The sequence below is a fragment of the Gracilinanus agilis genome, chromosome 1 (assembly GCF_016433145.1).
Source record: "Gracilinanus agilis isolate LMUSP501 chromosome 1, AgileGrace, whole genome shotgun sequence".
Lineage (NCBI taxonomy): Eukaryota > Metazoa > Chordata > Mammalia > Didelphimorphia > Didelphidae > Gracilinanus > Gracilinanus agilis.
The window spans coordinates 751,694,165-751,746,956 of NC_058130.1; the positions used below are offsets into that span (position 1 = coordinate 751,694,165).

Consider the following 52,792-nt stretch of genomic DNA (forward strand, 5'->3'; position numbering starts at 1 on the left):
GAGGAAGGGAGGGAGGGAGGGAGGGAGGGAAGGAATCAAGGGGAAAGCCAAGGTTACAAACATGAGAGCTGAGGGTGATAGGGGTGCCTTCAACCAAAATAATAGGCAAAGTTTGGGTGTGAAGTGGTTTGGGGGTGGAGATACACCCACTTTAAAATATTAAACAAATCACTCACAATTTCAGACTGCAGCTTAGGGGGAGACCAGAACTAGATAGATGCATTTGGGGATAACCCAGATAGAGAAAATATCTGAACCAAGGCAGCTACTGAGATCACCAAGAGACATAGTCTGGGCTTATAGTATGTGACATTTGGAGCTAGGAGACCTGGGGTCCAGTCCTGCAAAAAACACTAGCCTTGAGATAACAGGTAAGGTACTTGACCTCTGACCTATAACATAATATGACATGACATCACAAAATAACATGGAAGGCGATATAACATAATAATATTGGTACTGCCAGCCTCATAAAAAAAACACAAAACACAAAAAAAGCATCTCAGAAACCTTAAAACTGAATAAATATGAGATTTGTTTGCAAGATAAACAGGACATAAAATAAGCAGAAAAGGATAATTTCTTTTAAAAAAAGTTTATTCAGAGTATACAAAATCTATTCAAACCAAAGGTCTAATAAAGTGATTTAAATCAAAAGTTATTTAATAAAAAAAATCAGTTCTTCCCCACTTAAAATAAAGGCTTCTCTAAGGAGACTGGTCATGAGTATAAGTTTACAGTTTATGAAAAATACTTAACTATTTCAAAACTGACACTTTTTTACATTTTATTATATAATCACAGGAGTTCTAGTCTCAACTGTGCTAATGACTAGCTGTGTGGCCTTGGGCAAGTCACTTTGAGGATGCTAAAGTTTCTACCAGTAAAAGCACTATGATAACTCCATACTGATCTTGATTCTTCAAGGATCTGTGGTTTTCCTGGTGTGAGTAGTCCCTCCAGAGGGACAGAACAAGCCCCCTCAAGAAGACAGGCCCCTCTTTGAAGATAGTCTCCAGGAGTTTCTGCAGCTGGAAAAAAATCAGCTGACTGATGGCCAGCTTTTGAGCAAGTGACATTTAGAAACTAATCTTCTGATCGCTGAAATATACCTTTTTACAGAAATAAATAGGAAAAGTGTCATTTGGTGAAGTTTCCCATTGCTGCCCTAAGTCCTGACCACAGGGCTGATGCTGCTCTCTGAAGATTCCATTAAGTTAGAAGTCCATTAAGTTCCAAAACTTATAGTTTCTGCTCCACGGTCCGCTGAAAAAGAAGACCACTGTGAGGAAGAAGGCCAACATCAAGCTTTTGGCAAGGCAGGAGCTGTAAGACTCTCCTAGAAAAAAAAAATTAGAAACACATTGAGTCTTGTAGCTCTGATGGCTGGCTCTTGACTTGGAGCTCAATGGGAAAAAGACCATACATGAAGCACTTTAGGGCAAGGAGTCAGATGGAGGTAATAAGGCACATGAGCTAAGGTCACCCATGTTCTCTCTCCCTTTATCTAAGGTCATGGGCATCTTTTTCTGGGTAGCATGGCATGAGTTAATATAATCACAAAAAGAAAGAATGCTTAAATGTAAGTCACTTTCCAAAGTGTTTATATAGATCACTATATTAATTATCCCACATCATTCCAGGTGAGCAGTATGGCAAGATTTTTGTTAACCTTGAAAGTTGAGGTTTTGGAGTCAGGAAGACTCATCTTCATGAGTTCAAATCCAGTCTCAAGACACTTTGCTAGCTGTGTGACCCTGGGCAAGTCATCTAATCCTATTTGCCTCAGTTTCCTCATCTGTCAAATGAGCTGGAGAAGGAAATGACAAACAGCTGGAGTATCTTTGCCAAGAAAAGCCCAGATGAGGTCACAAAGAGCCAGATACCACTGAAACAATAAAACAAGAACAACATCTTTTTGGAGCACTCTCCAGGCATGTTATGCCTTTCCTCTTACTAGCAGGTTGAGTCTCCAAGGGGATAACTAGTTCTAGAGCTAGTGCTTATGAGCCCCTCCCTCCAATGATCCCTTGACTGATAAATCCAGTAGCCTCTTTTCAATCCTAATCCTTCTTGAATTCACAGGATTCACCACCGCTGCCCGCCCCCTCCTCCTAGGGTTTCAGTGATGATAGTCTCTCCTGACTGTCCTCCTACCTGACAGGCTGCTCCCAACTCAGTCTTCTTTGCTGCATCATTACCCACGTTCCACATCCTATTTAACGATACACCAATGAGCTCTATCCTGGGACTTCTAGTCTCCATCTATACTCACTGTCTCGGTGAAATCATCAGCTCCCATGAGTTCAACTATCATCTCTATGCAGACAACTTGCAAATTTATCTCTCTGGTCCTAGTGTCCCTCCTAAGTTCCAGTCCTACATCACCAAACATCTACTGGTATTTTCAAACTGGATGCGTTGGAGGCATCTTAAACTCAACATTACCCACCAAACAGAAGTCTTTACCTTTCCTCTGAAGCCCATCCCCCTTTCCTAACTTCCCTCTTTCTGAGGGGGGCACCACAACCACCCTTCCAGGCATCCAGGTCCACCAGCTCCATCTGAGCCATCCCTGGTTCTTTCCTCTCTTTTACTCCACAAATCCAACTGACTGTCAGTGTTATCTTGCTAATATGCCTCCTATCTGTCCCCTTCTCTCCAGGCACATGATATCCACCCCTGTTCAGGGCCTCATCACTTCACAATTGGTCTATCTAAATAGCCTCCTTATCTCAAGTCTCTTCCCTCTAGAATCCATCCTCCACACAGTTGCTAAAGATATCTTCCAAAAGCATGGGTCTGACTATGCCACTCCCTTGCCCAGGATGCTCCTGGGGCTCCCTATTACTTCTAGATTGAAATACCAACTCCTCCATTAGGCTTTTAAATCCCTTTCCAATCTGGCTCCAGGCCACTTTTCCAGGCCACCTACACAATAGTCATCCATCCCCTACAATTTCCAGGCACACAGTTTATCTCCCTTTAGCCAGGATGACCTGCAGGTGAGGAATGCCCGCCCACCTCACCCTTAAGACTGGGCTCAGATGCCCTTCCTCTAGGATGCCTGTCTATCCCTGTCTCCTAAAAAACTACCTTATATTGTGTCTATATCGTATATATCACATATACACACATAAAATTTAATTTCTGTGAGCAGGTCATTTTCCTCCCATAGAATATCAGCTCCCTGAAGGCAGGGGGCAGTCTTTTTTCTTCCTTGTGTTCATAGCCTCACCCAGCACCAGGCCCATAACCAGCATCAAGTATCTGGACTACAGGGGGTTGGTTGGGTGTTTCTTTACTCCATTGACTTACTGGAGTGTTGTAGTTGTTTTGTTGTTGAGTCATGTCTGACTGTGACCCCCTGGCGGGGAAGGGGTTGGCAAAGATACTAGGGTGGTTTGTCATTCCTTCCCCAAATTTGTCATTTGACAGATAAGAAAACTGAGGCAAACAGGATTCGATGACTTGCCCAAGGTCACACAGCAGATAGTGTCTGAGGCCAGATTTGAACTCATGAGGTTGAGTGTACCTGACTCCTGGCCCGGCACTCTATCCACTGTAACACCTAGCTGCCCCTTGTTATCTGTTAAATGAGAAAACTTCACATGCAAATTAAAACAAAATCCCCATCTTTTCATTTTAACCAAATATCTGCCTTGGCCATCCCTTAAAAAAAAAAGTTCTGTGGCTCTCGAGCCATAGTAGTCTTCTGAATATCCTCAGTATTGCTGAAGAGGATCCCCTGGGACAAACTGAATGTTTCAGTTCTTTAAAGACAGGTAAGACTAGACAGTGGCTCAGAGCTCTCTCCTACCTTGATAAAACCCGGTCAATGGGTAAGCAAGCTGAAGCCAGCAGATTTCATTGTGGTTGCAGTCATGGTCGGTAAAATTTATCTGGAAACTAGAAGACATTTTGGTAAGTGGCAAAGCTGGGCCTAACCCTGCAGTAAAGAGCAACAAAAGGTCAAAGGATAGAGGGAATAGGCAAGGCCACAGGCTCACTGCTTCTGAGCAGGAAGGGGTCTCAGGGTTTAGGTTTACCTAACCCTCCCCCCAGCCACCCATTTTTACAGAGAAGGAAAAAGACGTCCGAAAGAGGTGCTCACTAGTTCCCAGCAAGTGACAGAAGCAGGTTTGGAATCTGGATTTGGATGATGCCATCATCTATCCACTAGTCAATCCTAACATTGTCAAACACTCAAGTAGCAATTAAGCAGTTACCTTGACCGTGGAAGGGGCGGTACAGGAGGTATTTTAATAAATTGGATGGAGGCACTGATAAGGAAAAGGCTAGGCTTATCTTCGCAGGTCATCCCACATTCAAACTGCCAGGTGACAGGAGAGAAGCTGAAGAAAAAAAATCTAGTCACTGGCTACAATCTACTCCAGGTGAGAACAGCAGATGAACTTTCCCAAGAGGCAAACCCTAGGACAAGGGCTGGAGCCTCTGCATTCAATTCCTTGCTTATCTTTACCAGGCCAAGCTCAACTCTGATCTAAATAAGCATTCAATCCATCTGAATCTAGGAACCCCATGAGATCAGGATCCAGTACTGGTCTGGAGTTAACTACCAATTAAATGGCCTGTGTCCACTTGGGATGACCCATCATTGCAATAAAGATGAAGTCTTTGGGTTTTGGTTTTGGTTTTTTAAAGCCCTTACCTTCTGTCCTAGAATTGAAGGCAGAAGAGCAGTAAGAGCTAGACAATGGGGGTTAAATGATTTACCCAGGGTCACTCGGCTAGGAAGTTTCTGAAAGCACATTTGAACCCAGGACCTCCCATCTCCAGACCTGGCATTCTATTCACAGAGCCACCTAGCAGTCCAAAGTTTTTGGTTTTAGAAGAGGGAGCGTCTGCTAAGGGCTCTGAGGTTTCAGGAACCAGGCTTTCATTCTTTTCATCCCATTTAACACTGCACCAAGTAGCTTACCTCACCTCTGTGCCAAGTATCATAAACTGGGAAATCCCTTCCAGATTTCCACCATTAGAAATAAGGAAACGGATATTCATCAAGGCAGGTACATCAGGACAGATGCCTTTTATGTCCTCTAAATGGAGGTTATCCTTAGGAAAAGGTGGATCTCTCCCTGCAAGAACAATGACAAATTATGCTTTCTGGGAAGAAGGATGCAGAACAGTCTTCCTACACTGCAGTTTGTATTACAGACTAAGAATCATGAAACAGCAAAATTCCCATGAACATATGATGCCTGAAACCAAGAATAATATAGTACAAAAAAGATCACAGTAACTAACTATCCCCAGGGCTGCCAGTAGTCTCTGATGCACATCCCATAGAAAGGAGTAGAAAATCATTAGGTCACATTTTTCTTTCCTTTTTTTTTTTAAGGTTGGTAAGCATTTTATATACACGATAACATTTGATCCTCTCAACAGTTCTGTGAACTATGTGCTATTATTATTACCCCAGTAAAACTCAGTGGATTGAGAGTCAGGCCCAGAGACAGGAGGTCCTGGGTTACAATCTGGCCTCAGACACTTCGTAGCTATGTGTCCCTGGGCAGGTCCCTTGACTCCCATTGCCTAGCAGGGACCCCTCTTCAGCCTTAGAACCAATACACAGTATTGATTCTAAGATAGAAGGTGAGGGTTTAGATAAATAAAGAACATAAAAAGAACAAAGCCCATTACAAACATGCATCAGCAATCAAAACAAATTTATACATTGGCCATATCCAAAAATAAATTTGTCTCATTCTGAGCTCTGCACATCTCTTTCAGGAAAAGGGTACCATAATTCATCACTAGTCCTCTGAAAAAGGGAAGGAGAAGGAACTGTTGCTTATCCTTTATTTTGAAGAGGACCAATGCTATCATGAGATGTCTTTACTCACACGTGAGTCGGATTTATATCTTGAGGAAGAGTTGCACAAAGTCATCAGCCTCACCCTTTCTTCCAGTCATCCAAATCCAGTGACAAGACAAAAGTCGGGATGACTGGGATGCAGTGGATGACCTTGATATCTCTGATATCTGACCAAGCTCTAAATGCTCCACAGCTCCCGCTTCAGCTGCTTTCATGGCAGTTGGAACAAATTGTTCTTATCTGCCCATTCCACTGGGTTAAGTCTTCACATGGTTGAGGTGGACCGGTTTGAGGCCTAGCAGATACCTCAACCTGTTTTAGCCTATCTACCTAAATGGTTTTACCAGGGTATGACCGCTGTGCATGCTATTGCTTCTTGGAGTCACAGGTAAGAGTTGGGTGATAGGTGGACACCAAAGGTTGAGTGAGAAGCAGCCCTGAAAAAGCCTTGGCAAGCCCTCACTCCAGAGATGCTACTCCTCCCTGAAATCCATATACCCCAAGAGAAGGGAGTAAAGATTTATGTAGCATCTACAATGTGTCAGGCACTAAACTCAGCATTTTTTTACAAATACCATCTCATTTTATCCTCACAACAACTCTGAGATATAATCATCCCCATTTTATAATTGAGGAAACTGAGGCAAACAGAGGTAAAATGACTTGCTCAAGATTATAGAGGTAGTGTCTGATGTCAGATTTGAACTCAGGACTTCCTGACTCCACACCCAGCAATCTATCCACTGTGCCACTGGCTACTTCAGAATTCAGTATTCCATCATATTTATAAACCATAACCTAACCTATTCATATATTCTCCAATTTTTGAGCACCCCCTCAGATTCCCATTCTTTGCCACCTCAAAAAAAGCTATAAATATTCTTGTACATCCTTAGAATTAATTTTACCAAGGACTAGATTTCTACCCTCCTTTTAATTCCACCCTGCCCTTTCTCTTCTATATCACTGTAGAGCGATATATATTTCTGTACCCAGCACTGTGCATATTCTTCCTTCTTTTAATTGATGAAGATCAAAGAAGGTTCAGTTATCAGCTGTTCCTTCCCAAACCCTCATTTGCATGGATACTTACTTGTGTACCCTCATTATTATTTTCCCTAGACTTCCTTTCCTTTTTCCTAACCCCACAATGTATTCCTCCCCACTCTCTTTCCATTCTTATGATCAATACCTAACAGAAACACTCTCAGGTCTTGTCTAATAGGACTCCTCTCTATGAACTCTGATGATCAGAGAGGACATGTGTGTCATCTTCCCATATCTGAATGTAAGCAGTTTACCCTTCTTTAATCCTTTTTCATTGTCCATTTGTGTTTACCTTTCTGTTTCTCTTTACTCCTGTGTTTGTAATTCAAAGTTTCTCTGCTGATCTAGTCTTTTCAACAGGGATGCTTGGAAATCTATTTCATTAAAGATCCATTTTTTCTTACCCTGTAGTTTTGCTGAGTAAGTTATTCTTGACTGGAAGACCATAGCCTTATGAAATAATATATTCTAAGTTCTCTGCTTCTTTAAGCTAACATAGTGGCTGCTAAATCTTATGTGATCCTGACTGTGGCTTTTTGATAGTTGACATCTTTCTTTCTGTCTGCTTTCAGTAGTTTTTTCTTGATCTGGAAGTGCCAGATTTTGACTATGATGGTTCTGGGAGTTTTCATTTAGGAGTTTCTTTCAGGAGATGATTGCTGGGTTCTATTTCCACTATGCCTTCTGGTTCTAAGAAATATAGACAATTTTCTTTTTTGAAACATCATATCTAAGTTCTTTTTTGGTCTTAACATTCAACTAGTTCAGTGATTCTTAATTTTTTTTCAATAGTCTGGTTTCTAATTGGTTGTTTTTGGTTTTTTTCCAGGTTGTTTTTGCTATAAGACACCTCAGGTTTTCTTCTCTTTATTTTCTTTGGCCTTTTGACTGTTTTTAATATTTTGTGTTGTCTCATGGAGTCACTGGCTTCTATTTGGTCCATTTGAGTTTTCAGGGTGTTTTTTTGGTTGGGCAAGGTTTTGTACCACTTGTGTCAAGCTATTAATTCCCTTTTCAATTCTTTCTTCCATAAACTCTCATTTCTTTTCCAAACTTTTCCTCAAGTGTTTTCATTCTGTTTATTTAAAAAAATGGAAAAAATTTTAAACTCTTGCTTCATCTCTCATGGGAATTCTAGCCAAGTTTATGCCTAGCTGTGTTTTCTCTGAAGTTTTGATTGTAGTTTGGAGTCATTCTCTTCTGTATCTATATCTTGAATATCTTTGTCACCATAATAGCTCACTATAGTGGAATTTTTTTTTGTTCGCCTGTTCTTCCAGCTACCTCCTGACTTCAGACTTGATGTTAGAGCTGGGTTCTCTGCACTTCTGGGACAGCTGTATTGCTGCCTTCTTGAGGTATTGAGCATTATGTTATTCTAGGATCTTAGGAACATCTCAAGCTGGAGATCTATCTGCAAGCTTCCAGTGTGCTCAAAGTGGTCTGATCCAGAACAAAGTCTGATTGCTGTGTCTTGGTCTGAACTCTGCAAGTTCCTGACCTGGATGTAGGTCTGAGTAAAAGGAAATAATGCTGGACTGTGCCCCATCAGCCACCTGGAAAGCTCTGTTAACTCTGAGCAGCAGAATTAAATCATCTAGAATTCCTGCCCTGGTTCTACTTCTATTGACTTGACAAGATGCTGAAAGTGAGACTGCTCCAAGCATAAGGGCTGAACTGCAGCCCTGGAGCTGGCGGCTTCTGAACTTCCTACTTTCTCTGTACATCCCCCATGGCCTCCCTGCCTGGGAACATCACCCCTGCAAGCAATTCCCTTCTCACTCTGCCCTGGGTCCATGATCCAAGACAAGCTAGTAAGCGATGAAGCTGCCAGTTGGTACCTGTCCCTGTCATAGTGAGCTAGTAAGAGGCTGGTGGGAATTCAAAAATAGGAGTATATGACCTCTTGCACAAGTGCACAGCTTCTCCCTAGGTGCAAGATCATTCCACATGGCAACATTCTACTACAAGCTTTTATCTACACTGTCCACAGTTCTATCTCCCTGTGCTAAGCTAGGATGGAGAAATCACTGTGACTTTTTTTCTGGATTTCTCCATCAAAATTCAGTCTGGTGCATTTTCTAGATCTGTCCAGAGGATCTTGGTCAAATTTTAATTTTAGCTATAGTACAACATATAAGTACATTCAAAGCTAGTTTAAAGAATGAAGGTAGAGGAGAATTCTTTTAAATGTCTTGGGAGACACTTGATCAAAGGGTCATCCTAGGAGTATGACACTGACTTCCTTCTCTTTTCCCTTACCCTCTCTTGTACCAAAGTAAGGAGATAGGTCTTCTTTGGTAGCAGCAGGTAGTATTCCTGCCAACTGTCCCAAGGGCTTCACAGCTCCTATCATAAGGATTTGTTCCTCTATATGTCATGGGTTATAGACTTAAGAGCTTGACGTCATCTAGTGTAATGCTCTTGTTTTATAGATAACTGAAGCCCAGAGAGGTAGAATGACTTGGGATTATAGATCTAGAGGTGGGAGGGTCCACAGAGGTCCCCTAGTCCAACATCCTCATTTTACAGATGAGGAAATAGACAATTCTGCATTCCCAAAACCTTAGATGTGTTGATATTGGTGCCCATCTGCAGTCACCATAACGATCACATCTATTTTACTCTGCTTATCTTCCATCTAAATTAAAATGTTCTCCATTGACTACAATGCTGGCAAACAAGACACAGGGAATAACTAAAATCCCCAGGTAATCTCCAAGCATCAAAATGACCATTAGCTGTAGTCACTGTTATATTACTCCCAAACTGCTAATGAATGGAAACCTGCCAATAGGAGTCACACTCCCTTTCCCCAAAATAGGGAAATCCTTCCATTGGGAAGAAGATGTAAGGCAAATTTTACCTTGGTGGAAGGTTTTCTAACAATGAGAACTATTCCAGAATGGAATAGTCTGCTTCCCCAGTTGGTGGGCTCTCCCTCCCAAGTCTTCAGGCAGAATCTAGATGAGTTCTTGTTCAGGGATGTCACTGCTCAAGTCTAGGGTGCCTTATGTGCCCTCAGGGTCCTTTTGAGCTTGGTAATTCTTTAATTCTTAGGTTCATCTGCAGCCTGGATCATCAGCCCCAAAAGAAAAACCAACTGGCCATAAGTCCTATTCAACTGTCATGGGCCCACGTAGGGTTTTCATGGCAGAGATACTAGAGTGGTTTGCCATTTTCTTCTTCAACTCATTTGACAGATAGAGAAACTGTGTCAAGCAGGATGAAGTAATTTGCCCAGGGTTACAAAGCTAGTAAATCTGAGTCTGGATTTGAAATCAGCCTGGAAATTTCAACTTACATATGATTTTCTGCCAACCATCATTAATGTTGTTATAATCTGAGTTGCCTTTTCTGGCCACATGAGTAGCTTGTATTAATAAATGAAGATTTTCAGTAACCTTTTCCCTGTAAGAAAGATTAAAGCATTTATTATCTTGGTGTTAAGGGACCTTGACCTCCAGTCTTAAATTTAAGTACTAGATTTAATCCTTGCATAAGAAATAGCTTAAGTATTCGTCTTGGGGAGCAGTAGGGTGGAGTGCCTAGAGGATCCCAAACTTTGTCAGACCACATACCCTGGGGCTTTCAGTAAGCCTTTTGCCTACTGCTTATTATATTAAAAGGAAATACATTTCAGAGGTTACCTTGTATATGCACATAAGAAACAAAATAGATTAATTTCAAAAAGATAATATTATCTACCAGTTAGTACAGTCCTGCAAAATATATTTCTATATTAGTCATGCTGTAAAAGAAAACATAGACCAAAAACAGAAATCCTCACCAAAAAAAAGTGAAAAAAAAATGCTTCAATCTACATTGACTCCATCAGTTCTTTCTCTGGAAATGGATATCATTTTTTATCATGAGTCCTTAAGTATTCTCATGGATCACATATTGCTGAGAATAGCTAAGTCATTTACAATTGATCATCATATAATATTGTTGCACCTATGTACAATATTCTTCTGATTCTACTCACTTCCCTTTGTATCAGTTTAGGTAAATCTTTCTAGGTTTTTCTAAAAGCATCCTGCTTGTCATTTCTTATGGCACAATAGTATTCCATTATCATTACAGAGTAAAACTTGTTCAGCCATTCCTCAATTGATAGACAACCCCTCAATTTCCAACTCTTTGCTACTGGGTTCAATTTCTGCCTTGGAAATTTATCAGCCATGTGATTCCAGGTCAGTCCCTCAATCTCTTTAAGACTCCTAATGGCCTCCAGGAATTGATGCAGAGTGAAAGGAGCAGAACCAGAAGAACATTGTACACAGAGACTGATACACTGTGGTAAAATAGAATGTAATAGACGTCTGTACTAGCAGCAATGCAGTGACCCAGGACAGTTCTGAGGGATTTATGGTAAAGAAAGCTACCCACATTCAGAGGAAGAACCACAGGAATGTAAACACAGAAGAAAAACAACTGCTTGAACACATGCGTTGATGGGGTTATGATTGGGGGGGGATAAAGACTAAACGATCACCCTAGTGCAAATATCAATAATATGGAAATATGTCTTGATCAATGCTACATGTAAAACCCAGAGGAACTGCACGTCGGCTGGGGCGGGGGGGGGGAGGAAGGGTAGGGTTAGAGGGGAGGAAAAGAACATGAACCATGGAACCATGGGAAAACATTCTAAATTAATTAATTCAATAAATTTTTTCAAAAATAATAAAAAAGACAGTATTCTCATCTGTCCATTGAATGCCAGACCTAAAGTCAGGAAGACCTAAGTTCAAATCTGCCCTCAGATATTTCCTGGCTACATGGTCTTGGACAAGTCACTTAATTCTGATTGTCCAGCCCTTGCCGTTCTTCTGTCTTAGAACTGATACCTTTAGCACTTTGTCTCACAAGGTTGTTTTGAGATTCAAATGAAACAATGTATGTAAAGTGAACTAGAAAATGGAAAGCATTCTAACAATGTCAGTTATTATAATAAAGAGGAAAAGGGAGAGGATGACAGCATTAGGAGTTTGCTGGGTTTCTCTATTAACATACTGAGAGAAAATATCCATCCATGAAAATCACTCGCATTCCTATAGTGCTTTAATATTCCCTTAAAACAATCTGGGGAAATAGGTATTATTATTCCCACTTTATACAAGAAAGTTAATGCAGGGAGCCACTAATTGACTTGGACCAGTCACATGGCAAATAAAGAATCTGAAGCAGAGTTTCAACTTGGGGCTTAGTAATCCTCTGTCTACTGCTCTTTCCCCTACACCACGTTGCCTCTCTGACTACCAATTGTGTACAAAGCTCCCCACTAGGACCCAGAGGTATCGATAGTCTTCCCCTACTTTAGTTGAAATCTAGAAAGGGAAATGAGGCATAGACAAACAACTGTAACATAATTCATAATGATTGAAACATCAACAAAATTCATCTTTTTAAAAAGAATATCATGAAACACACAGGAAAAATCAATAAAAGATTTATGGGAGATGGGTCACTTTTAGCTGGGGCACAGCTGAGAGTGTTCAGAGAAGATATCTTAAAGGAAAAAGCACTTGAACTGGACTTTGGAGAAATAGAAGGATTTCAAGGGGCAAAGACTGGGGGGAAGTTGAGAAATTGGCAGACAGCACAAGCATTTGCAAGGGCAGAAGAGGCTACATTAAGACCTCAGATCAGAGGACTGAGGTTAATCTGGCTTGGCTTTAGCATAGGATAAATGAAAAACAGTCATGAAATATGGCTAGAAAAATAATTAAAGTCATATTGTAGAGTATCTTAAATGCCAGGCTAAGGAGTCAACATTTTATCACAGAAAGTTATGTCCTGTGTGAAATTTTACAAAAAGGTAAGCTGAGGCACACTTATCTGAGCAAAATAACATTAACAGTGACACATACAGCTTTCAAAAAATGGGTCAATGTCATATGAATCAAATTGATCAATATGACAGGAAAGAAGAATGATAAATGTTGGAGGGGATGTGGCAAATTGGGACACTAATGCATTGTTGGTGGGGTTGTGAACTGATCTAACCCTTCTTGAGGGCAAACTGAAATTATGCCCAAAAGGCTATAAAAGACTGTATATGTATATTCTTTGATCCAATAATACCACTACTAGGTCTATATCCCATTTTTTTAATGGGAAAGGACCTATTTTCTACAAAAATATTTATAGCTGTGTTTTTTTGTGGTGGCAAAGAATTGGAAACTAAAGGGATATGCCTCAATTGGGAATGGATGAACAAATTGTGACGGGATACTATTGTGCTGCAAGGAATCATGAATTGGATGATTTCAGAAAGAGCTGAAAAGACCTGCATGAACTGATACAGAGTGAAATAAGCAGAGCCAGGAAAATATTGTGGAATGATCAAATGTGATAGACTTTGCTACTAATAGTAATACAATGATCCAGAGCAATTTTGAGTGACTTATGCAAATGGAAGCATATAATTTATCACTTACATTTGGGTATATGTTTTAATGTTTTGGTTTTATAAGATTATTCAGTTACAAAAATGAATAATATGGAAACAAAAAAATAATGGGTTGATAGCTTGTCTCAGTTTATGCCAAAGACCCAAAAATGAACTTTTATAAGCATAGAACAAAGAACAGAACAGAAATTGTATCACTGCTTATGGGTTTGGCAACATCAAAGTGTTGAGGGATCATGACTAGTTACATTAAAGAATCTGGATGAAGCCCACTTCATTTTATCTCTAAGGAATGCTTTTGTGAATTTATGGGTCCCAGCTGCAGTCCAAGGTCACTGAAAGGGACTCAGTGATTTAAACTCACTGGCACCAGGGGGACTGCCTAAGACCCCATTTTTAATTGACAAAGATGAGGCTAACAGTCAGCTAATGTGCTTCTCAAAGATAATATGCAGGGAGCAGCTGGGTAGCTCAGTGGATTGAGAGTCAGGCCTAGAGACGGGAGGTCCTAGGTTCAAATCTGGCCTCAGACACCTCCCAGCTATGTGACCCTGGGCAAGTCACTTGACCTCTATTGCCCACCCTTACCACTCTTCCACCTAGGCACCACACAGAAGTTAAGGGTTTAAAAAAATATATAAAAATAAAAAAAAGATAATATGCAAACCTTGCAGGTGATGCTGAGATAACAATTCCCATGAGGATCAATAATTAACTTTCACAATAGGGAGTTACTGATGGTGTTGAAACTAAAAAGTAACATGACTAGACTTGGGCATCTGAAAAAGATGACCTTTGCAACAGTGTGAAGAATGGATTAATTAGATAGTGAAGATCCTGGAAGAAGGAAAACTAATTAATGGAAGCTAATGGTTTCATAAGCTAGCAGGATACAACAAATTCAAAGGAATGAAAAAAATAGAATAGAAAATAGAAGAAAATTTGAGATCTTACTGGAAAAACAACTGTCCTGGGAAACAGATTGAAGAGAAATAATCTAAGAATCATAAGATTGCCGAAATCATGATTAAAAAAAGAACCTGGACACCATATTAAAAGAAATTTTCAGGGAAAGCTACTCTGATGTTCTTAAACAAAAGAAAATAGAAATTGAAAGAATCTCCTGATCACTTCCTGAAAGAAATCCCAAATTTAAAAAGCCCAGGACTATCATAGCCAACTTCTGTAACTCTTAAAACAAGGAGAAAGAAAAAACAAGCAGCCAGGAAAAAAATGATTCAAATGTTGTGGAACAGCAATTAGGATTACACAGGACCTAACAGCTTCTATATTAAAGGACCATGGAATATGATATTCCACAAGGCATTAGGCTAAAACCAAAAATCACCTACCCAGAGAAACTGAGCATATACTCCAATTGAAGAAATGGACATTTAATGAAATAGAGGAAGTCCAGATATTACTGATGAAATGGCCAGAGCTAAAAAGAAAATTCGATGATCAAATCTGACACTGAAGCATAATAAAGTAAACAGAAAAAAACTCAAGGGAATCAGTCAGCTTAAACTAATCACATCCCTCCGGGAAGTAGTAACTAGGATATGAAAGTACTTAACATACCTAATCAAGGGAAATAATGAAGTTAAACTGATTATATTCCTTGCATGGGAAAGTGATAACTAAAATATTTAAGATACAAACATATAAGAGATATTTAAGATATTTTAAAGTAATCAAGGGAAACAATGGTGTTAAACTGATCTAGTAAGGTGATAACTAAGATGCTTAAGACAGGTGATACTTGAAGTACCTAAGACACCAAGTACTTAGAATACTTAAGGTACTGAAGATAGTTAAGAAGTTTACACTATTAGGGCAATGAATATTGCATAGAGAGAGAGCAGAGAGTAAGTTGACTATGATGGGATGATATTTTTAAAAATCAAGGGACAAAAGAGGAAGGCATTAGGAAAAGAGAAAAGGAGAGAAAGTTGGGGGTAAATTATCTCACAAAAGGAGACGTATAAGAATCAATACAAAGGAAGGAAAGATGGAATGGGGTGAGGGTTAGGCAATACTTAAACTCTCCTCTCCTCAGAACTGACACTAAATGGGAATAATATCCACATTCATCCAGATAGGTACAGAAACCTATCTTACAAGAAACTGGGGAAAAAAATATCTAAAGCAAGTTTATCAGGGCAGCTGGGTAGCTCAGTGGATTGAGAGCCAGGCCTAGAGACGGGAGGTCCTAGGTTCAAATCTGGCCTCAGACACTTCCCAGCTGGGTGACCCTGGGCAAGTCACTTGACCCCCATTGCCTACCCTTACCACTCTTCTGCCTTGGAGCCAATACACAGCATTGACTCCAAGACCAAAGGTAAAGGTTCTAAAAAAAATTTTTAAATAAATAAAATAAATAAAATAAAGCAAGTCTATCACGAAAGCTTCATTTCTCAAATACATAAAGAACTAAGTCAAAATTATAAGAATATATAGCTTTTCCCAATTGAAAAATGGTCAAAGAATATGAACGGGCAATTCTCAGAGGAAGGAATTAAAACTATCTGTAGTCATATAAAAAAGGCTTCGAATCACTATTGATTAGAGAAATGCAAATTAAAACAACTCTAAGATACCATGACTGGCTCACATAACAAAAAAGGAAAATAGCTGTTTTAGAGGGGATGTGGAAAAACTTTGACACTAATACACTGCTGGTGGAGCTCCAAAATGATATAACCATTCTGGAGGGCAATCTGGAACTATGCCCAAAGGGCAATAAAACTGTGCATACCCTTTGACCCAGCAATGTCACTATGAGGTCTGCATCTCAAAGAGATTAAAGATAAAAAAACTTGCTTGTACAAAAATATTTATAGCAGCTCTTTTTGTGGTGGCAAAGAATTGGAAAATAAAGGAATGTCTATCAATTAGGGAAGGGCTGAACAATTTGTGATATATTCTTGTAATGGAATACTACTGTGCCATAAGAAATGACAAACAAGATGATCGCAAAAAAACCTGGAAAAGACTTATATGAAGTGATGCAAAGTGAAGAGAGCAGAACCAGAAGAATGCAGCAGTAATAATGTAAGATGATCAATTGTGAATGACTTAATTATTATCAATAGGCAATGATCCAGCACAATCCCAAGAGACTCATGTTAAAAAAAAAAGGCTATTCACTACCAAAGAAGGAACAGACTGAGTCAGAAAGCAAATTGAAACATACCATTCTTTACTTTATTTCCTCCATGAACTTTTCTCTAAGGTAAGCAATGTGTGTCTTCTTTCACATGACAAACATGGAAATATGTATGATAATATATGTATTACCTGCCTTCCTGGGGAGGAGGAAAGGGTGGGAGAGAGAAAATGAGCAAAAATTGCAAAATGTCAAGAAGTGAATATTAAAAATTTGTATTGACATAATCTGGAAAAAATTAAAATTTATTAAAGAGGCTATTACTAAATCTTGAAAATAGATCAACAGAGATTATAAAGGACAGTAGCACCAATGGAGGACATGGCACTTGCCTGGATGGGAGGAGTGAGAGAGGAGTCAAAGGTAAAAAGGGAATTTTGAAAATGACAGCAAAAGGGGAACATTAAGATACTGAATACTGGAGTTGGGGGGGGTACCTTACAACTCAGCAACTGACAAAGCCTGCTAATAGAGAATGCTAGAAAATATAGTGCAGAATGTTAGAGCTTCAAGGGGCCTCAGAAGTTACCTATCTATGCCTCACATTTCACAAAAGAAGAAACTGAGGACATCAACAGAAATGGAAAAACTGGTAAGAGGAGCAGATATGGGGAGAAAGATGATGAATGGTTTTGGACAATACAACTTTATACTTTCCAGCATTTCTAGTCAAAAGACATGTCATTCCTGATGCACTGTGGCACAATTGAACATAATGGACTTCTCTACTAGCAGCAGTGCAATGATCCAGGACAATTCTGAGGGACTTATGAGAAAGAGAGCTATCCACATCCAGAGAAAGAACTGTGGGAGTAGAAACATAGAAGAAAAACAACTGCTTGATCACGTGGGTTGATGGAGACATGACTGGGGATGTTGACTTTGAATGATCATTCTATTGCAAATATTGATAATATGGAAATAGGTTCTGAACAATGATATATGTATAACCCAGTGGAACTGTTCATTAGCTCTGGGAGGGGGTAGGGAGGAGGAGAGGAAAAGGGCATGAATCATGTAACCATGAAAAAATATTCTAAATTAATTAATCAATAAAAATTTTTTTAATTAAAAAAAGACATGTCATTCGTAAATGGGCCAGAATGAGGTAGCAGGAAGAGGAGCTGGACCATTCCAGTTCTACCTTTGAGCTTCAAAAGTAAATAGTGATAAATTGCTTTAGTCGTGTCCAATTCTTCATGACCCCATTTGGGGTTTTCTTGGCAAAGATACTATAATAGTTTGCCATTTCCTTCTCCAGCTCATTTGACAGAGGAGGAAACTGAGGCAAACAGGGTCAAGTGGCTTACCCAACATCATATAGCTAATAAATGTCTAAGGTCTGATTTGAACTCGGGTCTTCCTGGCTGCTCCAAGTGGTAAAAGAGATGTCTTAATGTGGTGGTCTTCCCTTCCCTCAGTATATGCAATGGTAATAGGTGGATGGAAATCTTCCTTATTTACAGTAAAGTGACTTGTACTCTGGACTCTGATACACACACAGAGCTGCCCAAGGTTGCTGTTAGCTGCTTTGCTCCAGCCTTCCTTCCATTCAAAGCCTATTTTCTTTCCTCACTCTCTTGTCCTGTGGTGGCGAACCCATGGCACACATGCCCCCTCTGTGGGTATATGCACCATCACCCCAGCATAGAGTTTGCCAGAGTTTTTTACTAGAAAGCCAGAGGGGCAGCAGGGCCAGGCAGCTCCCCTCACCCTCTCCATGCACCCCTGAGGACATTTCTCACATCACCCACCCTCTAAAAAGTTCTCCATCATTGCTTTAATCTTTGGGCAACTCCCTGTAGCCTCAGTGGTGGGCTTTGGGAAATGTACCCATAGATATGGACAGGTTGATATTCTCAGTCAGACATGGCACATGGTTAACAATTCTCTACACAGATCTCTGGCAGCTCCAAGGAACATGCTATAAAGCTGGGGAGGTAGAGGTGGGGCAGGGGAAGCAACAGCACAAATCCACAAAGGGGGCTTTGTCTGAAGATGGCTACAATGACTTTATTCCCAGAAAACAGACCTGATTTATCTGTAGCCAGAAATACCAAGAAATTACTCTACAAATTTGTTTTTCTGCATTGTAAGCCATGACTGACTTAGCTTGGCTAGGTTTAAGACAGACTTTGTTCTTTGCTTTGTTTTTTATAAAAACCCTTCTGTCTTAGAATTGATCCTTAGTAACAATACAAAGCCAGAAAAACAGAAAGGGTGAGACAATGGGGTTAAGTGACTTGCCCTGGGTCACATAGCAAGGAAGTGCCTGAGACCAAATTTGAACCCAGGTCCTCCCATCTCCAGACCTGGCTCTCTATCCTCTGAGCCCCCAGTACCCCCAGACTTCGGCTTTGCGATACAGGATCACAGACTCAGAGCTGGAAAGGCCCTTGGTGGTCGTCTAGTCCAATTTCTCTTCATTTCACAGACAAAGAAACTGAGGCCCAGAAAGGTCATATTCTGAGAGTTGCTCTAACTCCATATTCAGCCTTCTTTTCACTGTGCCAAGGCGCCCCATCTTCCATTATGTAATATATTTCACATCACTACCTGAATAAATCTTCAGCAAGCCAATCCAATGTATCGAATGAATAACTCTTCAGCAAATGACTCTACAATGCACTCCCTTCCCCATGGAACCCAACTTTCACCACGATGCTCACCTGAGTTGGGTGCAGTTTTCATCAATGCCAACCTCCAAGAAGCATCCAGATATAGTGTCTTCTCCAAACAAAACTGGGGTGAAGGTGTCTACTGCCTTGCACAGACCACTGCCATCTACAAAACAAAGGCACTGGGAAGTGTCAGTTGCCAATTTTCACCAATTCAAAGTGACTTTATTTCACACAAGTTTAGCATTTCTCTCCCTCTCTCCCTTTTTCCTCCCTTTACCTTCCATCTTAATATCAATTCTAAAACAGAAGAGAAGGGCTGGGTAGTCAGAGGTTAAGTGACTTGCTTGGGGTTATACAGCTAGGAAGTGTCTGAGAACAGATTTGAACCCAGGTCCTCTCAACTCCAGGCCTGGTGCTCTATCTATTATGCTACCCAGCTGCTCCCTTATTGGCATTTCTCTTAAAAGAAAAACAAGGCTCCTCAGTTTTCTGATCCTGATGGCTTAGAAGGCCCCACCGATCCACTGAACTTTTCAGAACTGGTTATGGTCAAGGCAATCCTTGTGCCTGGGAATATTAGCTGGGACTCCATGTAGGGCCTCCTCCAAGGACAAAATACAGCCTCTGCTAGCAGAAGGCAATGACTCAGACAGACAGAGCTAAGTCCCTCCTACCAGTGTGGGATGGCACCAAGGCAGGCTGTACCCATCAGTGGCAGACATGGCATCAGAATCCAGGATTCCTTTTCCTGCCCCCTACTTAACCAATCCCTGCTAATTGATTAGTAAGCATCTATTAAGTGCCTCCTACTATGAGCCAAGCACTGTTCTCAGTGCTGGGGATACAAAGGTAAAACTGAAATAATCCCTGCCCTCAAAGTGCGTATATTCCACTGAAAGAGATGAACAAGTATATGGATAATCAGTCAATCAAGTGACATGCATTTATTAAATACCTACTATGTACTAAGCATAGCAGATACAAATACAAAAACAAAACAATTCCTACTCTCAAGGAATGTCCACAAATCACTTTTCTTAATCTGCTTTCATTAGAATGCAGGCTCCTAGAGGACAAAGACAATCTCAATTTTGTCTCTGTATGACTCCAATACCAAAGCACTGTTTGGCACCTAAAAGGTACTTAATAAATGCTTAACAATTGATTTATTTATTGAGCAATCCTCCTGTCCAATTAACCAACATATAAATCGAGTCTGGGAGCATATGTGATGATCCACACCCATAGGTCCCCACTTCTACAAAGAAGGCAGGGAGATAGATTTTTTCCTCTCTGGGATGAATATCAACCCTTTATAATTATATTTCAAATAGTCAAAATGGAGGCTCACATCTCTCTGCCTTTTATTCCCAGAAAAGTAAATTCATGCCATCTACAAAACAAATATATGGAGCCCAGGGGAGGCCCAAAGAGTGGGAAAAACAACAGAGGGCTTGAGCTTGGTCTTGAAAAGGGTAGGTGTTCCACACTCCAGGGATGAGGAACCACTTTTGCAAAAGTGGTGAGGTAGGAAATGAAATCTCATGCCTGGGGAACATCAAGCAGGTCAACTTAGTGGAGGGAGGAAATCAGCATGGAGACTATAAACATCAGCACAGGCCCTTGGGAAAAATCCATAGAAGTGAAAATAAAAGGGGGGGTAGGTTTAATGTGGTCTGTCCAAGTCAGAGAACAAGAACCTAGAAAAGAAGGAATGAAAACAAACCAATCAAGATTACCTGGCTGCCAAAGGTTAATTGTGGTAACATTATTAACATTCTGGAGATTGAGGGCTCTCACTGGCTTGCCAAAGTGGTAACCTAAAAAAAGAACATAAACAATAAAGGAGGCTTACAGACTTTTCTTCTAATAAGATTATTCCAGAGCCAGAGTTAAAAGGGATTTGTGGGGGGCATCTTGACCAACCCACCCTTATAATTCCATGATATAAAAAAATGTCTCAAGCAAAAATGCAAGGGGAGTATGCAAAACCAAAGGAAAATAATGCTCAACCCAGGATGTGAAAGTGTCATCAACAGAAGAAGAACAGGACAGAAACAGAGGGTCCTGGCACTTTTTAAAATAGGCCCAACAGGGACAGCTGGGTGGCTCAGTGGATTGAGAGCCAGACCCAGAGACAGGAGGTCCTGGGTTCAAATCTGTCCTCAGACACTTCCTAGCTGTGTGACCCTGGGCAAGTCACTTGACCCCCATTGCCTAGCCCTTACCACTCTTCTTATGGAAAGAAAGAGTTAAAAATAAATAAATAAATAAATGAATAAAATGGGCCCAGCAATGAATGGGCTAGACACCTGCTGAACAGACAGCACCAGCCCAAGGGCAAAAATGCTCCATCAGGAGGCTGGCCAACCAGTGAGGAACTTTTTCGACCACAGAGACTCATGGATCTCTCTTCTAAGGTCTAGAAGGGGGCAGTTTGCATCAGAGATAGCCATGTGGCAAGGTGGACAGACCACTGGGTTTGGGGCCAGGAAGATCTGAGTTCAAATCCAGCATCAGATTCTTCCTTACTAGTTATGTGACCCTGTGCACATCACTTAACCTCTGTTTGCCTCAGTTTCCTTAACTATAAAATGGAGATCATAATGGCACCTATCTCCCAGGTTGTTGTCAGGATCAAATGAGATAATATTTATGTAGAACTTGGCAAAGCTTAAAGCACTACATATTTTGATTATGTAGGGATCTCTACTTTTATTGGTGCTGGTATTTCCTTCCCCTCTGAGAACATAATCCTTCAGGGGCAGTTGGGTGGTTCAGTGGATTGAGAGCCAGGCCTAGAGATGGAAGGTCCAGGGTTCAAAACTGTCCTCAAACACTTCCTAGCTGTGTGACCCTGGGCAAGTCACTTGACCCCATTGCCTAGTCCTTACCACTCTTCTAAAAAGTTTTTGTACAAGGGAAAACAATGCAACCAAAATCAGAAGGGAAACAACAAACTGGGAAAAAATCTTTATAACAAAAAATTCTGACAGAGGTCTAATTACTCAAATATACAAGGAGCTAAATCAATTGTATAAAAAATCAAGCCATTCCCCAATTAATAAATGGGCAAGGGACATGAATAGGCAATTTTCAGATAAAGAAATCAAAAGTATCAATAAGCACATGAGAAAGTGTTCTAAATCTCTAATAATTAGAGAAATACAAATCAAAACAACTCTGAGGTACCACCTCACGCCTAGCAGATTGGCTAAAATGATAGCAGGGGAAAGTAATGAATGTTGGAGGGGATGTGGCAAAATTGGGACGTTAATGCATTGCTGGTGGAGTTGTGAACTGATCCAACCATTCTGGAGGGCAATTTGGAACTATGCCCAAAGAGCGATAAAAGATTGCCTGCCCTTTGATCCAGCCTTACCATTGCTGGGATTGTACCCCAAAGAGATCATAGATAAACAGACTTGCACAAAAATATTTATAGCAGCGCTCTTTGTGGTGGCAAAAAACTGGAAAGCAAGGGTATGCCCTTCAATTGGGGAATGGCTGAACAAATTGTGGTATATGTTGGTGATGGAATACTATTGTGCTCAAAGGAATAATAAACTGGAGGAATTCCATGTGAACTGGAAAGACCTCCAGGAATTGATGCAGAGTGAAAGGAGCAGAGCCAGAACATTGTACACAGAGACTGATACATTATGGTAAAATTGAATATAATGGACATCTGTACTAGCAGCAATGCAATGACCCAAGACAATTCGGAGGGATTTATGGAAAGAAACACTATCCACATTCAGAGGAAGAACTGCAGGAGTAGAAACACAGAAGAAAAACAACTGCATGGACACTTGGGTTGATGAGAACATGATTGGAGATGTAGACCTGAAAAGACCACACTCATGTAACTATCAATAATGTGTAAATAAGTCTTGACTGACCACACCAGTGGAAATTCGAATTAGCTACAGCGGGGGGAGGGGGTAAGTCGGGGTATAGGGGGGTTTAAGGGGGTGAAGGGTAAAGTAAAAACATGACTTATGTAACCAGGGAAATTTTTTCTAAAAATAAAAAATTATTAAAAAAAAAAAAAAAAGAACCAATACACAGTATTGATTCTAAGATGGAAGTTGAGGGTTGGCTTGGGGAGAAGAGTGATATAAATTTTAAAAAAACATTAAATCTTGACTTTTCCACAAGAAGAATCAAAACATAACCATCTTACCTGGATTTCCAGATCGCTTTTTGATGTTTTTAGTACTAAAGCTTAAAAATGTGACTTTGAATCTCTGTGTCAACATTCCTAGGAATAAAACAACAAAAAATATAATAAGCACTGTTAATTCCTCTGTAAGAAATGATGGATCTGTTCTATTTCTCATACTTCTTAAAAATGTATTTTATTTTTAAATTTTTTGTTGCTATCTTTTGCCTTTTTGTCACCTTTATTTACAAATGCATTCTCTCCTTTCCCCCAAATATATCCATCACCCTTCCCAGAATCAGCCCTTGGAAAAAAGAGAAAGAAAAAAAAAAAACAAAGCTGTGGGGGAAAAGCAGTCAGCAAAACTAATCAGCACACAAACAGTCTGGGAGTATATGTGACAATCCACACTCATAAACCCAACCTCTACAAAGAAGGCAGAAAGATAAGACTTTCTCCTCTCTTCTTTGGGGCCAGGGTCAATCCTTTATAATTATATTTCAAAACACATGTTCTAAATCACTATGATTGAAAAAAAGCAGATCAAAACAACTCTGAGATACTACCTCCCACAGATCAGATTAACTAATAGGGCAATAAAGGAAAAAAAGAAATGTTCAAAGGGATGTGAGAAAATTGGGACACTAATCCATTGTTAGTGGAATTGTGAACCTATCCAGCCACTCTGGGGAGCAATTTGGAATTATATCCAAAGGGCTATAAAACTGCATACATACCCTTTGACTCTGTAATATCACCAGTAGGTCTGTATACCAAAGAGATTTGAAAAAAAAAAGTGAAAGGCTCTAATTGTACAAAAATATTTAAAGCAGGTCTTTTTGTGATGGCAAAGAACTGGAAACTGAAGGAATGCCCATCCAATGGGGACAGGCTGAACAAGTTGTGGTATATGGTTGTAATAGAATACTACTTGTGCTATAAGAAATGATGAACATAATGAGTTCAGAAAAACCTACAAAGACTTGTATGAACTGATGAAGAATGAAGTGAGCAGAACCAGGAACACATTGTACATATTAACACCAATTTTGTATGATCAACTATGAAAGACTTCATTGTTCTCATCAATACAATGATACAATGATTTAAGACAATTTTGAAGGTCTTTTGATGAAAAATGCCATCTGCCTCCAGAGAAAGAATTGACAAGTATCTGAATGCAGATTAAAGAATATTATTTTTTACTTTATTTTGTGTCTTTCTTTGGTTTTTGTTTTATGAATCTTTTTTTTCACAACATGACCAAAATGGAAATATGTTTTGTATGGATCACACATGTATAACATATCAAATTGCTTACCATCTCAGGGAGGTGGGAAAGAAAGGAAGGACAGAATTTGGATCTCAAAATTTTAGAAAATGTATGTTAAAAATTGTTATTACATGTAATTGGAAAGAAAAATAAATTATTATGAAAAAATATATGCTCATACCTCTCTATCTTTAATGCGGTCATAAATATATGCAAGAAATATGTTTGATCTAGTTTAATTACAGGCTTCACAAAGACAGGGGAAAAAGACTCTAAATAAAAAACCATATTATCTGCCCTTCCATGTATTACCTTGCTGGCTGGGATGAATTTTTCCCCAAATGAGTTTGGCACTGGCCTCAGTAATTGTTGTATTTTTCCACATGAAAATGTAATGCTCTTCCAAGATCACAGTGACTGAAACTTCTTCAGGAGGAAGAATTACTTCTGAAAACAAACCCACAGTCAGTCCTATGAGCTGCACACTCCCTTCTGAGTGAGCATAATCAGAAAGTTAGACCAGATCCAAGTGACACAGAAAGAGCCTCTCTCCTCAAATCCAATCATTTCACCAAAAGTCTAAGGGACTTAGTCGTTATCACAGTTAAGTCACTATTTTAAATAGTCAAACTTAAAAGTAAAAAGAGTCAGTGAAAAGAATTGCAGCCCTAAGGTATTGTTACCTTCTCTGGAAAGTGTTGGGGTCCATACCTTTGATTTCAAAGGAGCAGAGATGTAGAGCTGGGAGGGCCCTGACTTGTCAGCTAATCAGAACTCTCCATTTTACTAATGTGGAAACTGAGGCCCAGGGAGGTCAGATAATCATACATTTAGGGCTAGAAGGGCCTGCAGGGGTCATCTAATTCAGCCCCCTTATTCTACAGATGATGAAACAGAGAAAGGAAGCGATTGGCCAAAAGTCCCCCAGGCAGCAGATCCTAGAGCTAGTAGTGGTTCCCCAGGTTCCAGAACTCTAAATCCAGAGATTTTCCTTGATCATTTGGTTTATTTAATGGGTAACTGATACCTTTTGTTTTTTTCACAACTCTATCCCCAGAATGACCTTCCTATTAAACCTTAAGCCAAACTGAAAATATAGTGACCACATCAGAAAATGAATGCAGCATTCCATACCCACACTCCCCCACCTCTCTCACTGGGCAAGGATAGTTTGTTACTTTTCACCAAACCAACATATTCATTGCCATCCTAAAGATTTTTATCAGTCAACCCATCAACAAACATTTATTAAGCACCTACTGCATGCCAAGTGCTGGGGAGACAGACAACATGAAATTACTCCTGCCCTCTAGGAGCTTATGTTCTTATCTGGAAAAAGACATTTCTAGAAGTCTCCTCTCTAGAATCACTGTCTTCCTGGCTTCTTGCAGGATTTTCAGGTTGGTGGGGCCAACGTATTTCTACAAGCATACAGAAATCCTCAGAGTAAGGCACCTGTGTTAGAGATGTACTTGTCTAAGGCAGTTGATTGCTCTTCTGTCATCTGGATTGTGATGCTACCTAGGAAGAAGACAAAAACAGCCTGTGTTACATATCAGAATCATGTTTTTCTTCTTCAAAGAGAAAGCCTGTCTCTATCTTACTAACTATGGTAACAGAGGATGCTCTCCATTGCCACACGCAAAGCCAAGCTGACTCTCTTCCTCCCTGCCCACTGGAGCACATCAGACATGACCATACAGGCCTTCAGGAAAAGGTCACAGCAAAAACAATGCAGCCTGGGTCAGTGGCGCTTTTGGGGAAAGCTGCAGTTGATACTACTTGGTTGTGAAAAAAGAATACAGCTCCTCACATTTACTTATTTACTCTATATTTATTACAGTTATTAGTTATTTATTTAGACTTGTAGCACCCTTGGCAGTTGATGCCTCTCTTTCCCATCAATTCTCTCATTTGACCCACGTCTCAGCTCTCTGAGGTCAAACATGGCAGCTCCTGTTGTTAGGGAGCACAAGGAAGATGAGGATGGCAAGGATGAGGGGAACAATAGCAGCATTTACCCAGCATTTTACATTTATTATCTCATTTGATCCTAATTGAACATGTCAGACCTGGAGTCAAGGAGACCTGGATCCAAATCCAGCCTCAGACACTTACTAGTCGTGTGACCTTAGGCAAGTCACTCCCCCTCTATCTGCCTCAGTATGATCTATAAAATGGTACTAATAATAGCACCTCTCTTAGAGAGTTGTTATTTAGATCCAAAAAGACATTTGTAAAGCACTTTGCAAATCCCAAGTGCTATATAAATGCTAATAAAATTTAAATTAGTTTAAATTTTAGCTTAAATTTAAAAAGTAAAGTATTATATAGGAATGGCCCTTTTAAGTATTTCTAAAAATAAAACAGTTTCTCCAAAAGACAACTGAATATGTTTTGACTGAAGTGGTCCAGTAGTATTACTTCCTAATATCACAGGTTCACAAAAGAATGGGGGCCCTTTTTTTTCTTCCCCCCATAACAAGGGCAACATACCTCCCAAGGTACCCTTTTTTATAGTCCTGTTTCTAATACTTGATTGTTGATATGTTTCCAGGTTAATAAGACACTTCACATCGAAATCTTTAAGGAAGGCCACTGGGGCATGTTGAATACACTGCCCCACCAGAGACATCTAAGGACAAGGAAAACAAGACAAGATCTATGACCACAACAAAAGCAATGGGTCCCAGCCTCCCTGATATCTTTTTATAGCCTGCTTCCTTAGCTAATATAGGTTCACCGAAGGCTAGCTGGTAGACATTTCACCATAAATTATTTGCTAATCAAGGTGTAGAATAGGCTTATGAAGAGATTTCATTTTCAAGTCCATGATGCTCCACATAATAATAGCAAACCAATATTATCATAGCCCTATCAGCTCTACAAAGCACTTCTACACTATTTCATGTGGAACCATGCAAAGGCAGGTACCATTCTCACCATTTTAGAGATGAGCAAACTGAGACTCAAAGAGATTTGGTGATTTGCCTGGAATCACCCATTCACACCAGGGTCTTTTTTACACTTGTGGCTCCTCTAATCCAGGCATCTCACTAAACGTAAAGGAAACCACCGCCCATCAAGATCCATATACTTACTGCATTCACCTTCATTTGCTCTCTCCTATCACAGACAAGGTCTTAAAATTCACGTAGGAAATAAGGCAATGGCTTGAGTAAAAAAACTCACTGAATAATTTAAACTGTTTAAAAATTAAGATCATAAATATATAGAGAACTAAATCAAATTTATAAGAATATAAGTCATTCCCCAATTGACAAATAGTTAAAGGATATGAATAAACAGTTTTCAGATGAAGAAATCAAAGTTATCAAGAATCATATGAAAAAATGTTCTAAATTCCTCTTGATTAGAGAAACATAGATTTTAAAAACTCTAAAGTACCACCTCACACCTACCAGATTGGCGACAAATTTGTGAGGGGATGTGACAAAACTGGGAAACTAATGCATTACTGATGGAGTTGTAAACTGATCTGACTATTCTGGGGGAAGGCAATTTGGAACCATGCCCAAAGGACTGTAAAAGAACACAAACCCTTTGATCCAGTAATATTACTACTAAGTCTATATCCCAAAGAGATTTTTAAAAAGGGGAAAGAGCCTACTTGTACAAAAATATTTGTAGCTGCTCTTTTTGTGGTAGCGAAGAATTGGAAATACAGGGAATGTCCATCAATTGGGGAATGGCTGAACAAATTGTGGTATGTGATGGTGATGGACTACCATTGTACTGAAGGAATGATGAACAGGATGATTTCAGAAAGAGTTGGAAAGACCTCCATGAACTGATGCAGAGTGAAATAAGCAGAACCAGGAGAACATGGTGCACAGTAACAGCAATACTGTGAAATGATCAGCTATGACAGACTTTGCTACTATCAGCAATACAATGATCCAGGACAATTCCGAAGGACTTATGACAAAGAATGCTATCTACCTCCAGAGAAAGACCTGTTGGAGTTGGAAGGCAGATCAAAGCAGACAATTTTTCACTTTAGTTTATTTAGGTTTTTATTTGGGAGTTTTGGTTTTATATGATTATTCTCCTACAAAAATGAACAATATGGAGATATGTTTTGAATGATAACACATGTTTAATCCAGATAGAATTACCTGCCAGCTAAGGGAGAGGGGAGGGAAGAAAGAGAGGGAGATAATTTGGATTATATAACTTCAGAAAACTTATGTGTAAATTTATTACATGTAATTGGTAAAATAAAATATATAACAAAAAAGAATATTTGGGGAAAAAAGAATAAAGATCATATGTAACTACAAAATATTTTACTTAAGTAAGACATAGGGAATTGGCTTTATTTCTCCAGCTTCTAAAATAGTAACTGAGCCAGTATATCAAAAGTCCACTAAAAGGCTATTCAAAAGAATTTCAGTCCAATGATTCTTTATCAAACTTAGAGAAAGCATGAACTGTAACCTGGTTGGTCTGATCCTTTCAACACAGTAAGAGACATCAAGAGCTTAGCAAGGGAATAGCTTAGTAAACTGTGCACTTATGCTTAGTCAGGAAGAGCTAGGTTCAAGGCCTATCTCAGCTATTCAACAACAAGTCATTTGACTTTCCTGTGCCTCAGTTTTCCCATCTATTAAATGAGGTATTTGGACTCAAATGGCCTCTACAGTCTGTTCTATCTCTAAATCTGTGCATCTAATAACTGTTCTTTTTAAATAATAACAACTTACTTTTATATGGTGCTCTAAGGTATGCAAAACGCTAATGAAAATAAACAGGGAGGTGGTAAAGTAGATAGAACACCGGATATAGAGTCAGGAGGATATGAGTTCAAATCCAGTCTCAGATACTTAATAGCTGTGTAACCCTGGACAAGTAACTTAAGCCTGTTGATCTCAGTTTCCTCATCATAAAATGAAAAGGTAAAGGCAAAGGGACAGCTAGGAGGATCATAGGCAGAGAGCCAGGCTTAGAGATAGGAAGTCCTGAGTTCAAATTTGGTCTCAGTCGCATCCTAGCTGTGTGACTCTGGACAAGTCATTTAACCCCAATTGCCTTGCCACTCCTGTTATTCTGCCTTGGAACTGATACACAGTATTGATTCTATGATGGAAGATAAGGGTTAAAAAAAAGAATATGGTCAAAAGTACTCCAGGTTGGGCAGGTAAGGATGGGCTGAAGGATATGTTTATGTCTCTTGAATCACACATCCATTTCCTTGAATCTTAAGATAAAATAAAAACAAGAAGGAGAACTTAGGAGAATTGGAAGCATATTGTGGTCAGGGATTGGTCTGTGTTTGTGGTACCCCCAGGGTCTAGTCCTGCATCTCATACCTAATGAGATTAATGAATGAAACTGATGGATCATTGAGAAGAACAAAGATGGCCACATCTTTCAACTTAAGTCCTGACCTGGGGAATGGTGAAATATGCTTTATTCACTGTTATAAGTGGATCGCCTTGTATATAGCCAAAATCCGACGTGTCTTTCACGGGAACATACGAAGGCATTTCGAACATGGTCTTTTTATGATGAACACTACAAGTTAAAGAGAAAGAATTATTGTTCACGTTTTTAACTATTCACTGTTCAGCCAGTCATTAGTTTGCCATCATTCTTTTGAATGCACTGCACAAGAAAAACTCAGGAGAAAAAAAGGGTGATATAAAACATTTTTAAGAAGATGAATCCCAGAAAAGAATTATGCCAAATAGGAATAGGAATTGGTCCATGACCAATCAGAAGAGTAGCTCCATTAGCACCCAGGCACAAGAACTATCCATGGCACACTCTGTTTCTACTTACATAGAACCATCGAAGAAAAAACCAAGGAAGGGACTATTTTCCAGAGAGGACTGAACACACAAGAAAGGAAACCAATCTGGCTTCTCTTCTATCTCATTGCTAGAGCACAGTTGGTCGAAAGGCGGGTTTGTCTGTCCACCAAAAACTCCTGTATGACAATGTTCTTTGAACAGTTCTATTAAATTGGACGAGCATTCCTGGGGAAAAGATACACAAAAGAGCAGTCGGCCCATGTGCCAGAGCCTACACTGCTCCCATCCACCAAGGTCTTCCCCCCCTCCCCAAAAATGATATTTGCACAATTCCTGACACCAAGACCAGATCTTGCTGGTGAAACCACAGAATGGGAGAAAGGCTCCATCATCCTGCAGACCAGATGGTGCTTGTGTTGAAACAGCAGAAACAAGTACGATCTCTGTTGAACACTCTATTGGGGCCAAATAAAGCTAAGGTAACAGGCTAGGAAATAGGTCCTGGGCTGAAATTTAGCCTCAGACACCTCCTAGATGTGTGACCCTGGGCAAATCACTTAACCTACACCTATGCCTAATAGTGCTTCCACTTTGGAACTGATTCATGTCTTGATTCTAAGATAAAAGGTTTTGGGTTTTTTTAAGTGCAAAAGTAACTATGAAGACCTAAAGCCACTGACACACTCTTGTGGTTGAATGGCATGTGTCAAGTAAATTAGACACAGAGACACGGCCCCTGCCATGCAACTTCAATTCAAAGAACCCTAAACATTGCCACGAAGCCTGAAATACAGCAAAGGAGAGTTACTGATATTCATTATGATGATCCTGAGGAATCAAGGAAAATTAAATTAAGAGACTTTAGCAAGGCAAAGAAATACATAACGTATTTTGTAAATGTGCTGATCAAAAGTAGTTAATTTGGAGGACAGCTGTGTAGCTCAGTGGATAGAGTCAGGTCTGGGGATAGGAAGTCCTGAGTTCAAATCTGACCTCAGACATGTCTTAGCTGTGTGACCCTGGGCAAGTTACTTAATTCCAATTGCCTACCCCTTCCCACTCTCCTGCCTTGGAACCAATACTTTAGTATTGATTCAATAACTGAAGCTAAGGGTTTAAAAAGAAAAAAAAAACAATTCAACAAGCATTTATCCAGCTCCTATTATGTGCTAAACTGGGCAAAATAGCAAATAAACAGTTGGCCTCAGAGCCCTAAGACCTGGGTTCAAATCCTACCTCTGACATATTATATAAGCCTAGGCAAGTCTTGTAAAGCCCTGGGCAACTCTTTCAGACTATAAGGAGCAGGGAAGATGCTGACTTCCCTCACATTAGTAGAGGATAATTTCCTCTCCTGGGAGTTCCTTAAACCAGTGAAGTCACAGGTCCAGTCCCAACGCTAGGTGTAGCATGCTATGCTGAGGTACCCTAAAGGCACCTGCATTCTCCTGGAAGGAAAAATCGCCAAAAAAACTAGCATTCCTGGCTCTATTCTCTTCCTCCCAGCTCTGTCCAGCCCTCCACCTCCCCCCCCCCTTCTTCCTCTATATTACCTTCCTCAGTGATCTCACCAGTGTCCATGGGTTCAAGAATCATTGTCTCATTAGGTCTTCCCTATACCCCTGTGAGGAAAGAACTATAAGTATTATTAACCCCATTTCTGAAACTGATCCTCAGAGAGATGACTTGCCCAGAGTCACACAGCTAGTTAGTGAAGAATAGTGATGGAATTTGAACTCAGGGCTTCTTACTCCAAGGCCAGAACTCTTTCCATTACAACAAATCCTCTCCTTGCATACACTAAGTGCTAAATAAATCTCTGCTAGATTGAATTCAACCAAAAGGATTTTAGAAAAACAGTAAAAACCACTGGCACAGAAGAAGCCATCATGATCATGGCTCAATGTAAACAGAAATTCCTTCTCACAACCTCTGGTGGACCTGGGGCTGGAAGAGGAAACTAGAAGAACCCAGCCAGCCCTTCAGCTACTTTCTTTCTTTCAGCAAAACTAACCTGAGAACTCCAGAAGCTAAGAAATTTGGGGTTGAAATAACACAGACAATTCTTAGTAAGGAATTCCTAGAAAGTTGCCTGTAGATTCAGGTGGGCCTGGCCCAGCAGCTGCTATGGCCACTTCTGCATCCATATCTGATGAGTGAAGTCTCTACCTGGTCACAGCAGCACCGGATATCACAGGCCCCAGAGACCAAGTCACAAGGACAGGGACCGAAGGGCTTATACATCTGCTCGGGAACACTGGCAGCACTCTCTGAAAAGGCAAGAAGAAAAAAAAAGGGAAGTTTTTAAAACACAGGCAGAGAAACAGAGGTTGGCACATCTTTGGCAGCCCAAAGGCCTGATAGGCTGCCTATGAGTGAACGTCCAAGCAATCCTGCCCCAACCAACTACATATCCTGCAAACCTGCCATGGATCTCATGGGCACAGTGGGCTAGAAGGCCCATTCAGCCACCAGGAAAACCCAATTAAGGCTCTTGGGTAGAAGACCATCTTCTAGGTCAGTGATGACAAACCTATTGCACACATGTATGTTAGCACTGACACATGTAGCCATTTTCAATGACATGCAGCTGCATGCAGCCACATACAGAGAAGTATGGGGCCGCATGCCGAGGATGAAACATTTGCTGTAGTGGAGTGTAGACACTCTGTGAACTATAGATGACAATTCTACCTATATTAACTTACGTATTTTGGTTTATTAAATAGTTATATATTACAATTATACATTTTTGTTATTTAGACTATAAATATCACAAAATTATGTGGTTTTTTCTCAAAGTGAGGCACCACCCAAGTTATGCTCGTTCTTTTGGCGAATTTTGACACACCAAACTCAAAAGGTTGCCCATCACTGTTCTAGGTGAAGGATCAGTAAACCAAGGAAGAACTTGGCAAGAATTTTGCTAGCAATGATTAAGACACAGACACTCCCTATGATCATCACAGGATAACCCATTTCCTTTTCCTTTACAGAGATGGACAATAGAGGCTTTCTTGATCTCCTTGCAGATAACCTCCTCTTGCCATCTAACCCAGAAGATTTCAGTCAAATTCTCTATGAGCAGTGGACCCCTGCTTTGTAGATTGCTGTTGGGATGGAATCAGAATCAGGTGCTTTGCCATATAAGAGGAGTCTAATGGCCTTCAAAACTTCTTCAGGTGGAAGTTCACCTAGAAAGGGATTGGCTTCAATCTGAGGTATATGGTCAATGGTTTCAACATTGACTGAGTGTGATCTATTGAGAACAATGTGGAAGTCTCAAAGATCATGTCCTTATCACTGAACAGGGGCTGAAATACAGAGAGCACATGAGTACTATAAGCCTGGAAAGGTAGGACAGAGCCAGATTCTGAAAGATTTTAGAGGGCAAACAGAGCAATCTCGATTTTATTCAGTGGCCATGGGAAACTGCTTTAGTTTCCTGAGAAGGCGGTAACATGGACAGTCCTAAGCTTTAGAAACATCCATTTAGCAGCAGAATAGCTTGAAGCAGGGGCAGCTTGGAGGAAGCAAACCAATTAGGAGGCTACTAAAAGAAATGGGTGAGAAGCAATGGGAGCCTGAGCTTCCCTTTTTTTTTCTTCTTGCCTTTTCAGAGAGTGCACCAGGGTAGGGGGCTGTGTTGTGAGTGGAGAAAAAAGGGAGAGATGTGAGAGGACTGGTGAGCTCACCCAGGTTCTAGGGCCTGGAGAAATGAGAAAAGGGGGCCTGGGACAGTAGGATTCCAAGCAGTTCAAGTGTCTTAGGGTTTTCAAAAGAATAATGTACATTTTCTCCTTTAGGGAGAAATCTACTTAGTAAGTAGCTTTGCACACACCTATCCTTTCCCCTACCCCACTTTCCAGGACCTGCCAGGTATCTGGCATTTTGAATTCTTGAATTCTGAAAGCTATTTCTTCTAAGGAACTCAGACAACCTGCCCCACATAGTGAAAATGCCAAATCTGACAGCAAGCATTCTGTGGTCACGTTTTCTTTGGAGGCTTTGTTGACAAAACTAGGTCAAGGACAAGATAGGCAGCTGCCTAGGGACAGAGGAGGGCCAAGCAACAAAGGATGCTTTTAAAATATAAATGTTGCATGCACACACTTCTGATACCAGACAATCTTATTCTCCATGGTGTGTAAGAAGATTCAAAGTCTCCGGTGGGCAATAACTTCCCAGGAGGCACAAATTTCCTAGCACAAGGGAATGAAATTTTCTGGCTTAGGACAATTGCCACAAGGCCCCAACTTGGACCCCTGGTGGTCAAAACCCAGATGCACATACTATTTCAGGCTTAGCTGCATTCTTGGCCCCATTCTAAAGATTCCACATTAAGGGCAGAACCAGAAACTAACTACTCCCCAAGGGCAAAGGTGCAGACACCAAACGCCCTCAATATAATTCACTCTAAGCCCCTACTATGGGCAAACTACCACACATGGTGCTGAGGAGATAAAAGTATGTCTCCCAAAGAATTTTTTTAACAAGCTTGAAGATGTGCACACTCTCAGGGCCCTGAGAACCAAATTCAGTGAGAAAGTCAGAGACGGGCAGCCCTATGTAAGAAAGCAGGTGGCTTCTTAAGCTTTGTCAGCCCCTGTTTTAGAAGTTTCTTACCCATTTTCTAGAACTTCTGTCTAAAGCCTTAATGCCAAAAGACTTGAAAATGTTCTGTCAGCATCACAGAACAGAGATAAGAGCAATGGATTTGGCATCTGAGGTTCTTAATTCAAATCTTGCTTCTATCCTTTATTATACATAGTGTTGGACAGTTCACCACACCTAGGTGGGCCTCAACCTTTTCTTCCATGAAGTGAAAGAATTAGCCTCTGAAGGCTCTTCCAGCTCCTGGCCTAGTAGGATACTATGAGCTAAATACTTATGTTACTTGAATTACTTTTAGCGCCCAAATATTTAAAATATACTATTAAAAAATCACTTCAATTCCTCTATAATATACATGACACAATCTAGTGAAACCCCATTATATCAATGGCCAGGGAAAGAGGGTTAACACCCCTAGTACAAACCAGGTTACAGTGGGAGAGAGGCCTGAAGGTTAGGATCTGGCCCAGGACACCTATTCCTTCAGCCTAACCCATCTGTGGTTGAGCAGGGTCCTTATGGGGTTTTACCATGTCATATAGACAGACAGATAGACAACAACTACCCCCCCCCCATATATCTGAGGCTCTTAGTCACTTCTCATGGGCTACAATGCCTTGGAGACACTACATACCTTCTACATTTCCTTTAATCCTTTTTCTTCTTTTTTCTTTAGAATATTTTTTTAAACCCTTAACTTCTGTGTTTTGGCTCCTACATGGAAGAATGGTAAGTGTGGGCAATAGGGGTCAAGTGACTTGCCCAGGGTCACACAGCTGGGACGTATCTGAGGCCAGATTTGAACCCAGGACCACCCGTCTCTAGGACTGGCTTTCAATCCACTGAGCTACCCAGCTGCCCCTTTTAGAATATTTTCCATGGTTATATGATTCATGATTTCCCCCTCTTCCTTCCCTCCCCACTTCCAGAGCTGATGGGTTATACATGTATCATTGTTCAAAACCTATTTCCATGTTATTCATATTTGCAGTAGAGTGATCTTTTAACATCAAAACCCTAATCATATCCCCATTGAACCACACGTAGATCCTATGGTTTTTTTCTGTGTTTCTGCTCCCACGGTTCTTTCTTTGGATGTGGATAGTGTTCTTTCTCATAAGCCCTCAGAATGTCCTGGGTCATTGCATTGCTGCTAGTAGAGAAGTCCATTACATTCGATTTTACCACAGTATATCAGTCTCTGTGTACAATGTTCTTCTGGCTCTGCTCCTTTCACTCTGCATCAATTCCTGGAGGTCTTTCCAGTTCACATGGAATTCCTCCAGTTCATTATTCCTTTCAGCACAATAGTATTCCATCACCAACAGATACCACAGTTTGTTCAATCATTCCCCAATCGATGGACACCCCCTCATTTTTCAGTTTTTTTGCCATTACAAAGAGTACAGCTATAAATATTTTTGTACAAGTCTTTTTCCTTATGACCTCTTTGGGGTACAAATCCAGCATTGGTATGGCTAGATCAAAGGGCAGACAGTTTTTTAAAAGCCCTTTGGGCATAGTTCCAAATTGCCTTCCATAAAGATAGGACCAATTTACAACTCCACCAGCAAATGCATTAATGTCCCAATTTTGCCACAGCCCCTCCAACACTTATTACTTTCCTTTTCTATCATATTGACTAGTCTGCTAGGTGTGAAGTGGTACCTCAGAGTTGTTTTTATTTGCATTTCTCTAATGAGGAGGGATTTAGAACACTTTTTCATGTGCTTATTGACAGCTTTGATTTCTTCATCTGAAAACTGCCTATTCATGTCCCTTGACCATTTGTCAACTGGGGATTCAATCCTTTTCTTGTCTGCTCTCTTTCTCATTGGCTGCAAAACTTTTCACACTATCATGGGGTCAGAGTGGACAGCTCACAATTATTACTAGGAGCACACTAAGGGGTGCTGTCTTTGTTTGGGCTTGCCCCCAAATACTTGGAAGTACTTTGCACAGTACACCCTACTTCTGACTTGGGCTGGAGTTTGAGAATTCAATGAGGAGCTGAGGTGGGGGGCATTCTGGAGCCCTAAAGCGCTGGTGCTTACCCCTGAGACAACACAAACAGTTGCGGGGTGGGGGGGATGGGGGGGGACTCGGGAGGGTAGGGGTTAGAGGTTGGGAGTTGGGGGATATAGTTGAGAGCTAGAGGTGCTTAGAAACAGATGTTTTAAATTCCACATATCAGTTCAGTTCCATAAATACTTGTCATGCCAGGCACCACACTAAGAAACATATAATCTATGGTAATAATGTGTTTAGAACACCCAGAGCCTATAAAATTAGGAAAACAGATTCCTGTTTCTTATGTCAGTTCCAGATATCCAGATAGTTCAAAGTTATTTAAAAAAAAAAAGACTGTTTTCTTATTCAGTTAAACAACAAGCATTTATTAAACACCTACTATGTATCAGGCTCTGTGCTAAACTCTGAGGATACAAAGAAAAAGGAAAAAACAAAACCAGCCCCTGTTATTCAATATACAATATTATTGCAACATTCAATATTGCAACCAGGAATGTATTGGTAAATGTTTAACAACTGGCTGGGGGAGAGGGTGTTCCCAGAATGTTTAAGCTTAATCTACATTATTTTTTTAAACCCTTACCTTCTCTCTTAGAAGCAATACTCAGGAGAGGTTCCAACACAGAAGAGTGGTATGGGCTAGGTAATTTGGGACTAAATGACTAGGAAGTGTCTGAGATCAGATTTGAAGCCAGGTCCTCGCATCTCCAGGCCTGGCTCTCTCTCTACTGTACCACCTAGCAGTCTCTATATTATTACATTGTTTTCTTTCATTTAGACAATCAACAAAACAATAAATCAAACCCTGATTTGTAGCACTGGCTGGTTTCCAAGGTATAAAACGTTCATACTGAAAATTTAACAATTGGCTCTCCAGCTGGTATGAACTGGTTCAAGCATGTCACTGGCTACATCTAACCTCTAAGCCAAGTTAAAGGATTTGTAAATCAATCAATAAGCATTTGTTGAGAACCAACTAGTGCCAGGCACATTCGGGATGGGAAGTCACACAATCTGAAGGAGGATATCACAGTAATAGACTTTCTGGGTCCAGAACTGAGATTACATTGATCTCTGAAGCACCCAGTGAGAAGCAATGCAGACTGACAATTGTTTTACAGCTTATGGTTTTAGTGATATCGCTGAGAGTCAGATGCCAAAGATAAGATTGAAACCCAGAACTTCTTGATGCCACAGTCATGTCATTCTACTAATGCCATGCTGCTTCTCTGCAGTAATATGTCATGTATGCCATGATAGCATAGTATAATCTATATCAAACTGCTTACCATTTCAGGTAGGGGAGTGGGGCAAGAGAGAAGGAAAGAATTTGGAACTCAAAATGTGAGAAAATGAGTATTTTAAATCGCTTCTACATGTAATAGGAAAGGAAAATAAAATATGACTGGAGGAAAAATGGAAACTTATTTTTACCTCCTTCACCTATTAAAGGAAACTATAGTGTCTCTAAGATCATCCCAACTTTTTTTAAACCCTTACCTTCTGCTTTAGTAACAATTCTAAGGCAGAAGAGTGGCAAGGGACGGGCAAACAGGGTTAAGTAATTTGCCCAGGGTCACAGTTAGGAAGTATCTGAGGCCAGATTTAAACACAGGTCTTCCTAACTCCTGGCCCTGACTCTATCCACTATGCTCCCTAGCTGCCACCCAATGCTTTTTAAAAAGAGGCCTTAGCCTGGCCAATATGCAGTAAAAGAAAATGATAAATGTTGGAGAGGACATGGCAAAATTGGGCCACAAATGCATAGCTGGTGGATTTATGAACTGATCCAACCATTCTGGAGAGCAATTTGGAACTATGCCCAAAGGGCATAAACTGTGTATATCCTTTGGTCCTGTAATACCACTACTGGGTCTGTATCCCCAAGAGATCATAAAAAAGGGGAAAGAACCAGCTTGTACAAAAGTATTTATGGCAGCTCTTTTTATGATGGCAAAGAACTGGAAATCAAGGGGATGTCCATCAATTGGGAAATGGCTAAACAAACTGTGATACATATTGGTGATGGAATACTATTGTGCTATAAGAAGCAATGAGCAGAATGATTTTAGAAAAAGCTGGAAAGATCCACATGAACTGATGCAAAGAGGAATAAGCAGAACCAGGAGAACATGGTACCCAGTAACAGCAATACTGTCCAATATCAACTGCGAAAGACTTAGCTCCTTTCTTAACAATACAAATGATACAGGACAGTTCTGAAGGATTTGTGATAAAGACTGTTATCCACCGCCAGAAAAAGAACCATTGGAGACAGATGCAGATCAAAAGATATTATCTTCCACATTAATTTATTTACAATAAAAATTTTGGAGTTTTGGGATTATATGACTATTGTCTTACAACAATGACCAACATGGAAGTATGATTTTTGCATGATAATATATGTATAATCCAGATCAAATTGCTTACCATCTCTGAGAGAAGGGGGAGTAAGGAAGAAAGGGAGACAGATTGGATTTTATAATTTCAAAAAATGTATGTGGACAATTATTATTGCATGTAATTGGGAAAGCAAAATAGTGAATCAAATTAAAAATTAAAAAGCAGTCTTAAATCACTCCTAATTCTGACACGTACCACTGGGCCTCATTTATAAGCTCCAAAGACTGAGCAGGATCATGATACTGACCAGTAATCCTCAGGTACATGTGAAAAATCGGCTGGTTTTCTAATGAGATCTTGTGTGGTCTTGCAAACTGGGCTGTTTTTCTTTTTTATTCACAAAGCAAATAACCAATAAAATTCTAAATATGACATTGAGAAAGCTTTCCTTGCAGCTTTGGGATAAATTATTATTCCTTACCTGATACATTCTGGGCAAAGGAAACATTAGGGTAGATTTCAACTTGAATGAGTAAGTGTGCCAAACAGGATGAGTTGTGGGATGCAGAAACCACCAGAGTGTCAATAATACAGGGAAATTCAGAGAAGGAAAGCGTCTCAGAGGTGCAGGACTGTAAATCACTATTCAAGCTTATGGTCACTTCTGAGATCCCCTGGAGGAAAAAAAAATACTTGCCTTAGCTCAAATCTGACTTAGAAAATCTATTTATAATCACAACCATCCCACACACCAAGAGACAAAAAAGCCTCTAGCCAGCCCCTCCTGATTTTATTCTGTTGTTTCATCACTGAGGGAATTCCCCCATCAACGTAGATGACAGCCTAGGACTTAATTGCTGAGTCCTAGGGAGTTGCTAGAAGCTAAAAGACCTAAATGACTTGCCTGGACAAGACCTGCTTCTGACACTCTGAGCTTAGAATTGAGGGCCAGTGACTTGCCCAAGGACTCCCAGACAATTATAGCTGAGGTAGACAGGATATCTACTACTACCCTATTATTATAGAGGAAGAAAGAGGCTCTGAATCACTAAACTAAGACCCAAGTCCTATCCCTGGGTGACTCCTGGGCAAGTGACTTTACTTCCCTAAGCCTCAGTTTCCTCATCTGAAAAATGAGAGGGTGGGATTCCCTGACCTCTGAAGTCCCTTCCAGCTCTCTATCTGATGATCCACAAGACCTTATGGCCTTTCTGATTCCAAGCCCAACACCTCCTCTACAGCTGGTTGAACTGCTCTCAAAGGAGAAATCCCCAAAATGAAGTCAGTGCCAGAGGGTCACACAGTCAGCCTCAGACAAGGCCCAATGGAGGTGCTTCATGGACCCCTCCACAATTCATTCAGCCCACCCACCCACCATTTCTTCCTGCACTTGGCATCTTTCTAGATGTCAAGTTAATACCTTTATTTGTCCAGGGCTCAGATCAGAAATAAGGTAGGAAGAACAAAAGATCTTGGAATCTCTTTCCACTTTAAAATCCTATAACTGATAGCACAGGCCTTTATCCTAAAATGGACTCTAGGAATTTACCATCTAACTCAACCTACCCACTTTACAGCTAAGGAAGCTGAGGCCAACAAGCAGTGACCTGATCTGCACAAATGGCCCATGGGTAATTCTGGCAAGGATGGGAAGCACCAGGATTACCCCCATTTTCAAAGAGGGGAAAGAGGCTCCAAATCACCAAGAAATCCCAGAGCTGAGACCTGATGCCATGTTCACAGTCTCTCCACTGTGCCACAAAGACATCAAGTTCTTCGCAGCAAACTCTATTGCCCCAGGATCACAGATCTAAGGCTGGACGGGCTCTCAGAGGCCATTGATGGAGGTCAACCCCCTTACCTTACTTTAAAAGGACACTGAGGCCCAGGGAGGGGGAAAGTGACTTGTTCAAGATTACAGAGGCAGTGATTCAAATCAACATGACTCGAAGTTCACTGTTCTCCCCCTTGTGCCCCATTTCCCACCTGCTGTCAGATCCTGAAAGAAGATAAAATAAGATGAAACTGGAAAGTCCTGGGTTCAAGTCCTACTTTAGATACTTGTTGGTTGTGTGACTAAAATCCCTTAACTTTTTTAAGCCTTGGTTGCTTTGTCTGCAAAAGGGGGTTAATAATCCCTGCAGAACCTGTCTGACAGGCTCATTTGAAGAAGCTGCTCTGTAAATTATAGTGAACTCTATAGAAGTTCAATCCTATGTTCTTTCTTTTGACACTCATCACATTTGTGAGCCCTTTCATCCAATAAAGCATTTATTAACCAACTACAAAATATCAGTCACTGAGAATGCAAAACACATTTTTGCCCTTAAGGAGGGCCATGAGAACAAAAAGAAAGCAAAAATAAAGCATTTGTTGTTATTGATCAGTCATGTCCGACTCTTCATGACCCCATTTGGGGTTTTTTTGGTAAAGATACTGGAGTGGTTGGCCATTTCCTTCTCCAGCTCATTTTACAGTTGAAGAAACTGAGGCAAACAGGATGAAGTGATTTGCCCAGGGTCACCCAGCTAGTATCTGAGTATCTGAGTAGTAGTATCTGAGGCCAGATCTGAACTCAGGAAGAAGAGGAAGACAACAGAAATGGGGAGGAGGGGGAGGAGGTGGCACTTGGGCTGAGCCTTATAGGAAGCTAAGGATTCTCAGAGATGAGGGTGAGGTAAGAAAGCTTTCCAGAGATGGGGCTGCTCGTAGTAGAGGTGGAAAAGAACAAGGAACATAAAATGTATCAAGAAAAGTCATAGGCAATAAACTGGGAAAGTAAGGATAGAGCCAGAGCAGGGAAAGCTTAAATGGCCAATAGAGGAGTGATGAGTTTATCCTCGAGGTAACAGGGAACCATGAGAGCTTCTTGAGCAGGAGGTGGCAAATGTCTATGAAAAATGACAAGATTGATTGTTGAACATACCACACCAGGAGTCACTGTCAGAGTCCAGTTGCTTGTTCCATTATTCTGCAATCCACAATCAGAAATTGGCAAAGTTCCTAAATGAAATAAGGTAAGAACAGAGAATGTTTTCAAGGTTATTGGGTTTTTTTTTAATCCTACCTTTGTGTCCACAGAAGGTTTAAGGCATTTCTCCCTTTTAAAGAGCATAATCTTGCCTTGTAACTATCTCAGAAGCAAAAAGCATCCTACTTTCCTCTCTTCTCATCCCCGAAACTGCCAGATCTGGGAGTCACAAGATCAGACACCAGAAAACCAGAGGCTGAGAGATTTTTAGTCTTTTTCCCTCCTATTCCAATTAGGCCTCCATCCCTCAGGGTTTTTTATGGGGTTTTCTCAAAATCAGCTGCTTGAATTCCTTACCGGACTTATTCAACACAGAGAGAGTAATGCTGACGTCCTCTGTATCTCCAATCAAGGATGCACTAGCCGAAGTGTCAGACATATGAATGAAAGAAGGCAGAAACACTGGGAAAGAGAAGAGTCAGAGACAGATATTAATACCATAAAGGTAAGAACCTCAAAGAGCCACAGAAGACAACTAGATTTAGAGCTTTAAAGAATGTCAAAGTCAAGCATGCCTTCTTAAGGGTGTGTATGGAGGGTCAAGGGTTAGAGTCAATAACAATAACAAATTTATTAAGCACCTACTATGTGCCAGGCAAGGCTGCTAGATGGTGCAGTGGATAGAGTGCTAGACCTGGAGTTCAAATCCAGCCTAAGACACTTACTAAACATGTGACCCTGGGCCAGTCCCTTAACCCTAGTGGCCTCAATTTCCTCATCTGTCAAATGGGCTGGAGAAGCAAATGGCAAACCACTACAGTATCTCTGCCAAGAAAATCCCAAATGGAGTCACAAAGAGTCAGACACAACTAAAGCGTGCCAGGTACTGGATTAAGAGCTGGGGATAGAGAGACAAAAGGGAGGCCCTGTCCTCAAGGAGCTCTCAGTCTAATGGGAGAAATGACAAGCAAACAATTTCATTAGATACACAATGAATAAATGGAAAGTAATTTCCCAGAGCAGCTGCATTGCTGAATATAATCAAACCTGGAGTCAGGAGGCCCCAGGTTCCAATCTGATCTCAGACACTTTCTAGCCAAATGGCCCTGGGCAAGTCACTTAACCCGGGTTGCCTAGCCCTTACCGCTCTTCTGCCTTAGAACTGATACTTAGTATCAAGACAGAAGGTATAAGGATAAAGAGAAAAAGAAAAGAAAGATATTTATCTCTGATGGAAGTGACAGGAAGATGCCCTCCGTGCTAATTGTTTTTCTTTGCTCTGGTGGGGTTGGCTCTTTCAGTGATAAAACTGTCCTTTATTTGGAAAAAGAAGATAATTTTATTGGTACAAGAAACTCACTTTCCTTCTTTTAGTCTTAAAAAGTTTCCTGGGACTCTGAAAGCTAGAAGGCTCTCCTCAGAGTACTCAAACCAGTAAACTGTCTGAGGCAATATTTGAACACAGGTTTTTCAGAGAATCCTGGATTTGGAGCTGGAAGGGACCTTAAGAGTCATCTAATCCAATCTCCTCAATTGCAAGTTGAGGAAACTGAGGCCCAAGGAAATGAAATGTTTGCCCAGACTTAACAGAAGGAATAAGCATCACAGGTGCCAAGTGAACCTGGGTCCTGGAGAATCCAGTGCAAGGATTCTTAACCTAGGGTCTGTGAAGCTACTTTTTTTTAGCATTTTGGTAACTATTTTAATATAATTCGTTTCCTTTGCAATCCTATGTGTCTTCTTCAATGTATTTAAAAACATGATTCTGGGCCAATATGGAAATATGCTTTGCATGATCTATATCAATTTGTTTACTATAACAGGGAGGGGGAAGAGAAAGAATTTGGAACTCAAAACTTTAGAAAATGAATGTTACTAATTGATTTTGCATGTGACTGTGATCAAATATAACATTATAATAAAAAAAAGAGAAAAAAACTAAATTCTGAAGCATAAATAAATGGAAAAAAAAGAATAAAAACCTGATTCTTCCAAAGGAGTCCAGGCCACAGAAAAGACTGAACCGCCCTGCCTGGAGCCAGCATTCTTTCCACTACCCTCTGGGTGCCAGATCAGTTCTCTCTCAGTACACAAGGCTGCCTGGCTCCTGTTTAGAGAGCAGTCACCTAATAAATACCTCGTGATTGATTGCCCAAGGTTACATAGCTGACAGAAATGGCATTTGAACCAAAGAGCTCTTATTCCAGAACTCAAAAAGGCTTTTTGATTGCTGTGGTTGCTGCCGCAGAGGTCTGGGACCCCTCAGTACCTACTGCCTGTAGGGAGGAACAACAACGTAGGGTACTGATATTTACAAAGTACTTCCTGGCATTAGCTCATAGGATCCTCACAATGTTAATATGAACTAGCATTTACATAAATATATATACATATATGAATAATAAGCTATAAGGTTTACAAAGCGCTTTGCAAATATCTCGCCCCTCAATATTAAAAATTATTATCAATGTTAGAATTAACAGTTATATAGCAATTTAAGGTTTGCAAAGTGCATTATATGTTATCTCATTTTTTTAAATTCTTACCTTCTGTCTTAAAACCAAATAGATTCCAATGGGGAATGGCTGAACAAATTGTGGTATAGGATGGTGATGGAATATTATTGTGCTATAAGAAACAAAGGGCAGGATGATTTCAAAAAAATCTGGAAAGATCTAAATGAACTGTTGCAGCGCAAAATAAGCAGAACCAGGAGAAAACACTGTACACAGTAACAGTAATATTGTGGAATGATCAATTGAGACAGACTTAGCTACTCTCAGCAATGCAATGATCAAGAACAATTCTGATGGGCTTACGACAAAAAAAATGCTATTCACAGCCAGAGAAAGAACTGTTGGAGTGGGAATGCAGATCCCAGCATACTACTTTTCACATTGGTTAATTTGTGTTTTTATTTTGGGGTTTTGGTTTTATAAGAATATTCTCTTAGGACGACCAATACGCAAAAGTGTATATGTATAACCCATTTCAAATTGCTCACCATCTTCAGAAGGGCGGAAGAAAAGGAGGGAGGGAAGAAATGTGGATTTTATCGTTTTGGAAAATGTTATGTTGAAAATTGTTATATATAATTGGAAAAATAAAGTCTTTTTTTTTTTTTTAACAAAAATATCAAATGGATTCCAAGGCAGGAGAGCGGTAAGTTAGAAAACTGGGGTTAAGGGACTTACCCAGGATCATACATCCAGTAAATGCCTGAGGCAGGATTTGAACCTAGGCCCTCTGGACTCTAAATGCCCTATAGCGGCTTCTATATCTGTAGGGTATCTAACAATAGAAGTTCCAGTTACTATGGTTCCTATCTTAACAGATTAGGGACTAGAGGCTTGAAGCAAATTGCCCGGGGTCTCAGGGCTCAGAGGTGGTGGGAGGCAGAATTCGCACCCCACCCCGCCCTATCACAGCCCCACCCCCATGTCTAGGCCACGCCCCTACCCACCAACATCTCCCCACAGGAGCCTCGGGAAGCCGAGCGGGAACAGTAGCAGCAGCAGAAGCCGCGAGGCCGACGGCGTGCGAGGCCTGGCCGGGCCAATGGCTCCGGGCTCACCTCCTCGCGCTCCCATACTGAGGCCCGGGCCCGGCCCTGCGATCCCCGACAGGCGACCCGAGCTAGGAGCGAAAAGGAAAAGGTATCAGCGGTACCGCGACTGCCACCTCTACGGCCATCTTGTCAACGGAATGCTCTGGACTATAGCAACCGCCAATCGGCTGCAGGCGAAGCAAGGGAGCATCCCTCGATTGGTCGAAAGTCACAGAAAAACCCGCCTCCATAGCACTCCCCGCCTCCAGACCCTCTGGCGTCACTCCGTGTCCCCGCCTACCTGGGTGCGAGGTTCCGCCCACCTCTCCTGCCATGCCCAGAGTGATTGCGTGACTTGATGGACAGGGCTCTGGGCTCGCCTCTGGTTTTAAGACCCTGGTTGAATGTTTGAGCCTGGGCAAGTCGCCTGGCCTCCACCCCCACCATTAGATTATAAACCCCTGGAGATCTCGGACTGTCTCTCACTTAGCACGGTGCTTGTAAGATCTTAATATTTACTGACCGCGGGGGCCCGACGGGAAAGTGGGGGAGCAGTTGGGTGGCTCAGTGGATGGAGAAGCTGCCCTGGAGACGGGAGGACCTGGGGTCAAATCTGCCCTCAGACCCTTTCTAGCTGTGTGACCCTGAGCACGTCACCAAACCCCCATTGCCACTTACCGCTCTTCTGAGTTTGGATCTGACCTCAGATGAGTCCTAGCTGTATGTCCCTGGGCAAGTCATGTAACCTAATTTACCTAGCCCTTGCCACTCTCCTATCTTTGAATTGATACAAGGCAGAAGGTAAGGGTTAAAAAGAAATAAAGAAGTAATATGGAGAAGGCACTGGAACTGAGGGGTTCTGCCACTGTTCCTGGATGGGATGTGTCAGTCTGCTTACTTCCCTATGGCCACACTCACCATCACTGTAACTTTTGGGGGGCCAACAGCAGCTAGGGGGTGCATTAGATAAAGCACCAGGCTTGGAGCCAGAAGATCTCAGTCACTTCCTAGCTCCGTGACCCTGGGCAAGTCTTGCTTTCCTCAGTCATAAAAAATAGGAATAATAATAATAATACTCCCCACATTATTGAGGACCAAGTAGATAGTATTTATAAAAATAAGAAAAAATAAATAATATTTTTAAAGACACTTAGCATTTTTAGGAAAGTAACAATGCTATACACTTATTCCTTCTCTCATTTCTTCTCAGAAAACCTAGTTCTTGCAATACCTTGTACATGGGTCCTTTCCTGAATCTTCCCCTTGATCATCACCAATGTATTTTGTATAGGCTTTTTGAATTGTATAAAATATACATAAATTTATAATAAAATTGTATAATATATTTTTATATTTTTAATTTATTATATATATTAAATCCTTTCCTTTGGTCTTAGAATCAATATTAAGTATCAGTTCCAAGGCAGAAGAGCTATAAGGACTAGGCAATTAGGGCTAAGTAACTTGTCCAAGGTCACAGATAGGAAGTATATGAGGTCAGATTTGAACCCAGAACCTCCTGACCCTCTATCCACTGTTAAGGTAGGGTACCAGGGACATTAACTATTATTATTAAAATGTAATCTAAATGGTCTGTGGGTTCACACTGGGTTGAAGGAGAGACAGGACCAACCAGGATAGGGAGACCAGGGTTTACTGCCAAGCTGTTAACTGTCACAGGAATGGCAGTTGGGCCCAACAGTCACTCAGACCTCCTAGGCTAGGGTCTATGGAACCAGCAGGCAAAAGGTAAAAGTTTATAGTTTAATTGAGGGAAACAATAAAAAGGATGGGAATAAGGGATTCTATACTTACAACCTAAGGGCAAACCACAGGGGGCAGGGAAGGACTTGACTACACTATTCTATTGACCTAAGCCAGGCAGGGCCCACAAAGGAAGCAGTACTGAAGTCACAGGAAAGGCTCCTCCAAACCTGGTTCCAGCCAGGTTTGGTCAGCTCAGCTAAAGGGCCTGAGGATGGCTTTCAATTGGGGTCTCACGATAAATCCAAGGATGGTCACAGGATGCCAGGAGCCAACACCACCAGGTGATCCAAGGTACCCAGGTAGGGAGAGAGAGTTTGCAATGGTGTCCACCAGATCACAAACTACTTCCCCTCTTGGTGCTGCTCTGCAGGTCTTTTGTCCACTTGCTGAAAGCCTCCACCTCTCTCAGGATCCCAGGGAATCTGGATGCAGTTTTTCCCTAACTCTGAGATCTCCCAGGGTTAGCAACAGTTTTGTCCCCAACCACTATGGAGTCTCTCTCAGAGCACAAGCCCCACTTCCTGCTCCTTCATTCCATCTTGGAATCCTCCAGCCCTTCCTGCTAGGTCCAACACTAATACTAAATTAATCTTCCTCACAACACCACTGAGCCACCTAGCTGTCCCCTCGGTTCTATAAGTATTAACTTCCCCAGCTAGACTGTAGTCTTTTTGAGGGCAGAGAGAATGTTTCTGCTTTTTGTTTCCCCAGCACTAGTACCTAGTAGGTGCTTAATAAGTGCTTGTCTTGTGTTCATAGTCAAGAATTCTGCTTACTTTTTATATAATAGAGGATAGAGAATGGACCTGTGACTTCATTGCTTTCAGGAAGTCCCAGATGAGGGGATTCCTCTCTACCAATGAATGTCAGCCCCTTCTCCACAACATATAGTCCTAAAGAGTTGTCCAGAGTGCTGAGGAGTTAAATTATTTGGCCACAGTCATACAGCCTGCAAGTGTCATTGGCAGGACTTGAACCCACATCTTCCTAATTCTTAGGTCAGTTCTTTTTCCTTTATGCTACTCATTATAATAGATAACCTAATAACGTTTGAATATAATCAAGTCAACAGGCATTTGGTAAGCACCTACTATGTGCAAGTCATTGTGCAAACCACTGTGGACACCAAGAAAAACAAACAAAAAATGGGAAAGCTATCCTTGTCTGAGATATGACCACCCATCAACAAACCCTTGTGACTATACAGTTGGTTGTTCTTCCTGCTTGAAAAGGACCAAAGAGTCAACACAAAGAGATATTGGGGAGGTCTTGAACTTTTGAATAAAATGAATTTAAGTGAGGCAGAGATGCACGAAGTGGTCAGCCTCACTCTCACTGCCAATCATCCAAGCCTAGTGGCAAGACAAAAGTCACGATGACTGGCAATGGCCTGGGATACAGTGGCTGACCTCGGCATCTCTGCTGTCTGGCCAAGCTCTAAGCACTCCAGAGCACCTGCTTCCACCACTTCCATGGCCTTTGGAATCAGTTGCTCTCTCTTTTTTTTTAGACCCTTAATCCTCACCTTCCATCTTGGAGTCAATTGGCTCCAAGGTAGAAGAGTAGTAAGGGTAGGCAATGGGGGTCAAGTGACTCGCCCAGGGTCACCCAGCTAGGAAAATTTTTTGTTTGTTTGTTCTTAAACCTTTACCTTCTCTCTTATTTTTTATTTTTATTTTTATTTTGAATATTTTCCCATAGTTACATATTTCATGTTCTTTCCCTCTCCTCCAAACCCACCCATCCCCCCCAGCCGATGCACAATTCCACTGGGTTTTACATGTATCATTGATTAAGACATAATTCCATATTATTGACAGTTGGACTAGAGTTATTGTTTAGTGACTACATCCCCAATAATATTCCCATCAGACCATGTGATCAAGCAGTTGTTTTTCTTCTATGTTTCTACTCCCACAGTTCTTCCTCTGAGTGTGGCTAGTTTTCTTTATCATAAGTCCCTCAACCTTGCTCTGGATCCTTGCATTGCTGCTAGCAGAGAAGTCCATTATGTTCGATTGTACCACAGTGTATCAGTCTCTGTGTACAGTGTTCTCCTGGCTCTGCTCCTTTCACTCTGCATCACTTCTTGGAGGTTGTTCCAGTTCACATGGAATTCCTCCAGTTCATTATTCCTTTGAGCACAATAGTATTCCATCACCAGCAGATTCCAGTTTGTTCAGTCATACCACAATCAAAGGGTATTCCCTCATTTTCCAATTTTTTGCCACCACAAAGAGCACGGCTATAAATATTTTTGTATGTCTTTTTCCTTATTATTTCTTTGGGGTATAAACCAAGAAGTGGTATGGCTGGATCAAAAAGCAGATAGTCTTTTAAAGCCCTTTGAGCATAGTTCCAAATTGCCATCCAGAATGGTTGGATCAATTCACAACTCCACCAGCAATGCATTAATGTCCCAATTTTGCCACATCCCCTCTAACATTCAACACTTCCCTTTGCTGACCTGTTAGCTAATCTGCTAGGTGTGAGGTGGTACCTCAGAGTTGTTTTGATTTGCATTTCTTTAATTATAAGAGATTTAGAACACTTTTTCATGTGTACGTTGATAGTTTTTATTTCTTTATCTGAAAATTGCCTATTCATGTCCCTTGCCCATTTATTAACCGGGGAATGGCTTGATTTTTTTGTACAATTTATTTAGCTCCTTATAAATTTGAGTGATTAGACCTTTATCCGAGTTTTTTGTTATAAAGATTTTTTTTCCAATTTGTTGCTTCCCTTCTAATTTTGGCAGCATTGGTTTTGTTTGTACAAAAACTTTTTAGTTTAATGTAATCAAAATTATTTATTTTATATTTTGTAATTTTTTCCAACTCTTCCTTGGTTTTAAAATATTTCCTTTCCCAGAGATCTGACAAGTATACTATTCTGTACTCACTAATTTACTTATAGTTTCTTCCTTTATATTCAAGTCATTCACCCATTCTGAATTTATCTTGGTATAGGGTGTGAGATGTTGATCTAGACCCCATCTCTCCCATTACCTTCTCTCTTATAATCAATATTGAGTACTAGTTCCCAGGCAGAAGAGCAGCAAGGACTGGGCAATGAGGGTGAAGTGACTTGCCCAGGGCCACATAGCTAGGGAAAAAAAAAAAAAAATATATATATATATATATTTAAACCTTTCACTTTCTCGCTTAGAATCAATACTGAGTGTTGGTTCCAAAGCAGAAGAGGCTAGGCAATGAGGGTTAAATGACTTGCCCAGGGTCACACAGCTAGGAAGTATCTGAGGTCAGATTTGAACCTAGGACCTCTCATCTCTAGGCCTGGCTTTCAGTAGGACATTTTAATGTTCCTCTCTCAGAATTAGACAAATCTATCAGAAATGTCAACAAAAGGGAAATATAGAACTGAATAAAATGCTCAAAAAATCAAACCTATAATATATATGGTGCCTTCTGAATGGTGTCATTAAATAACAGCCTTAGATTGGGAGTTGCTTATTTCTTTCAATATTAGGCAAAGGTGTGGCATGTCTTAGTCACTCATTCAGAATGCAACTCTTCCCTACCCAGCTGTCCTTTAGGTGGGTTACTGGAAAGTTGCTTAATATGGTTTGAGGAAGCATCAGGAAATAGTCTTTAAGAAAAGTTATTGGTAGCCATACTTGCCTCCACCCATCCCTACCACTCTCTTTTCTCTCTCATGAAAGGTCTGTCATTCTTGGGCATAGCCCAAAACCAGAGAGCTTAGTTACAATTAAAAAAAAGAAGAAGAAGAAGAAGCAGCTGTTGCTATAAATCAGTAACGCCCTCCCAGAGCAGATTTTTCCCTCCAAACACTTTGGTTGGTGAGGGGGGGGGGGGTTAGCCCATGATTACTCTAGGATTATGAGTGAATGACTTGACCTCTTACAATAGAGTCAAGATTTAGCTCCAGTGGGGAGCATTCTTCAACTAAAGTCAACCAAGCAGGAACTAGGGACTCTGAATAATCAGTTCTGCTCATGATTTGCTCAACTGGCTGAGACAGCCTGACCCCAGGGCGAGTGCCTTGTGAAGTAGGAGAGCTATACTAAAATCTAGGAAAACTGGAATCCTAGGAACAGGTCTAGAACCAGCGATGGATTCTAAGCCAGGGATCCCGATCTCCTTTTTATACAAAAATGATCCTTTTTACTCCCTTTATCTTTCTGACCTGATGGAAGCATCACCGGCTGTAGTCAACTCTTTTCTCAAGGAACAGAAAACTCTTCTCTGGGTAAGAGATTCTTTACTGCATCTCGATATAGAAACTGAGGTACCAAGAAACAGAATGACACATGAGGAACAATAGTCTATCGTGCAAGTGTCTGAAATTCTCCAGAAGAGGCAGGACTTAAAAAACACTGTTAGGGGGCAGCTGGGTAGCTCAGTGGAGTGAGAGCCAGGCCTAGAGACAGGAGGTCCTAGGTTCAAACCCGACCTCAGCCACTTCCCAGCTGTGTGACCCTGGGCAAGTCACTTGACCCCCATTGCCCACCCTTACCACTCTTCTGCCTAGGAGCCAATACACCAAAGTACAAGGGTCAAAAAAAAAAAAAAAAAAGCATAAAAAAAACACTGTTAGAGGGAGGCCTGGACCTGTGATGTCAATTGATGTCACTCCCAGGGAAGAAATTCCCTCTCTCATTTGGATATTATAAATCCTTCTTTGCCTTAAGTTTCAACTTGGAATTTTCTGTTGAAAACGAAGATTCTGAGCACATGCTTTTGCAGTGTTTGAAATAGAAATGAGCAAGTAAGGGGTTCTATTCTGGTGAGGGGCTGGGACTTGTGATTGAATGTTATAAGGAAAGTCCCCCCCAACAAGTACAAAGAGGCAACTAGTGTGACTTTTCCCTCTTACCCCAGGAATTCTAAATCTGGAGTCTGTTCATTTTTTAAGATTTTGTTAACCATTTCAATAAAATTGGTTTCCGTTGTCAAACTGTTTTATGTATTTTAAAATATTCTCAGGAGAAACAGTCCACAGGCTCCACCAGGCTGCCAAAGGGGTCTATGACACAGAAAAGATTAAGAATTCTTGGAAGACTTGAGTTGCCTTAACATAATTAACCGCAGCCCATGCGTGCCTGGCTGCGTGTGTGTGTGTGTGTGTGTGTGTGTGTGTGTGTGAGAGAGAGAGAGAGAGAGAGAGAGAGAGAGAGAGAGACAGACAGACAGACAGACAGACAGACAGACAGACAGACAGAGACA

General features: G+C 40.8%; 1 protein-coding gene across 1 annotated transcript; it reads right to left on the reverse strand.

Moving 5' to 3' along the window:
- Positions 1–583: 583 nt before the first annotated feature.
- TCTN2 (tectonic family member 2) lies at positions 584–46,153 on the reverse strand. The gene is made up of 19 exons (XM_044685403.1): positions 45,981–46,153; positions 45,735–45,907; positions 42,629–42,733; positions 42,227–42,303; positions 39,782–39,992; positions 32,479–32,579; positions 30,338–30,534; positions 29,944–30,070; positions 27,029–27,167; positions 25,979–26,053; positions 24,845–25,024; positions 23,281–23,358; positions 20,834–20,914; positions 19,143–19,257; positions 10,191–10,297; positions 4,943–5,099; positions 4,230–4,355; positions 3,821–3,909; positions 584–1,339 (listed from the first exon to the last, which is right to left on the reverse strand). The coding sequence occupies exons 1-19, from the start codon at positions 46,151–46,153 to the stop codon at positions 1,218–1,220; spliced, it is 2,433 nt and encodes an 810-aa protein (XP_044541338.1). The 3' UTR covers positions 584–1,217.
- Between the last annotated feature and the right edge of the window lie 6,639 nt (positions 46,154–52,792).

Bases quoted from the DNA above. Each gene is read 5' to 3' on its own strand.
- TCTN2 (XM_044685403.1), bottom strand. From the start codon at position 46,153: ATGGCAGGAGAGGTGGGCGGAACCTCGCACCCAGGTAGGCGGGGACAC. The intron at 39,993-42,226 runs GTATGTTCAACA...AGCTAAGGCAAG, and splicing joins TGACAGTGACTCCTGGTGTG to TATTTTTTTTTCCTCCAGGG. The intron at 20,915-23,280 runs GTAAGATGGTTA...TTCTTTTTTTAG, and splicing joins AAAGCGATCTGGAAATCCAG to GTTACCACTTTGGCAAGCCA.